A 72,089-nucleotide genomic window follows, 5' to 3' on the forward strand; every position below is an offset into this window, starting at 1 on the left:
TTTTGCTAGGGAACCTATTATGCAGCCCAACTTTGACTGGTCATATCTAAATAATAATTTGAATTTTTTATAACGATAAAAAGCATCTTGAAGCTTAGAGAAAACTATAAAATAAGATCAACTTGTAAAAAACATGGCTTACCCCTCCCCCTTATGGCCATAATATCAACTTGTTTTCTGCTTTTTTTTAAGTAAGAAGCTTTTTCTTAGTCAAATCATTCACATATGTCTGACATTTATTTAAATTGGAAATATTGGTGACATATTAAATTTGAAAATTAAAAAATAAAAGTTTAATATAAATTAATGAACTATAAAATCATTTTTTTTTTAGTTTTTATGTTATAATTTTTATTTATTTTTATTTTTTAAATTCTGTTCCAACAGAATTTTTTAAATATTGCAAGGAACACTTCCTGAAAATTTGAGGTAGTTATCTCAAAAAATGTAGGAGGAGATAGATTTTTAGTGATTTCTAGTTATTTGCTGTTTTAGTTTGCACCTCCCATAAGGATCCTAATGTTGCCTCCAACTTTGACTGGCTATATCTCAAAAATTATTTTGAATTTTTAAAGTCTGTAAAAAGCATTTTGTAGCTTAGTAAAAACTAATAAAATAAGATCAAAAACCAAAAAAGGGTGTTTTCCCACCCCTATGCCCTTAATGAATGGAAAGGTTTATTTTTATTTCTACTATTTTTAAAAATGCACAAAAAGTAGGTTTTTTTTTAATTTGTTTATAAAAAATCAAAGTTCTCCCAATTTTTTTTGTAGTATTAAAAACACATTTTTTTTAAAATTTCAAGTAAAGCAGAAATACATTTATAGTAAATTTTTAAAATCTGAAAAATTTAGTCAATAAAAAAATTATCTTTCATTTTAAGTATTATAATTTTTTTTCTCAAAATTTATTTAATGTCAAAAGTCAATTGTTTTTGTTTAAGTTTAAAATAAGTACATTTTACTTTAAGCTTATAAATAAGAGCCAATGTTTGTTTTTGTATAAAAATATTTTGGACTCACTGTGGTCTTAAAGAAATTATTCATAGATATTTAGCAAATGTTTTTTAGAATTTCAACTAATAACCCCTCCTATGCCCTTAATTATCTTTACAAAAGTTGAATGAATAAATGCATAAGTCAATATTTGATAACTTAAATGAAGTTAAATATTTTACAGAGATTTTATAACAGCTGATCAAAATGTTTCTGACAAGAAGTGAATATGATAGGGGAGTGAATACATTCTCACCAGAAGGTCGTCTCTTCCAGGTTGAGTACGCCATTGAGGCTATCAAGCTTGGTTCAACTGCCATTGGTATCCAGACCAGTGAGGGTTTGGTTCTGGCTGTTGAAAAGAGAATCACTTCACCTTTGATTGAGCCTTCCAGCATTGAGAAAGTTTTTGAAATTGATGAGCATATAGGTAAGATTTTAATTTATGTAGAAAAATGGTTATTTATTTGGCAATTAATTAAATTAGTTTAAAATTTAGTAGTTTAATTTTTGTTGTAATAAATAACGTGCTCATTCACTTTATTTGTTAGTAATAACCAATGTAACTTATCTATAATGTAAGTTTTAAACTGTATAATACCCTTTTAAGATTTTTTACATAAAAGATTAAGGTATAGAATCTGTTTCAAAAAAAAAAGTTGCTATGATTAACTTTATTTAGTCTGTAATATTTTTTATGACTTGAGTTTTAAGAAAAATGTGGAATTTTGTATTGAAAGTCTTAAAATAAGTTAAAACTTATATTTGCTATGTATAAAAGTTAAAAGCAAGCTTTCAAACAGTTCTATGTTGTACTTCTTTAATGCATAAACATTATGTTCATTGTAACTGTAAGCAACAAATTATACTATAGATATTGTTGTATAGTTTTTTTGTTAACTAATAAAAAATTCTTTTATAACAAGTAAATAAAAACTTGTAATGAATTATAATTGTTTTAATGATTTAAATTAATTAATCAATATGTTATAAGTAAATCTATTTACATATGAAGTGTAATTTAACAAAAATCTAGTAATAAATTTTGACCACATTCTGTTTTATTAAATATTTTATATTATGTTTTGCCATAACCAAAAGCAATACTAAAATTTAAATACTTTTAAGGTTGTGCCATGAGCGGATTGATTGCTGATTCAAAAACTATGATTGATAGAGCTCGTGTAGAAGCACAGGTACTTTATATGTTTTTATTTGAACTATTCGATTTAAGTTGACTATGTACTTAATAATTTCAATTATGCTAATACACTTTGAAATTCAAATTTAATAGTTTAAATTTAATAATCGCTTGATAATGTTTTAATAAACGAAAGTACTAGCGTGAATTGAAAGCGTGTTATTTGTTCATTTTTAAGACAGTGGAAGCAATATTGTACTCTTTACAATAATTTTGTTATACCTATAAATTATTATCTACTGTCTGAACAAAGGAGTTCTCATTCTCTTTGACACTGGAAAAAATAAAAACGGTTTTAAATCTACTAATAGTTTTAAATTAGAATTTTATATTAAAAAATGTTGAGCTGTTTACTCTCTTTAAAACTGAAAAGCTTTTAAAGTTGTAGTAGTTTTAGTATATAAAATTTCTAGTTATCTGTTTAAAAATAGATAGCAACTGAAAAAAAAAATCTATGATATAAAAGTTAATTTTATTTGAAGTTAAAAAAAAATTATCAAACCACTATATTTAAGTGAAGTTAAAATTTTAACTTAAAATAAACATAAAACTCGAACTTGAAAATGTTTGAAAATCATTGCATATCTAAAATAAGAAAACAGCAAAAACTTAAAGCTGGAAAACACTAAAAGAAAAGATATATGCATTGATGGTATATTCATTTTAAAGTATACATTTATGAATTTTTTATATAAAACCATTTTATAGTTAGCAAGAAAACTATTTTAAATATTAAAATGTTTTTTAAACCAATCATGTGATTAAAACTGTTTTTAGAAATAACTGTTTGACAGAAACAATGAAAAAATGTATAAGAATATTAGGATCACTACTTAAAATGTTTATACTTTTTTCAGAACCATTGGTTCACCTATGATGAAAAAATCAAAGTTGAGTCAATCACCAAATCAATTTCAAATCTCGCTCTTCAGTTTGGTGAAGAGGACTCAGCACCTGGTTCTATGGTTTGCTGTTTGACATATAATTCATAAGTTGTAAATGAAATTATTCTACTTTAATGAAGACTGAAATGACAATAAAAAAAGTATAAATGTTTAATTTAGTATGACTTTATGTGGAATTAATCATTAAGTTTTGTTTAAGACTTTTTAAATTAGTTTATTGAAAAATTTAAACTTCTCCTATTGTCATACTTATACAAGCTATAAATTGAGAAACTTATAGCTGAAAAATTCTGTGTTGTATATTTAAAATTATCATTACATATTACTTATTAAAAGTTTATATGGTTTTGCATAATTTTAACTACTGATTTTAAAATTCGTTATATAGTGAATATTGTTATAGATATAAACAAAATTACAACTGTCAATGAATAGTGTTAAATTAAGGAATAAATTTTATAAAAAAAAGGTTTTAGAAATTAAAGCTACAACTTTTCTATAAACCCACTCATGAATATACGCTTACAATTTTATACATACACTCTACTACATGTATTGTAAAAAGTATTTGTAAACTTTCTTGCTTATAACTTCTCTATTTTAATCAACATTAAATATTTTATCTTACAGAGTCGCCCGTTCGGAGTGGCATTGCTGTTCGCCGGAGTTGACAAGAGCGGACCTGCTCTGTTCCACCTGGATCCGTCAGGTACTTACGTCAGGTGTTTCGCCAAAGCCATCGGTTCCGCGTCCGAAGGCGCTCAGTCTTCACTCGAGGAACAATACCACAAGGTTCGTTGGGTATTCAAACTTTGTTTATTGAAATGTTTAGTTTTGTCTGTTGGTTAAATATTTTGCAAAGAGTTGTTTTATATATCTAATTTTGTTTGATTGTAAATAAAGTTAAATGTAAGTTATCTCAATAGATTTATTTGCATATAATTTTAAAGCTATATTAAATAAATTCATTGTATATATCTAATAACAAATTTTTCCAATTGTTTTTATAAACCGCTGATTTTTTTAATAAGTTGTACATAATGTTTTATTAAAAATTAAGTTTTAATTAAATTAATATACTAAGTTAGTATTAAAATAAGTTTAAGTGTTAATAATATGTAATACTTTCTGCAGTCAATGACCTTGGATGAAGCAAAGAAATGCGCTCTTGGAATTTTGAAGCAGGTCATGGAAGAGAAACTCACTTCGACCAATGTGGAAGTTTCGACTGTCAGCGACAAGTACAGGTTGCTCACAAAACCCCAAATCGAAGAAATTCTCAACACCCTCGAGTAATTTGTTGATTTTTTATTATTTTGAAAAACATTTCCCTTTTTGGAGTTATTACTTTCAGTTTTTTTAATATTTAATTTTTTTAAAGTTTCTGTTGAAATTTGTTATACTGTATAGCATTATTAAATAGTAGATGTAATAAATTAGTAAAGTGTGTATAGTCTCGTTTTTTCTAGTTTTAACTATATATAATCTAATAATTTGTTTATTAAACATAAGTTAAAAATGTAAATAAATATTTATGTCTTGTGAAAAGTTTTTTTACTATCTGTTGCAACACTTTTTGTTTTTACTTGTCCATTTTTTCTGTTAAGTTTTTTATATAAAAGTATTATAGAGTTTTTTTTCTCTAACTCTATTCAGCAGACTAAGTTTCTCTCAAGGAGCTTGTTTTAAGTGACTAAATCTTTAAAAAATTTGCCTATAACTTTGATTGTATATAGTTTTTTATTAAAGAATTCCTGTTGCCAAGTTTGCAATTAACAACTCTAATAGTTTTTTGCATCTAAAACACCTTAATGTCATGCTAAAGCTATACTTAACTATAGCCATTTTGATCAAAATGTTACAGTCAAATGATTATAATAAGTCAGGGCAGTTACAAAAAAATATTTCTTAAATTCAGCTGTACGAAAATCTTCTTAAATCTAGCTGTACTAAATTATATACTTATTGCATTTAACTTATCAATGCCAGATGCTAAAAGGTTTAAAAACAGAAAACTATAATATTTACAACTTCAAGATTTACAAAAAGACTTGAACTGTATCTTTTGCACGCATTTAATTTTTTCAACTTTCTTACTATATTAGATTTGGAATTAGTTTAGGTCAGGAATTTTAGGAATTGTTGATTTCAAGGGTCAGTTTAATAATGTTGGTAAGTATGTAAGTATTGTGTTTTAAAATATTGTAAGCTTATACAAGTTATCTTGACAAAACATTCTTTGGTACAAGTTAATAATTAAAATAGCATCTTGTGTTAAAGTTTTAGAAATAAAATAGGTTAACTTGAACTGTTTGGAGTGTATAAAGTTATTTTTTTAGAGTAAACTAAATAACCACCTTGAAATTTACCTGACGATTAAGAGAAAAAAATCTTAATAAGAAGAAATGTAAAGGAGTTCTTAAAATAAGTGAGCTGCTTATTTTGAAAATAAAAGACTTAAAAAAATTTTTGTGTTATCATTTTCAGGAGGCTTTATTCTTATATTTAAAGAATATTTTAAAGAGAGATTTAACAATGGGGCAGTAGAAAATATTGTATTTTGAGATATGATAAGAAAATATAGATACTGAAAACTTTTTTAGGTAGTTTTGGAAAACTCCTAAACAAAGTATTGGTAAGCTTTTTTAAACTTTAATAACAGGGTGAAAATTTAATCTAAAATCGTGGAGTATAGGCAAAAAAGTTGGAATTCGATACTAAGCAAAACTGAAAATAAAGTTCATTAAAAATATAGAATTTTGAAAAATTTTTACATGTAAAATGCTGGTATTTAGAAAAAACACAAAATATTTTTTATATACAACATATTTTTTGCAGTACATTCACCTCTCACGAATCTACGCACATTGTGTCCACAACAAAAGTACGTACATAAACAATATACCTAATATGTTGGCTGTTTTCTTATAATGCATTTGATAAATACAGTTCATAAACTTTTTTACTAAACTTGTTTACAAAAATAGTTTTCATTCAAGTTGTACATAAATGTGAAAAGGTTTTTAATAAAAATTTTTTATTTATAAATTAAAAAGAAAAAAAATTGTCTTGCATTGTATTACAGAAATATCTTCTTTCTGTAATACAATGCATGACAAATTCAATCTTAAGTGGGCAAGGAAAAAATTAACTAAAAATAAGAGATCTATTGACTTAAAATGAAACTTTATTCTATAAATATTGTGAAAAAAAAACATTTAAATGATTTTCAAAAATAAAGAAGGGCTAAGACACCTAAAATATTAAGAGCAAGTCCATAGAGTTTAAAAGGCTCCTTATGGAAGGCACAAACTAAAAATGCAAAATGTTTATTTTCAAAATATTAACTGTAAATTTTCTTGAAATGTTCCTTTCATTATTGTTGCCAAAAAACCTGGGACCCTGTAAAAACCTAAGGATTTTTTTATTTTTGAGAGTTGTAAAACGCGTAACTGAACGAGAGTGCATTGCCAAATGGTTAAGATTCGCAAGAGGTGACTGTATTTACAACTTTTTTAACATGAATCACATTTTAAGTAGCATCACAATATCTTTTCACTACTTTTATACTAAATAAAACAGTTTTTTACTTCAACTTATTTTTCTAACATAAAAAAACTTGGAAGAAATTCATAAAATTTGAAAAAAATCTAAACTAACATTGGCACAGTGACAAATCTTTGTAGATATATTTACTTAATAGTTGTATATTTCAACAGTGTTATAAATTTATTATTAAAATAGCTCTATAAATTAGTTAACTGAAAACTCCCAATAAAATTTGAAACTATCAGTGCAAAGTTCAAATGCATAATTCATGTGCTAAGCTTTTTTATTAGCACAGAATATTTAAAGATTAGTATTTTTTTAAATTTTTGTTTATTGATTTTCATGAGATTTGATACAATTAGTACTAAAAAAGGCCAACATTTGACCATAAGAAAATGTTTTTTTTTTTAAACTGAATAAAAAGTGTTTAATGTAACCTTTTGAAATAGACTAAGCAGTTAAAGATATTAAGAACTGTTAAAAAAACTATTTTAAAAGAAACTTAAAAGTAAGGTTAAACATAACTTTGTATCAAAGTTTAGTTTTATATATCAAGTAAGATTTTTTATACAATGATGCTTAATTTAGGGTTGATACAATGATGCCAAAAAATTAAGAAACCTGGAATTTTAAACAATTTTTACATTTTAAGTAGAATAATTCTGGTTTGACACAAAAAGTCTACCATAAAGAAAAATAAAATCTATTAAAAAACAAATCTATTGAAGTTGCTTTACAGTATCTTTTAATGTTTTTTGTACTATTTAACACAGTTTTTATTAAACTTAACTTTAAACTAAAAATGTGTACTTTTAAAAACCTGGAGGAAGTTTTGAAAACCTGGATAAAATTTTGCCAAAAACATCTGGCGACCCTGTTTATTATAAGTTTAGCTAAACTTGGTGATAACATTTTTATAGAACTTATATAATTTGATAAATGTTAATTTTAAGTTATGGGAGCTAATTTAGGATTGAGCTTTACTAAAAGGTAGTTTGAGTATTTAGTATTTAACGAGGTTGCTCTAAAAGGATTTTGCAAAACTATTTTTTACTAAATTATTTACTTACGAAACACTGTCCGATACTAGTCGAAGTTAGTCAAATTTATTTTGAAGTTGTGTTTAAATATTTGATGGTCTTAATCTCTAAAAATCATCGCTTCCCTTTTAATTCCTTCAACTTTTTCTTTCAAAGTAAGAAGGTTACTTTTCTAGTAAGTCAAATAATAAAATAAAACCAGTAATTATTTTAGGCTACAAAGCGATCAAAAGTGGGTATAAGTTTGTAATTAAATAAATTTGAACATCAAATGCATACGACATTTTATTGTAACTACAACACCTTTTTCAAAACCTTCATATATTAAATTGGTTGATTTTTATAACTTCATGATTTTTATCTGTTTGAACGAGTAAGTGCATACCAGGATTGCCACACTTTTCTAATTCTTAGTGTTATAAAAACTTACTTGGTAACTAGGGTACATACAGACAGTCCTGAGTTTTGCTAGTTTATTTTGTTGTTCTTCGAAGGTAGGTCCGAATTCAAATAAAGTTTTAATCCTTTTATCTGCCTAGACTAGGGTTTCCCAAAGTTGACCATGACACTTGTTCATAGGCCCATGAGCAGCAAAGGGGGTAATGAGCAGTAAAGGAGCCACAGGGATACCATGAGGTCATAATTAGAAACTTACACTGGAGTTGATGATTAAGAGCAAAAAAGGTCTTAAGTGCTTTTTATGGTAATTGGAGTAATACTGTTGAAGGGGGCCATTGCTTTTTTTTCTTCAAAGGGGGCCATTTGAGAAAAAATTTTGGGAAACCCTGGTTAAACTGATTTGGATAGTTTTATGCTTCATAAAATGAAATTATTATTGGTGTTTAAAAAAGTCTCTTCGAAAAAAGTTCAAAATCGTATTTTTGAATGCATAAAAACTTTATTCATACAAATTAGCAAAGTTTTTAATTGTTTGAACTATTTAAGCTAAGTTTTTAATGAACAGTTTCTTTATATTTAGCAGCAACACTTTGTAATTGTAGACATTTATATAAACAAGTTGCACAAAATAATAAACGATATCTTGAAAATATTGTTTAGAAGTTAATTAAACTTAAGGGTTTTAGATATTTTAAACTTAAGAATAAACCAGTTGTTTCGTAAAATATAGAAGAGTTATTAATAGTTTAGAATAGAATTTAAGTTTATTAAATTTCTATAAAATCATCATTGGAACAACCGCTGAATTTTTTACTACAATAAGAAATAAATAAAAGATGAAAATAATGAAAGAAAAGTTATTTTAAAATAAATAAGGGCTTAAAACACCAATAAAAATATTAAGAAACAATTAGAATACTTTAAAGAGCATTTTGATTTTTATTGAAAACACTTTCAGCATACATCTATTGATTGTAAAAGTTTTAAAACCAATGCATTATAAAATTGTTTGTAGAAAATTTATATTTTAAGTAAACAATGTAAATCTATTCGCTGTAGTAAAACCAGATGTATGTTACTTGCCTCTATAAAAGGTAAAAAAGGTGTCTAACTACGTTATTTTATTTGAAGCTTTTAACTTTTTTAGTTGAGTTTCCAATGAATTAAAAAGAACAACTATTAAAAGTTTTATTAAAGCAATACGAAGTACAAAACATTTGTAATAAAGATATTTAAAGCTATATATAGTAAAGAACTTTTCAAAACTCGCTTTAGAAACGAAAACTTTTAATTTATGAAACATAAGCTACTGCAATGAGTTTAAAAACAAGTATAAAACATAACAAAAAAAACATTATGTTAATAATTATACGAAAAAACCCGTTAAAACTTTACAAGTTTGTTTTAAAATGACAACTATTTTCACAAATTTATAACGTTTTATAAATTTGTTGTGTTATTTTTATTATTTTCTTTCCTCAGAAACTTTTTAGTTTCTTCAATATTATCTTGCATGTCTTCTCCGTTTGTCTCAGGTAAATAAAACGCAGAAAATGCCGTGAGAAACCCTGAAAGTATAACAATAGTAAAACTCTACTACTTAGAACCTTAAAATTTAAGATTGTTGTTAAAGGTTTATTGTTTTGATTTAGAAATTTAAAAAATATCAATAACAAACTGCTTGAAAAAAAAAACAATGTATTAGTGAAGTCTACTAAGTACTGTAATTAAAATCTTTGAAAAGATGCTCATTTTTATCATACAAGCGGAAAAAACTGTTATTCATTATAAAAACGACGTTAGTGAGATGTTATGTAGGCTACAAAAATGAATCTACACAAAACACTACAAAAAAATATTATGAGTCTTGTAGATTACTAAAAACAATAAATTTTACATTAAGAACTCACAAATGAAAACGACATTACTAACTCACCGAAAGCAATAAAAACGACACTATGATCTCACTGAAAGCAATAAAAATAACACTATGATCTCACCAAAAGCAATAAAAATGACATTAGGCATCCACCTTATGTACTGTTTAAGCATGAGTACAAATAATTAACTATTAAAAACGACATTATGAACTCACCGAAAGCAATAAAAATGACACTATAAACTCACCGAAAGCAATAAAAATGACGTTAGGCATCCACCTTATGTACTGTTTTAGCATGAGTACAAATGGAGCAATTGTTCCTCCAACCCTGGAAGATGCGGATCCCAATCCCAATCCGCTGCTTCTAAAAACATGAACTGTATCAAACTTTTATTTACGTTGAAATTCATATCAAAAAAATTAAAACGTTTTTTTGATACACGTTTTTAATGATATAAACTACTAATTTATTATTATTTATTATTTATATTATTATTTGTATAATACTACTAAGATACAAATTACTTAAAAACTTTTATAACCAAGACGACCAATACAGTAATTTGATTACTACTAGTTTAAAAAGTAGCTGTAACAGTTGTACTTATTTGTACCAATAAATATTTCAAAACTATTGTAACTAATCTTGTAAACCGAAACAAAAAGCGTTTAGTTGTTAAAGTTTATACTTTACTTGAGTACTATAAATAAAGAAAGTCAGTGAAAAAGTGTTTTGCTATCTACTTTTAAAGCATTTAAGGAATCGTGTTTGTAGAGTAAGAAAGTTTCTAGCAAGAACATATTTTGCAAAATCTACTTAAGCCAAAACATAAGTAAAGATGATTAAGTTGATGATTACAAGCTAGTAGCTAATATTGTATATTTTACTATAACTTTCATCTATATTATTTATATATTTACTTTATATATGTTGCTTAAGTTACAAAAACTAACCTAAGAACGGTTGGATATAACTCAACAGTAATCGTGTAAATACTAGAAGTACAAATTGAAGAACCAAACTTTCCAAACATTGCAAATATTATGCTCAGTGTTTTTATTGCTGTGGAAAAGTTAGTTCTAATATGTAAATTAAACTTATACTTTATTCAGAAACTATTGGCATAGATATACGTCTGTTTTATAGTTAAATACACTTTTATTACTTTTTTTTTGATGCCCTTCTCAACTTTTTTATTAATTTTATACCATGAAAGTTTCATTTATTGAAATAATTAAGTTAAAGTTGTATTATAAAAAAAAGTTTAGCTGAAACTGCTTTTTAATACTTTTTGTTCATCTACTAAAGTCGTATTAACTTTTGGTATCCATTAAACAAAGTAGAATGATAATTACTTTCTGAATCGGATGATCCAAACTCAGTGATGAGAGTCAAACTTAGCAATCCGAAACTGGCAATGAAAGCTCCTCCGTACAAAGAAGTCTTCCTCCCTATCTTGTTTATCAGCACCAAGATGAAGACATTTGCAAACACCTCCGTCACTCCGTCTGTGAATAATAAAATAATATTTTGTGTTTAGCTTGTTATAAAACTTTTTTAAAGACAGTAAACATGTTTAGTTGTTTGTTTTTTAGGTAATTTTATTTATTCAGCAAATCAAGTAAGTTTGTAGATTAAATAGATAAAGTTGTAAAAAAATAATACTTACATTTTAGTTTTCGAATAGTTTTTTTTTAATAATTCTAAGTGACACTAAAGTACTAACTTAGTTTTCTCTTAGTTATTTTTTATCAAATGGTTGTAAAACAAATATTAAAATTTAATTTTAACATGGAACTTACACAATGCATTATTGACAAATATACTTCCAGTTAGATCCTCTGCATCTAAAGCTATTCCATAATATATTATTGTACAAGTGAACCTAAGCAAATACATACAAACATTAAATAAAAAAGTATTTAAACTTTTAGTGTAGCTCTATGCAAATATTAGTATTGTAAAAATTTTTGAAGATAATATAATCAACATACTTGTAGAAGAAAAACTAAATATATAGAATGTATAAGGATTAAATTAAAACAAGTCATTGTTAAATAAGATTTTTATACAACAACGTTTATAAAAAATTAAATACTTAAAAGTTTTTATATAAAAAATTTTTGTTTTCTTATTCTACTTGTATGAGATATTTATGATAACAGAAAATCTCACTATAACTATTTTTTTATTGAGTGAAACATTGTTTTAAAAATATTTTCGTGAATCAACTAGTTTTTAAAAACATTTAATGCTTAATTTTATCACGCTTAAAAAAGTTATTTCTAAACAATTAATTAGAATAAATAAATAATAATTAGATAACAACTAACCATTGAAACAAAATAATTAGAGTCATGTTTCTAATGCTTCTTGTTTTAAACAAATCAACTGTTGAATATTGCTTTTTTTTATTAACTTCAGTTTTTTCCTACAAGTTAGTAAAATATTATTTTTTAACTTTAAAAAAAGTTATTTTATACATTTATTACCTCTTTATTATTATTGTTGTTTGTTTCTTGTTCTGTATTAACAGTTGCTTTTACAAAAATGTCTTCATCAATATTTTTCTTGTTGAGTCTTGCAAACTTTTTTACGACCTTGAAGTTATTCATAAAATAAAAGTTTAATACCAACTTGTAATTAAATAAAACAAACTATATATTTTATTTTCTTTATACTGACAAAAAAATGCACATATATAATTTATGCTCGTTTTAAAGTTTTGAGTTTTTAAAAATACCTTCAAGTTCAAAATAGATTAATAATTTGTCAACCATAACAATAGAATATATCAATAATAATTTTCTCATATGAAATAAAGTTTAAGATAAAACAAGTTTAGCACTAATTTGGTAATTCACTAACAGTTTTTCCTTTTTCATCTTTACCCGTTGAAAACAACCACCTTGGTGATTCGGGTATCAAAAGTAATGCCAACAATAAAGGAGCGCTCAGCAATGTACAAATTAGCTGTAAAAAATAACAGTAAGTAAAAATAACAACAATGCAGCTAGAAGAAGAGTGCTTATTAATGTGTGAATGTATGTATACTGTTTATTTAACAAAATAAAAAGCGCTCAAAATTTTTTGTCTTAAGACCTGGTGCACGAAAAAACCTTTCGGTTATCGAGTCGCACACCGCTTGGATACCTTTTAACGTCTTGTCCAGGACAAAAATACGAATAAGTTATAAAATAATGTAAATGTAGAAAAAATGTAGAACAAGTAATTTGTCAGGTGAATATTGTAAACTTGAAAAATTAATTATTAGCCATGTACTTATAAAGTTTCAAGTTGTGCAGCCGATATTTGTTAATAAAGTGAACAAAAATGAAAAAAAAAAACTACCCTAAACGGTATTAAATTAAAAGTTAAACAAACTAAGATGGCATGTTTTATACTATATTGTAGTATATGTAAGTAACATATAATTAAAAATTGAAACTACTGTGTTACACACTTCGGCTGCCAAACTTTTAAAGCATTAGTAGAACATGAAAGTGTATTTTTTTCTCAAAAAAAATTAAGTTCTAACCATGATCTGGTGATCATGATCACGATTAATACGTTAAGGTGTTTTCCCTAATATTTACTAAAAAACCTTGTTCTTGATTCAGCAAGTATTAAGGGAAAAACCTGTACTTTTGACTCAGCCAAAATCAAAATGTGTTACGCATTTCTGCTGCTAAACTTTTAAAGCATTAAAAGAACATGAAAACGTATATATGTAGTAAAAAAATTGCAAAAAAAAGTTCTAACCATGATCTGGTGCCAGTCCCTGGAGTAGTAGGCGATCAGCGATTGGGTGATGGTCCCTAGTGGGAGAAATATGTGGTATCCAATGGCAACGTAGGCCCTGTACTTCCCCCCAACAACTTCGGTCACTGTGTGTGAGGGTAATTAGTAATTCCTTAACCTAGTAGAAAGTTTTTAATTTAATGTTTTTATTTTATTTTACACTAAAAATTTAAAACTCTATGTTTTCTATCATATAGCTAAATTATTTTTAGAATTTTTCTTAACTACTATACCTAAAAAAATGTCATTTTATTAATTTTTTATTTATGTTTATTTATAAAAACGTTGCTGAAGTTAGTAAAACCTTAAAATGTTTCTTATTTATCTTCATCTGCATTATAACAGGTGTTGTTAATTTGGAACATGCTACTTAAATAAGTTTGATTGAGTTTCTGTTAAACTAAATATCGATTATTAAATTCGTTTTAGTATACTTGTTTGTAAAAGGTTTAATTAAAAGCTCATTGTTCAGATATTATTATAAACTATTGGTTAATGTTTAGTTAGAAAGATTATTAACATTATGAGTGTAACTGTATAAATTTGTAATAATTAGTTTTTAATGTAAGAATCTTCAACTGAATTGATCCTTTTTTAACTCAGTTTTTAATTTCTAAAATACATTTAACCATTTTGTTTAAAAAGTGCTAAATAGTAAAACTTTGAGTTGTTACGATATTTTGCTTTTACTTAACTCGTACAGAGTAAACTTCTCAAATAAAATTCTATCCTAACAATTGTAAACTTTTTGAATTCCCATATTTATTTTAATATTTTCACAACTAACCATACACGTAAGTACCGATGGCGGTCCCGTATGCAAACATTGACGACAATCCCCGCATTAAGACGTATACAATGACGTCAGTGCTGTAAGAAAGAGCGAAACTGCAAACCAGCGAAAGGGCGAAAGTTACCAATGCGGTTAGCTTGCGTCCGTACCTTTGGTTAAAGATTTTTTTACAAATTTAAAAAAATCAATACATTTTGTTGAAAACTGCGATGAAACACTTTTACTCAGAATAAGTTTATCTGTTTAAAGAACTTGAGATGCTTATATTTTTTAAAGTATCAACTACTACTAGATCTTAGTTTTAAAAATCTAAAACTTTAACAATTGTTTTATTTCACTTATGTTTTAAAAAAAAACCTGTCGGCGAAGTTTCCAAACGCTAATGACCCACAAAAGTTACCAATTTGATACATACTGGTCCCAATTGCGTTGACATAAAACATATCACACACTAAACTGTACTGAAAAAATGATAATTTACAAATAAGTTACTTATTTGGTACATAATAAACTGTATTGAAAAATGTAATAATTAATTTTTACATTTATTAAGTTTAATATTTGAAAGTTAAGATAACTATTTTCTCGAACACCAGATATGTTAAAAGAAATGCTTTTTAAAAAACCTTTGATTGTGAATTTTAAAATACTATTTTTTTATTTGATAGTGTTGGCTAAAGCAAGTCTTTTAAAATATTTAGTTTGTAATTTTTAAATAAAAATGTTTTTACGCCTTAGCACTTTAAAAAGTACTCAATTATGTTTTTTTGTTAGTTAAAAGTGATCAGCTTATTTTCCTTAGTTTATCATAAAAATTAAAATACTAGGCTAACGTAGACAAGTACAATTTTAGATCAAATAAACTGTTGAAACAATATTTATTAGTATAAACAAGATACCTCAGATACGACGGTAGAAGTGAACATGGACTGATCGAATGTGTATCCTTGTTCGCACTTAATTGGTTCTTTTGACACATCGAAACAAGATCCATTCGTGCAATTCATTGTATTGTTCGTATATTGATAGCTATTTATTGTAACAATATATTTATGTTTGTTTTGAAATGTGTTTAAAAAAGATACTTGTTTGTAATTTAAAACTTTAAGAAACTTTTTAATTGAATTTCGTACCTATAAATAGTTGTGTCTTATCAGAAATTAAAAAACAAATTATAACTAGTGATGAAAAAAGTTAGTAAATACTGATAAAGCACAAGTTTTCAATTAAACAAGATAAACTTTTGATAACGGAAATTTTGACTTTAACAGCCATGTAAAATATTAAATAGGTTTTATAACTAAAGTTAAACAACAGTTGGTAAAGTTTATAAATTAACTTAAAAATATTGTCAAGTAATGTTTAAGTTTTACGTCGTAAAAAACAAGTTAACTTTTTGTCTGATGGTGAACTTAATGTATTTTAATTCATAAAGTATTTTATTGTTTTAGTAAGCCTTATATACTTATGTATTTACTAACCTAAACAAATAAAAAAAAACATAACTTACTGATAACACCCGTCGTATTTTTCAGTTAATTCATTGTATGGAGTGGAAATTTCAATAATTTGTTGTTCTGAATAATTTAAAAAATTTGATTCAATTTCTTCATCTAATGTGCATCTAAAAAATAGAATACAAATGTTAGTTAATAAATAACAACATTTTATAAAAAAAGAATTACTTGCATTAAATTAACCAGTTTAAGTACTTAAGTGTTAAAAGTATCAATACAGTCATGAAAAAAAGGTAAAATTTTGACTTATAATAATAAATCAGTACTGTTATAAGTTAAAAAAAGTTAATTAAAACAAACCTGAAATCCTGTTGGTATGCAATGAATACTGTTGCTAGGGAATGGAATGCTGCATAAACCCTGTAGTAAGATAGGGACAAAAATATCAATATCTGTGACAACCCAAAATATCCGATGTAGTCCAATATTATGTCGAATTTTATCATTTTAAAACTTAATTCTGCGAAAAATTCAAATTAAATAACAAAACTGTTGCTCTTTTTTTGTTGAATTTTGTGAAAAGCTATTGTTCTATACCTGTTATAAAAAAACATATTTCTTTTTTGATTAAGAAATCTTTACGGAAATAATTGCATAAACTATAAAATAGATTTTTTTTTTAAATCAACTAACGTGTTTCAAAGTAGTACTTAAGACAGTAATTTTACAAAACAAATAAAAGTTGCTGCAAGCTCACACATTTTTCTCAATGACTAATGCAGTATGATGTTATTTACCAGTTTAGTATTGTTTTAGTAATAGTTGCATCACAACACTTTTTGAGCAAAAAAACTTATTAAAAAGTTATAGTGTTTGTTATAATGTATATAAAATACATATTTATAAATTTTTATTTGAATACAAGTCTCAAAAAGAATGAATAAAAGAACTTTTATTTATTTAACAAAATAGTTGACAAGAAGCACTAATTGATGAGTTTGTACTTTTATTAAACTACTTTTTTAAACTAAAATCTTCAATACTGTAATGTAAAACTGATAGAACTAAGTCAATCGTTATATATTTTATCATAAAAAAAACACATGTGTAAGTTTATTTAAACAAAAACTGCAATTAAAAACAATCAGGTTAATAATTAACTAACTAACAATTTTTAATTCTTAAACAAACATGAACTTATTATTGTTTAAACGTAAAAAGTTTAAAAAATGTTATATAAATTATCATTTACTTACTGTATACTATATTATATAAACTCTTTACTTACTGTATCCACTTGATAATGAAAAGTAACAATAACTAGTAAGTAAGGAAAACAATTAATCTATTTCAAATAACAATAACGTATATTTTCTGTTATAAAAGTTATTTATTCAAAGTTTTAAAACACGATCCAACAATAAAATTCGTAACTTTTATTATTAAAACCTCAAAAGGTGAAAGAAACTGAAATTAAAAAAAAAATTACACAAAACTTTTTCTGTAGTCTTAGTTAAACATGTTTTCATTCAAAATATTTAGAACTTTGTAAAATCTGTAACTTTTTTTAGTTTAAACCTAAAAATAAAATGAAATAAAAGAAACTAAAATTCAAAAAAAAGAAGTTACACAAAAAAATTCTATAATCTTATGTAAACTTGTTTTCATTTAAAATGTTTAGAACTTGGTAAAACCTGAATATAAATATTATGAAAAATTAACCTCAAAAAAATCCCACAAACTTAAAAACAGCAGCTTGTGAGTTTACAATTTACATTTAAGTGCAACGTAAGTTACCTAAAACATATATATTGTACACAAATGCTAAAAATTAACACTTTTTGACAACAAAAAAAAATCTTACTTTACTAACCGTAAAGATCTGATTAGACAACACACAAAGTTAAAATTTGCTACTGTTTTATTTGATTACCTGGTTTCGCTGGGATAAACCGTTTAATTCAAAAACAAATAAAACAGTTTTTAAAATGTTACTTATACAATTACAAAAATAAAGCGTAGGTCTTAAAATAATTCAGCTACAATTTAGTAGAATAGTAAAAAATAAAACTTTCTGTATAGCTTTAAAAAATGAGATATAAGGTTATTATTAACCTCGACATTTTTATATTTAACAGTAAATTTTTGTTAGAAACTTTAAAATTATTATTGTTTTTGAGACATTTTTAGTATTGATAACAAATTTGATAAAAATATTTACCATTGTGGAAGTTACAGCCTTAATTTTTATTTTAAGCCAATGATTTAGTAAATTGATGCCTTGATAAACGAAAAGTAATCTTTATGTTTTGTTTTTTATTATAAAGTGCTATTTAAAAAAAGATTAAAATGTTTTCTTAGACTTAAGGTATTATTCTTACATAAACTTTTACCAACTCTTAAATACTATACTAATAAAAAACTTAATCATAATTGAATCTAGTAGAAGTTTACTACTTAATTAACATTTTACAAAAATATCTCTATACAAAAAGTTTGTAAATAGACGTTCAACTTTGAGTTTTTCAACAAATAAATAAAACAAATCTACGTCTTGCCCTGGTTTTTTGGTACCCTTAAATCGTCCTTTTACAATTTTTTTTTCCTTTTTGCTCAATAAAAAGTTTAACAATATGATAAAAACAAAATAACACAATATATTGATAACGAAGGAAACAAATTAAATGCCAATAGTGGGTAAATAACTTCGTGAAAAAAGTTTTTAAATTAATTTTTTTTTACGCAGATTTAGAGCTTACATGTGCATTAAAGCAGAAACCGTGACAAATAAAATTATACTTGACAGAGGCCTATAATTATTTTATTTAAGTGTATATTTAATTTAAAATGAGCACCTATTTTTAAAAAGTATGTAGAGGAAATTTTTATGTTTGTATTTTATTACGACTGAATTCATGTTACAATTAACGAGTTTTAATTCAAAATTTTTATTTTAACATGTTTCACATTAATTAGTTATGTTTAATGTTTATCTATTTGTCTTGCATTGTTATTTTTTCAGAAATTATTTGGATAAGTCAAATTAAAAAAATTATACGTTTAAAAAAGTTAAGAATTATATTTTGGTTATTTTTGTATAGAAAGCTCTTTTTACTCGTGTTATTAATCAAGTTTAAACATAAGTTATTCGTATCACCACAAAATTAGTTTAAAATAAATCAAAAATGGGTAAATAACAAAACTACTTAGAGTTAAACATTAAATTTTCTTATTATTCTAAATTAAATTATTTTTAAAATCTATTTTAAAATACTGTTTAGTAGATAAAGTTATAAATGTAAAAAAAAACTTTTTTAATTATTAGTTGCTTTATATTAAGACAAAATTAACAGGGCTTAAAGTTTTTAAGCTTAAAAAAACATTTTCAATATTAAAATGTATTGCTTGTATAAGTAATTTATTAAACGACAAAAATAAAATTGTTTAAAATATTTGGTCCTAGGACCTAGTGCACGAAAAAACCTTTCTGTTATCGAGTCGCACACCACGGATATCTTTTAACGTCTTTCCTGGAAAATAAGTTATTCAAGCAATTAAAAAACAATTAATTAACAAAAACAAAAGTTAGATAGCATAAGTTGTAGATATATTTTATTTATATTATTACGTAAAATAATAAGTACTTTAATATTGTTGAGACTAGTCAGAGATTTACTTATAATTTCTTTTTATACCTTTGTAAACACTTAAAAATAAATAAGACTCTTTTTTGTTTACATTAATAAATGTTAAACTTAATTGAAGTAAAACTTTAAAGAAAGGATGAAAAAAGACAAGTTAAACAATTTGAAAGTACTTAATAATTTTTTGAAAGTCTGAAAATCACATGGTAAATAAAGCTGATATACTATTACAAATAAAAACACAAAATAACAAACTACCAGTATGAATTAAACTTTGCAAATATTATACTTCTTAAATAAGCAGTAATGAATAGACGTTTATTTTTTTCTTTTTATGCAGTTTTTACACTTGTAAGATATAAGTTGTATTAGAAACAATAGTTTACAAAAAAAAAGTGCATAATTTCATTTAACACATTCCTGAAAAATACTATCTCTATTCACTGTGTTTAGTGTTAAAAAACCCCGGGAGTAGTATTTAAATGCTATCTGCAATTAGCTAAAATCCTACTAATGGAGATTTTTTATCACTAAACACAGAGCTTTTTACCAAGTCTGGTCGAAACCATTTTACACAACGGACCGGATCTGGCATGCCTAAATTACTTATTCCTAATTTAAGATCAAGTAGAATATTGAGTAACTTGAAATTTAAATTTTGGATAAAAATGTATAAACTTAGTTGCCATTGTTAAACAAACACAATTGTCTTTAACTTTTAATTTGTTATTCAGAAGTTTTTGGACTTTTGTTGGAAAATTTACCGATTTGTTTTAGAATTTATCTCGTTGTTTATTGTTGGATGTTGAAAGTATTTATGAAAAATTTAAAGTCTTCATTAAGTTTTTGTAATTTAAGCTTTTATGGTTTCTACATGAATTTTAGAAAACTTAGCTTTTTGTACGTTAACATTATAAGAAATAAAAATGACTTGTTATTATAACTTAAGAAAAAAAAAACTTTAAAAAAAGTTATAAAAAACAGTAAAATCAAATTAGTTTGCAACTTATTATACTGAACATAAAACTTTAGAATTTTAGAGTGTACAAAATATTATCTGATCGTTTAGATTATATAAAGAATTAAAAAATTCTTAAAAAAATCTTTTTCAAAATAGTTATTAAGATAAATAACTTTAGTACACTGTAAAAATAACAAAAGCTTGTTTAAGTTAAGACCTTTTTATATTCTACTTTTAAGATCTCAAAAAGGGTAAATAAGAAAACATAAGATTAAAGTCATTAGACAAACGTTTGATAGTTTTGTTTTACAATCTGGGTTTAAAAAAATTAGACAAGTGTTTAACTAGTATTTCAAAAAAAAACAATATTTAGACTTTTAATTGTTAATTTTATTCCTAATACAATCTTATGTGAGACGCTACTGTCGAAACTAATTTATATAAAAATTGTACGATTCATTTACTTTTAAATATGCTCATTGATGTTTTACCCAAAAAAGATAGTTTAGTACTTCAATAACTGTTAAAATGTTTAAGAATTATTTAGTTAAAATTGTTCAAAGTCAATTATTCGATTAAAATCATTTTTTTACATGTATGGTTAACAATGATAAATAAACAAAAAGCACTATAAAATTAGAAATCTTAAAACTTTAATTAATATGATCTTACTCTTACAGGTATACTTACAATTCCCACCCAAAATTTTTTTTTTTTTTAATTATTATTTTTTTACTTTCACTGTTACCCCTAGCCCTTGGTCGGTAACCGGTTCTCGGTTGGAAATGAGCGGTAAACTTTAATTTTTTGATACTTTGTAACACAATTTAAAAGTAATTTGAGAAAAGTTTGAACACAACTCATTTACTTAGTTGTTAATTTTAATTCATAATGTACTTCAAAGACTTGATTCTACACAATAGTTTCACTTTGAATAGAAAAAAGTTAGCAGATTTCTGTACATTTTCGTTTATTTGATTCCCATATAAGGTAGTAATTACAATACATTATAAACCTTTAAAAGGAAATATTGTAAAATTAATTCGAAAACCGTAATATTCTTATTTTAAGTATAAATGTTTCAAAAAAAAAATGATATAGTGGAAGTTATTTTTAAAATGTTATCGACAAAATAAAATTTATTGTAAAAACTAATTATATCTTTTTTAATTTCTGTTCTTAAAAAATTTCAAGGATTTATAATTAGCAATTTGAAAATTAATTAATTTTACTTTCTTCAAACAACCTTTTGTATTGTGAAGTAAGATACTACATAAATAACTTAGTGATTTTCCTTTCTACAATTATTTCTTTATATAACAAGTGTACATAGTATGACAAGTGTCTCATGTTTACAAAAGTTTTACAAAAACAATAAAAAATTTCAACCATTTAAATATAAAATTTAAGTTTATTTGGAAGAAAAACAGTTAAGAGATATACAAAAGGTTGTTTCTATCTTAAGTACTCATTTACGAATTTTAAAAATTTCGCGACACAGAAATTATATCTTTTTTCCTAAAAGCCAATTATGTTGTTTTAAGTAATTGTATAAAAATGCATTTATAATTTTTTTTATGCTACTACACCTATTTGTTAATATTGTGTTATCTAGTTTTATGTTAAGTGTTAAGTTATTTTACAACTTACTTATATTACTTAGTATTTTTCTGCTAAATTTGTTTTTTCATTTTTAATAGTTATGAATAAAACTTTCTTGAGCAGGAATAACTTTAGTACGTTTATAATAACAAACTTATTGATGCAGAAATTTTAACACAAAATATTACTTTAGTACAAAAATTGGAAAAAAAAATTGATTCTAGAAAATTAAACTGTAGTATATCTAATGTTTAAAATCTATAATGAATCTTTAAACAGACTATTTTTTTTAGCTAGTGACTTTTAACAAATTAATTTCTTCATAAGGGATTCATTGTTTTACTCTTAGAGCAATTATAAAACTATGCACACTAAATTTAAATTTAGGAATTTTTTTAGGGAACTAGTAATAAAGTAACTAAATTTAAAAAACTTTATTTATTATTAATACACCACATATGTAATTTAAAAACAAAAAATAATAAAATTTATTAAAATCACAAATGCAAAAATTACTTGGTTTCTTGTGACAAAAAACTTCAATTAAAAATATACGATAACTTGAAATATAAAAAAGAATCAATAATTTTTTACTTAACTTAGAACAGGTCATACTAATTTCTGTAGATAAAAGCTAAAAAGTTTAATAAGAAATTAAGATATTTTATACCAACATTAGAAAGTACATATATATAATTAAAATATTTCCTAACAATTTGCAAACGTAAACTAACTTTGAAGCTTTTGGAAAACATTACATCAAATATTGTACTATTAAAACAAATATAAAATAATTCTTTGTAAATTAGAAGCAAGAATTTGTATTTGAAACTATTTTCTACTTAAAAAATTAAGTTTTTAACACCAACAGCACTATTTTATAAATTCCAGTTAAGTTTAAAAGAGCTTTTTTATCAAAAAACGTATTATATAAAAAGTGAAGGAAAACAAAAACTACTGTGCAAAAGTTACTTATTACAGATAAAGGTTTTTCTCAAAATGAACAAATATATCATTAGTTCTAGCTTTAAAGCTTGCAATCCATAAAAACATTATAAAACATTTAAAAGTTATGTATTGAATTACTAAAAATATTTCTATAATAACAACCAATCAAGTCAAAAACAAAAGTTATATTTTTACTCAAAGATAGTAATTTTCTTATTGTTTCAGATTAAACTATTCATTATTTTTTTAAGCGACATTATTTTTTATTCAACAACATATTACATGTTTACAAATACGTAAGAATTTATTTTTAACAAAAATATACTAGTTTTATTAAACTATAGAAGCTTACTTTCAAGTTCTACAAAAAAATATTTTACTTTTATTCAACAATAGTAACTTTCTTATTGGTTTCAGCTGGATCCCTGACTTTTTATTAAGTTTACCAAGAAGTATATAAATTAATTTATCTCAACAATGTATTTACTCAACAATAGTAACTTTCTTATTAGTTTCAGCTGGATCCCTGACTTTTTATTAGGTTTACCAAGAAATATATAAATTAATTTATCTCAACAATGTATTTAAATTACTCAACAATAGTAACTTTTTTATTGGATTCGGCTGGATTCCTGACGACCTCGTAAAACTTGAAGCCGCATTTGAAGCACTGGTAGTTCACCCGGAACTTTTTGTCCAGGTGTTTGCTCAGTAAAATCTCAGATCCGTTTTTGGCGGGAAACTGCGCCGCGTCCGGGCACTCGCTGCATTTGAATCCTGTTTGGAAAATTTATTTGGAAACACTTTTGGCGTGGGTTTCGAGTATTTTGATTTTTAAGATTGTTTTACAGATGCATGAAGTTGTTTTACAAGTTTTTAAAATTTTGGAAAAGTTTTGAATCCTGTTTGGAAAATGCAATTTACAGACAACAGTTCTTAATGATTTCTTTTGTCTTTGTTATTTTTACTTGCTTGCTGACAAAAAATTTGATAAGTACAGTAATAATGAGTTTGAAGTGAAGGTTTTATTGTTTTTTTTTCAAGTATAACTGTTTATATATATGTTAAGAAAAGAAATGGAAAAACTTTTGACCAAGGTTCTAAGTATTATTGTTTTCAAAGACAATTTACTGATGAATAAAACTGTTTTACAAGTTAAAAAAATGGAAGAATTTGCTTTTTGCGTTCTATTTGAAAAAGGCTTTAAAAAATTATATAAGTGCAAGAAATATTATATAACAATCATAAATATCCCAAATGAAGTACAAAAATCTACCAGTGACCTGGCAAGTTTATATCTTACAAAATAACTGCAAAGCAAATTAAAATTAAAAAAAATTAACAGCTAGGAAACAATTCGCCCACAGGTACAATAAAAATGGTTGCCACTGATCAAGCTGAGAAAAATTTCCTGACTTTTTACCAAATTTTTCTTGACTTTTCTAAATCAAACTCTTAAATTAAACTTATTCTAAAAAACATAATCTAACACTTGAAACTATATAAAGCTTTCAATCTAATTTTAATACAGGTTAAAAACAACAGTTTTTTGCTGAATTCTATCATCAAACTTCCAGTACATCACTTAAACCATCTCTGTATGATTGATGTTTGTAATAAACAGCTCTATCAGCAAAATACTTGTATTATCACCTTATAAACACAGCTTGTCTGAAAAAAGACACAATTTTAAAGCATTTCCTCGCATAAATGTATCTAAATAAACAAACGACATATAAGGAACTTTTACAATTAAAACCTTGAATTAATAACAAACTTTCACAACTAAAATCTTAAAACAATAACAAATTTTTACAGTTGAAACCTTAAAACAATAAAGAACACAAATTTTTAGAATTTCCTAGCATAAATATATCTTAATAAACGAAACGACATATAAGGAATTTTTACAATTAAAACCTTAAATCAATAAGAAACTTTCACAACTCAAACCTTAAAAAAATAACGAACTTTTACAGTTACCATTAAAACAATAAATAACTTAATTAAGTACTGTTTTTTAAATGTATGTACTAAAATTTGTTTTCTCCGTTTTTTTAGCACTTCAACCTCTTCATCTAATGAAGATATGGTTTCCTTCATCTGAACTGCATTCCGCTTCATTTTCTTGGCAGTTAAAATTATTTGCCTCATTTTATTAAAACCGCTCTCATCTGCTGCTCCTACACTTGTTAAAGAGAGTCTATTCTCTAAATCAAGCCACAACTTGTTGGCTTCATTTATTTTGTTTTTGGCACTCATTTATTTTTACTTTGGTTTATAAAATGTTTCCTCTTATCATTTAGTATAAAAGTTGTAACAAATAAATATACTCTTACTTACTTTAAAAACTCAACTTACTCTACAAAAATACAAATAATAAGTAAACTTAATTTTGGCATACACCTTTCTTATAACTTATTTTATAAATTTAAACAACTTTGAAAAAATTATAAAGAGGTAAAGTATACACATTAACTTGTTACATAAAATACTAAACTAACTGCTTAGTTATAAAGAACTCAATTATTCAATTAAACAAAAAACACTACTTTGATTCTAAAATTATGCTAGATAAACTTTTGTGTATTTATCACAGTTTCACTATGGAAGTGTCCTTGCTACAGATCATCAATACTAAAAAGCTTACAAAGTCTGCTTGTTAAAGTAGGGTACTTGTTCAAAATGTTAATAGAAAATTTTTGCAGTTTTATAAAGGATATTTCACTAATTTATACTAGGTAAAGGCATTGGAATTAAAACTAAATATTTTTGTAAAAGGAAAATTTTGGGATTTTTTTCCGACTTTAAAGGACTTTTAATTAATTTTTACCATTTGAAGGCTTTGGAAAACATGGAATTTTGTAAATTCAAACTGACAAAATCTGACTTTTTTTTAAATTTTATCAAATTTCCTGACTTTTTTTCAAAACCCCCCATTTTTTCCTGACTTTTCCTGACTTTTGTTATTTTTTTTAATTTTTCCTGACTTTTCCTGACCGAGTGGCAACCCTGAATAAATAAAAACCGATAAAATATTATTACCTGGTTTACCAACGTGTGTGTATTCGTGCATGAGAAGTTGGTTTTTGCTTTTGAAGCCCTTCTTGCAAAAGTTGCACTTGAAAGGTCGCTCTTCAGAATGAGTCAACATGTGGACGCGAAGTATTGAGTTGCAGGTGAACATCTTACCGCACTGACAATAATAAAAATAAAAATTTATAAATAGATATACATATATATATATATGACACTAAAATATAAAGTTAAATTTTTCACACTGAGAAAATCATTGTTCAGTGTTAAAAATCCTGAATAATTTTTGTACTTCTTAAAACTTCAACTAAGTTTTTTTATTGCTTCAGTATCTAACTTGATCAATCTAATATAAACCTTTTGAAAATTTAACTCAAAAGTATCAAAACAAACCTGATCACACTTGTGTTTGTTGTTCTCGTCGTGCAGCTTGGCGTGCTGGTTCAACAGCGCCCTCGTGTGGAACATCTGCTTGCATTCTGCACACTCGAACGTCGGCTTTCGGTGGTACTTCATGTGTTTCTGCAGCTGGTCCCTGTCCTTGAACCACTTGTCGTGTGTGCACAGTGCACACTTGAACTTCCGCTCCTCCGTGTGCACCAGCTCGTGCTTCTTCAAGTTGCCTTTCCTGTGTTTGATGTCTTTGTGACGTCACTGAGGTTGAATAACAAAAGATAATTTTTAGACGCATATGACGTCATAATTGATTGTCAGAATCAAGGAACATCATTGAGAAAAGCGATTCTTTACATTTTCGAAAGGTGTGCACAGTAAATTATTTAAGACATTATGTGCTCACTATTTAGTATTTGTTGTATTTATGTCGTCATAAAATTTAAATTAATAAATTTTGAACATTATAAATTAGAGGTTTCTAAAGCTGTTTTTTTGCAAATTTTATTTTTCTTATATGATATAAATTGGAATCAGTTTTATAATTATTCAAGTTTGTTGTTTTGTAAATGTACCAATAGGTGAAGTTCATTTTAAATATCTTAAAGTGAAATAAAATGCATTTCATGTAAAAGCAGTTTATGATGTCATAGGAAGTGTAATTTTTTTTCAGAACTAAGATAAGTCATTAAAACAATTTTAAACATTTCAGAATAGTGTGCAAGTAAATTATTAAAAATTCTGCGCACACCAGATAGAATAGTATACACTGTTTTGCTACAAAAACAATCTTACTATGCTTTTAAAATTTAAGGATGTTTATTCATTCATCTCAGTTGATCAGTGTTTTATAATGTTTACAAAAAAAAAAATTTTTAACTTTAAGTAACTTTTTATAGTATCACAGCCATGTATTGATTGTAGAAATCTAAGTATTTTTAAAGCTTTAAAACTGAAACTATCTAGTTCTTTTAAAATCTCTGTTGTACTTGCCACCTTTTTTTTTTTGCATAAAAGTTATAATCAGAGCCACCTCTCACACTTAATTTATTTTAATAACCCATTTAGTTATCAGAAGCCTACCTTAACAACTAAAAAACAAAAGTTTTAAAGTCTAAATAAAAAAAAATAATCACAATTTAAACTCCCTTGTTGAGCTTTAGTACAGGCAAACAATTTAGTTATAAATTATAACAAAACAATTATGTATAAAACAATGTATAAACAAGCAACAAGTTACATACTGTACCAAACTCTACGTCAACTAACTTGTTAAATGTTTCACCAAAACTTACTTTTCATAAGCATAAAAAAACATACCAAATATTCATACTAAAATATAAAATGTATTGAAATGAACAAAAAAATTAATAAATATTTCGAACTAACTTGTTAAATTTTAGTGTAATCATTTTAAAGAATATAAAATAACTATAAATTGATATGAAGTTACAAATGTACCAAACAAACAAAACTAACTTGTTAAATCTTTTCCCGCAACCTCTGCATTCAAACGGTTTCTCCCCGGTATGGATGAGCATGTGGCTCTTCAGCAATATATTGTTGCTAAACACCTTGCCGCACTCCGTGCACTTGAAAGCTTTCGACTCGTCGTGCACCCTCTGGTGCTGCTTCAGGTTCCACTTGGTGGAGTAGCTCCTGTAGCACACGTTGCACTGGAAGCGCTTTTTGAACAACACTTCCTTCTCTTCTGGTTCCTGATTAAGAGGAACTTGGGAGGCAGGGGTGTTGGCTTGGATGAAGTCTTTTGTCAGCGGTTGAGTGGCTGGTGCTTTGATGAAGGCAACTGAAAAAAAATATAAGTTTAAATTTTCAAACATTTTGAAATGTTGATCAAACATTATCTGTGTTTGAAAATTATTCCTAGTTTTTATTCTGAATTGATTTTTAAAACTCTTTCTTCAAATTTTTTAATTATAAGATAAGAGTTGTATAAAGTTTTCAAAAGAACAATATGAATTTCCCTGTAGGTACAAATGATATATGTTAACTGTTGTTTTTTAAGATTTATTGATTGTGCCCTGTGGTATTTTAAGAAAAAGGTTTTTTATTAAATTATTTGCTGTGGTACGAATCAGTATTAACTTTTTACGTAATTTAACTTAAATTGAGACTATTTTGATCAAATTAGCTCAAGTTTTTCATAAGATAAGAACTAGTATGAATAGTTTAGGAAAGTTACATTAAAGCAATCTTTGATTTTACTTCAATGTAACTAACCAAACATTAAGTCAAAAAACTATTAAGTATTAAAACAAAGCAATAACCAATTTTTTTCCATATAAAATGTCTTTAACTCTACAATTTAAAATAGTTAAAAATAAAATTGAAACTATTTTAGTTATGTATAGTATCATCATATTTTTAGACTAATTATGAAAAAATTTTAAAACTAATTTTAAGAACTTTGTCTCAAAAATAATAACTGGTGATTTTTAAATTAACCAAGTTTCATAACTTAAAAACACAATCAACCAAAAGTTATCCTAAACAAAAACTAAACATTTCAAATTGATGCATGCATTGGTCAAAATGTACACAATTTAATATACACAAATAATCAAAAAAAAAAACTCTTTGGTTTATAAAATTTTTCAGAAAATAAAAAAATGTACAAATATGCTCTGCATTAATCAAATAAGCAAGTTTTTATTTAAAAAACTTAAACTTGTTAAACGAATCCAAAGCAGTTTAAACAAAGCATAAAAATACAACTTTTTTTGTCCATTATGTACTAGTGTTACAAGAGAAACATTAAAATTAGCTTTTAATTCCAATTTTTAATTAATTAGTTGAAAAGGTATATAAACAAGTTGTAATTTTGTTATTTAACATTAATTTCTGATTTTTTTTTAATTTATAGAAAATATATATAAAAATATATGTATAAACTGAAAGAAGTATTATTGTAGAAAAAACCATACATTATTATGTAAAAGACTTTTTTTATTAATTTCTAAGCTATGAAACTCAAACTTTTAGGATATGTTTTTGAAATAGTTTGTAACCTTTAAGATATTATAATAAAAAAAACTATACACTACAAAAAACAAGATCATTTAGAAATTTGTAACTTAAAATAACAAAAATACATTAATTACCTGTAGGTTCTTTTTTGTCCCCAACTGCTTTTGAATCCATTGTTTAAGTTTTGAATTTTAACTAAACTGTTAAACTATAATTTCAATTTTTTGTCTTTAACTTGTTTATTTTATATAAACAATGCTTAGACAAACTTTTTTTTTACATACATTGTTGTTAAATATCATTGGTAAATAAATAAGCAACTTTAAAATTTATAATGTGAATAAATAGATAATTTGTTTATATTCTATTTAGTAACTTATTAACCATTTGTCTTAACCTATAAGGCTTCTAAGATTTTTTTTTGATTTAATTTTTAATAAAATTATTTCATGTATTTTCAAAAACATTATTGAAACAAGGTTTACTTTAGAAATTAATTAATTAACTTTTAATCAAAAATGTGTAACAAATATAATAATTACCAAGATACCAAAACAACATAATCATTTAATGAACAAAACTGCTTGATTTAAACTAGTAGCTGAAAACTTTATAACTAACAAAAATTTATTAAGTATTAAATCAAAGAGAAAAAAAAACTTCTTTGAGAATTTCAAAGCAAGAAAAAATAGAGTAATTTATAAATCTGGTAAAACTGTTGATTCAATTTAAAAAATAGTATAATATACAAAAACCATATTATTCACCAACAAGTATTGCAGTTATAATTTCAGACAAAAATGAAAAAATAATAAGAATGTTCATATCACAATTTTTCAAAAATTTTAATTAACAGAAAATTAGTATCAAAACAATTTTAATAAATTTTGTGTGCCAATAAAATGATTTAAACATATTTAGAGAACTTTGAGCCAATCAACTTTTCAAAGACTTTGTTGTAGGGGTGCACAAAAATGGTCGGCTTGTTTTCACCGTCAACCAAGCTTCTGCCTTCAGTGGCCCATTTAAAGATTCGTCCTTCCAAATTGTACAACTTCTTATCTTTACTTACAAATGGTGAAACCTCTTTTATGAGTCTGCTGCTCCTATACCCTACAGAGCAGTATGCTACAACTGTGTTGTGGTTTTTTGTTAAATCAAGAAACTTGTCTTTCATTTTTTCTTTGTCCTCAAAACAACAATCATCAAAATGAACACTTTCTGGAATGCGGCTTATACTTCTCTCTTCATTAGATCTGACATCCAATATTATAACTTCTTCTTTCTTTTTCATCTTTTCTTCTAGTTCTGATGTTGTCAGTTGAGAGATTTTAGCAAACTTGAGCTTTATTCCATAGATAAAAGCATTCATTTTTAGTACTTGTAAAAATTGAACAATATTAAGGATTTAAAAAGCAAAGGTTGTAGTTTCAAAATATTAGAATAAATACTTATTGAGGTAAATACTTGTTGAGGCAAAATGTATCAAGCCTAAGTTGATAGAAAAAAAAAACTGTATTAAAAATAAAAAACTGGAGTAATAATACTTTATCAACCTTTAGTACTATTAGTAATATTCTAAGGACAATTTTTTTTGAATTTTGTTTTCAGATTTTCTAAAATTTTTCTTTGTTTTTTAAAGAATGTGTTTTTGTTCATTTAAAGTATAAAATAAAATTAAAGGTAAAAAACTGTCTATAGTATATTAAAAAATTGAAAAGATACTGTAAACCTACTTTAAATGTACTATTAATAATAAAAAAAACTTTGATGATTGATAATTTATTTTATATGATAGATTTTTTATCTAATCAAAATGTTATTGTTTACATGAAGAAATTCATTAAAACTACTAGTTTTTTAGTGACATTTGTTCAAAATTCCAGATTTTTTTAGCAAAACTTTAAAGAAACATTATTTTTAAGTAATAATATTTTAAAGTTACTAAAAATTTTTAGGCTTAAAGAAAAATATACAAATTAGTTTGAGTTTTTCAAATATCATAAAAAAATAAACTGGCCTGAGTTTTTCTGAAACTAGTAACTAACCTGAACGTGTGGCAAGTTTAGATGAGTAAATTAGAGAAAATAAGTATCTCATATAAATACAACATTTTGATTAATATAATCTAATATATTGGACTTATAGGCCGCCAAATACTTTTCATTCTTATTAAATACAAAAATGTGTACAATACAAAATATTATTTTTTTTACTAATTTGTATTTGAATAACTTCAAACTTTGTCTGTGTTGATCTTTTTGTATAAGAACTGCAAATAAATAAAATATAAATCAAATAATTATAAGTTTCTAAACAGGCATTGAAATTCATTAGAAAGTTATTTTTTAGATTCGGTGTTCAAACAAACAGTGTAACTCTTAAACTGTTAGCAGAGACTAAGTTTCCACTATTTTGACGAAAGAATGTTTAAGTTTTCTTATACTAAAACATAGATGCGAAACTTAAAAAAAACTTTGCTAACAAAATACATATAGATAAACAAAAACTAAACAATTAGAACAATTCAATTACAAAAAAAAAGAACTAATAACTTTTAAAGTGTTCTGCGCTGACAACTTTTCTTAACTACTTATTAAAAAAGAAGCTAAAAAAAAGTTTAATTTAATCTTGGTATTATAATTTTTCACCGTTTTTTAAGTTAGTTTATCCAGACTAAATAGCCGGTTTATATTTAAAAACTAAAGCACGTACAAACGCTAGATTTACGCAATTTAGCGGTATTCAAGCAACTAAGTTTCCAAGTTTCACCAGATTTGCCAGAAATAAAGGGTTGTTGTAAAAATAATGAATGAATAAGTTTTAGCTTACTTAATGCTCGATTAATTGTGAAAGTATTTTCTCATAGAAATCTGGCAACTATATCAACTGATGCTTTCGGATGCCTTTTGCTTTTTTAGATCCTGCTGTACCTGCCGTGGCTACCAGCAACTTGCTAGGCTTGTATGAGAATATTGCCTTGCAACTAACTAGCATTAAAATTAAAACAAACAAAAGTTTATTAAGTGTTAGTCGTTCACAATTTTTTAAACTTACCTGGCCGCATACCATTTGGTCATTAATTTGTTGCAAAGAGTAATCTTATGAAACTAGTTATCAACAAAAATTTTCTCAGATCTGCTTTAAAACGTATATTTATTGCAATTAGTTACTTGACAAGAACTAAAACATGTAAAAGTCATTGCATTGATAAAGCTATCTTATCTTTATATATATCTCAAAAACTTAAGTTATAGGATATATGAAGTGGTCTGAAAGCTTTGTATAAGTTATCATAACTACAAGCAGAAACTTAGCTTACACCAAACATTTGAGGTTTTATTTTAGGCTTAAGAATCAAAAAAGTATATAAACAACTTAAACTGCTATTTTTAACATCGTTCTTTTTAAACGCCATAACTTGTCAATTGTGCTTAATGTGGCTTTTAATCTTTTTTAGTTAATAATATAAAGCAAACTATAAAGATATATAAATAACTGTATTTCTATTATATTGTTATTTGCTATTTTCAAAGTAGTAAAATAAAGCAAAAAAGGTTAAAAAGTTTTAAGTAGTATGATAAAACAAACATATTCAAAAAAAATAGTACAAAACTATGACATTTGTAACTATTTCAACTTATTTGATTGTAGCTTTCCTAAAAACGAAGATTCTTATCGACTTTTAGGTTTAAAACACTAAAAAAGCATTGTAAATTTTATTTTTTCAACTAAACTGTATAAGAATAGAAATAACTTTTGTTTATTAAGTAGATTAAGTTACTGTTCGTTGAACAAAAAAAAAGTTGTTTATTTTGATAAAAGTAATTTTCGTCTAATTTCTGTTTACGAAGTATTCAGTAACAACCAAACCAAAGCACAGTAGAACAAGTTTAAAAGTTATAGTTTTCTAAACATCACTATGAAGATTATTATTAAGTAGTTAGTTTAGTCTTATGTTATTATCAATAAGTTGCACGTGTTCCTTTAAAGATAAAAGTAATTTATCTTAAGTAAAAAGAATATTTATTTTCATAAAGTAAAAAAAATAATGTAAGTTTGTATATTTTCTAGCTTATTTATACACAAAAAAAAAGCATTTAGATTATAAAGCATCTAAAAAAGTTTTTAATTAACTTTACAAACATTAAAAACAAACTTTATGGCCTTAACATATTAAAATGACAGTGTTGACTCTAAAAGGAATTAAAAAACTTATTGTCATTTCAAAAACACTTTAAACTAATGATAAAAGTTTAATAACAGTTTAGCTTGCAAATTAAATAGTGTAAGTAAGTGTATTTAAATTTTTACTATTATTGTAGTTTCTACCTATGCAATTAGAAACTACTTAGAACCACAAACCAAATACTAGAACGTTATAAATAAAGGTTTTTTAAAAATCTTGTTTTTCCACTTATTTTGTCAAAGCTAGACAATAGACATATGTGGTCTATGTGTAAAAATCTATAGCATTTACAACAATTAGAGTTACAAAAAATCAAAATATAGTAAAGATAAGAAAGCTTTATTTTAGTTTAATACTACTTAAAAAGTCTTAATGAATAGAGGTTGTAAAACTTTAAGGTGTTAGATTACTAAAAGAAAATTAACTTTAATTTTTAAGGTACTTGACTTATTAGAAACAAAGGTGTTCTACCTGAAAGAATACAGAATTTCAATCTGATAACCATTTTGCTTTTTTTTCGGCATTTTGATATTAAACAATCAATTATTTTATTCAAACTAACTGAAGTTTAGCTTTTTTGCAACAAATGATGTTGGTAAATTTACTGTAGTCAGTATTGCTTTTTTAAGTGAACATTTTATTACATTAAATCTTTCAGAGATTAATATTTAAGTTCAGTTTTATGAAAAAATATGGACTCAAAATTTTGTAACAGTTATGACCTGCAAAACAAAAATCCTGACATATCTGGCCTGCCGACTAGAAAAGTCTTCTGCACCTACTAAACCTAGTTTACCACAAATATAAGAAGTAGCTTAACCATATAAACTATAAAATGTTAGTTTACAAAAACAAAACTGAATATATTAGAAAACCGTTTATCAAAATTTTACTTTTTTATGGAGGAAAAAAAATTAAATCTTACCATAAAAAGAATAAATTAATCCTTAAATAAACCTTTTACCGCTTACTATTGTGGTTAGTTTAAAACTCCACCTCAAATAGTTTTAAGTCAGGACAAATAAAACATTCACCCTATTTCAACCGGTTATAAAATTTATAGTTTTAATGTACTATAAAAGAATATTTAAATTAAATGTTTTATCACGGACTTCAGTTAAATTGTGTATATTATATAAATTATTAATGCTACAGTTCGTTTTTGATTGTATTTACAACTAAAATTTAAGTTTAACGACTTAAAATAGAGTAAACTATTTTAAAGTATAGTTTAAACTATTAAGTAGTTTTTAAATTACTAACCTAAAAAATGCAACTTGTATGTTGTATTAATCTTTTAAAAGCTCAAAATGATTCAAAATGTTTTCTGTTTTACGAGCTTTTTAATAACACTCTGTTTATGTAAAAACATGATTTTACATGAATAAAGGTTTTTTAAGGTTTAAATCAATTTAGTATTGTTAGTTACTTAAAATATCTAATTTGAAATTTTTCAACATATGAGCACTTTTTACTATTTATCATAAAATATTTTCTTAAAACGTAAAATTAGCTGTGACGTAATTGTGACCGTACTTGCTATAAGTAGTTGTCAAGGAAAATATGATTTTTTTTACAAATTTTAAGCTAAGTGTTCTCCTAAAATACATTAATAATAATAAATATGAAAATGAGTTAGAACTAACTCTTTTTTGCAACTCTTAGCTTTGTATACGAAACTTTTGTGAAATCAAAACGCTTTTGTAAACTTGTCATTATTCAACGAGTTTTTATCCAATACAAGTACGACCTTCTTTATAAATGTCTGATTGTGAACTATAAATACCTTCTTTTTCAATGTATATTTCTCATTATAAGACAAGTTTTTTTTCATAAAAAGTATGACCGTCCATGCTTCTAACCCGATAATGCAAGTAGAAAAGTGTTAAAGTGTTTTTAGAACGAAAGTGATATTTTAATAAATATCTGTATAGTATATATTACCGGCACTGCTCATTAAATGTGTGTTTTTTTTTCTCCAGATAAAAAGTGCAAGTGGATGAAGTCAAATAAAATTTAAAAAACTAAAACTTATACAAAACCTGATAATACTTCTTTGCAATATTTTTTTGAATTTTGATGATTTTTGATGTAATCATATCACAACAAATTTATTTATTTTATCTAACAGATTTTTTGTTCTTTACAGGCTTCAATAAGTTTTATTTGTGTAATTTAAAAATCTAACAGAAATTTAACTCTATTGTCAGATTAAAAACTAGACTTTGTAAATCGTTAAATCTTTTGATTTATAGAACTTCTCTTGCAACAAATTTAAATTAAACGTTTTGCTTGATTTCAAAAGTTATGTTTTTTGTAAAAAGGATATTTTTATGCAAATTAAAACTATGAGTATTACCAATTACAAAATTTAACAACAACAGTTTCGTATACTACCAGAGTTAAATAAGTTGAATCAAAACTTTTAATTTTTTTTTTTATAACAACATTTGAAAAATAATTATAACTAAGTGTAAGTTATTTATAATCAAATCTAAATAAATGGAAGTTAAAAAACTGTGAATCATGATAATACTTGTTCACCACCTATTTTAATAAAACATTAGATTGTATATTTATTGAAGTTATTTCTCTACTATAAATATGTGTTTTTTCAATACAGTAGTTTGGATTAACTATTCATACGTGAATTTTAAATTTGAATTCAGCTGCACTTTATAAATTCATTGTTAAAGTTATAAAAAGAATTACATTACACATTTAAATAATTTTAAACAAGTTATAAAGTAACAATTCAACTATATAACTAAATATTTACTGTACGTTGCTTTGATTAAATACTGCATATCAGGGACGTAGCTAGTTAAAAATAGATAAGAATATGAAAGTATGCAGTTATGTTAATACTTCAAAAATTGAATATTGAAGTATGAGTGATAACTGTATGCAAGGCAACTTAAGTTGCTCCACACCCCATATGACTCTTTATGATTTGCCAATTGTGTAACCCCATATAACTTTCATTGAAAATAAGTATAAGAAATCACAATTTAATTTAAAACCATTTATATTGTTTTTAGAATCAAAAATTTAACGAAGTCATTAAAAACAACATTACAAATTTTTTTAACATAAAATTTGAAGAATTTAGATTTTTGAAGATAAAGCTACTGATTCCATTGAATTTGAAATCTTTTTGACAAATTAAATCTTTAATGCGCTAAATTTATACAATTTAGATGTATTTAAACTGTTTAATTTTTACGACACTAAAAATGCTAAAAGTACATACATGTCAAAATTATCTCTCAGGAGTGCATAACTAAGTATAAATGACTACTTAAAGCTAAGAAAGCAGAGTCATTTCAAGCTGAAATAAAAGCAATTTTTTCGCACATAAGTATACGTTTCTGCAGATTTTCAGAAACTTACCAAGCTACGTTCCTGCTGCTTATCTTTAGTTGATATAAAACTCTAAACATAATATATATACATATAAAACTATAAACAAATTATAAACAAAAATTTTGACTTGTACACTTAAACACTGTGATTATTGAACAACTTAAAGTGTGAGCGGATCAGAATGACACAGCGACAAAATGACACGGTCGTCAAATAGACACGGTGCGTCACTTTGGCACAGCGAAAAAAAAACTGCGTCTCACTTAGGCACGGTGTGTCACTTTGGCACGGAGGGTCACTTTGGCATGGCGACAAAATGACACGGTGCGTCACTTTGGCACGGTGCGTCAGTTTGGCACAGCGACAAAATGACACGTTGCGTCACTTTGACACGGTACGTCATTTTGGCACAGCGACGAAAAGACACGGTACGTCACTTTGGCACAGAGGGGCATTTTAGCACTGCGAAAAAATGACACGTTGGTTAATAAGGTAGGGAACGATTTGTTGTGAAACTTCAATCTTCATTGGTATGGACAACGATCTTATTTTTCTAGGAAGCTTTTCGGTTTCCTGTCTTCTAACCGGTTTTGTAGAATCAGCAACAATCACATTGATTAACTTTAAAAACAAAGACCGCAGGAATTTTTGATTGTGACTTCATAAAATAAAGTGAAACACGTAATGTTTATACCTTCTTTTGTCCATCGTCGTACTTATAAACAATATACTCATTTTTAAGCAGTAGCAAGGTGTTAGGTGTGCTTAAAAGCTGTGCTTAATAAACGACAAATAATTATTTGTATTAAATAACGTTCACAAAGATGCAAAAGCAGCAACTTTTTTAACAAACTATGACTGCAAAAATTAAAGGGAATTTATTTCTGATTTCTTTCGAATGGAAAAAGTTAAACACAGTTTTGTATTAGAACTTGAAACAAGTAATAAAAATTAGAAAATGACTTGCCATTTTACGACTAGAAAGATATAAACTCATATAAACATATTTTTAAAACTTCAGCAACATTCTGATTTAAAAATACAGTCTACATTTTAGAACAATCATTCAGCACATAAAAACAATAAACTAGTAGATGTAAACACAGAGGAAAATTTGTTTTATAAACTAAAACTCAGACGTTATCGTAACAACTTTTCCTGCTGTTCTAATTCTAAACTCTAATGCGGTTCTTATTTTAGGTATTTATGCATAAAAAAAGTAATACTTGGGCTCTTTTGGCGACTTAATAGGTTGCAATTTTGAACTAAAATACTGCGTTCTCTGACGACTTACGTTAGTAGCAACATCTTCAAAAAATCATTGTGCACTTGACTTATAAGATCGAAATTTGGCGCCTCTATGCGACTTATGTTAGTTGCAACATATATCGTGCATTTAGAAGTAGAAATATAATGCTCTTTTGCAAATAAAATTGTGCACCTAAGCACTAAAAAATGCATTGATAAAAGTCTAAGTACAAATAACCGCAAATAAATTAGTTGTTTTAGCAAAACATTCCTTACATCAAGCATCTCTTTAAATAAAACTCAATAAACTACAATTGTAGACTTGCTTTAACAAAATATAACTTTTCTTACTATTATAATAGTAAAACTTCGCAAAATAAAATATTATCGCAATTGATATTGTCAAGATTTTAAAGTTGTTAAAAAATTGATTAGTAAATATCTAAATTATTTTCTCGTTGCGTTTTTTAATGGGTTGGGCGTCTGATTCCTATTAGAATATACCTAAAGCTCAGGCAACTTGTGGTCTACAATATCTCAATACAGATATTGGAGACCACGGGTTGCCCATGATAATAAGGTAAATAGCACATTGCTTTCACCAATTACTGCCGAATGCCCCATACTTTCAAAATGTTGTCTATTTTATATCAAAAGCAAACAAAATTTCTTTTTTTACTTTTTCATCAGCAAGAAATTAAATATATAAATGCGCATGAATGGTTGCATCAGACTCTTAATTTTATCTTAACTGTTCATAATACTATTTTTAACTTTTTCGTAAATTTAGGCTCCAGGACCGTTTATTTTATTTATTTGCTTTTATACAAGTTAATTATACATTTTCATTACAGAGTTTTAAGTAAACATCCTAACTTATTATATTTTGTTGAAATTTTTTTTGTATGTTTTTGGAAATTTAGGACTTTACATTAAAAAAAAAATTTTTAACTGCTCGTAATAGATTGTTAAAGCATGTGATTTACGACTCGATAACTGAAATGTTTTTTTGGTATAACTTTTCGAGCGATAACCTTTTGTCGTTAAAAATTGAGTAATAAAAAAACTTGTATGTTTAAACAAACTACTAGGTTAAAATATTAAACATATTTAATATAACTGGCTAGTTACTACAAAAGCAGCTTAACTCTGTATTTTCAAAAACTAGAGTTAAAACACACATGACTTAATATACAACGAAATAACTCTGTATTAAATTAAACCTTAATTATTTTTTAATACAATTCCTGATAATAACTAATTAAACGTTTAACAAAAAGTAATAAATTTTATTCATTACATAAATATGAAAAGTCGTGAAACGTAAATAATAAAACTTGAGAATTTTTTTGTTTTTATATTATGACTTAAACTTTAAAGCATTGTATCATATATAGTTTCAAATGTATCAAGCTACTATAGTTTGGAAAAAATGAAATGAATCTTTCGTTTAACTAATTACTATCAAAGTTTTACAATTAAAAGTTATATTACTGAAGAAGTTTAGTTTTGCTTATAAGTTTGTTATAATTTTGTTTTATAAAACTGAATGAAAGCTTAAAATAACAATAATTTGTTACATTATCGTTCAAAAAAATTCCAATTTTTGGTTAAGCTTTTTAGTTTTGTTTGTTTAATAAACTATCAAATGTATATGTTTATAACGCTGTAAAAACTATTTAGTACAGTTGTTTTTAAAAATAGTTAAAAAAAATTTAAAATAAAGTTGTATTTTTAGGTTTATTTACTTACATATTTAATAGGCGTTAATTTTTTAATTTTAATTTAGTTTTCAAACATGTGCTTTGAATACTACATTTTTCGAAATACTTACAATTCGAATAAAAAATGTGTTACTTTTTGAGTAAAGCTAATAACTAAAAGAATAATTGGTTTAACTTCTGTGTTGTTATACTTACTTTTTTCAATTTTGCTTACAATTTTTACCCGTACTATAGAAAAACATTCAAATTAAGGTTTTTAAAAGTTTGGTTTAAGCATTAATAACGCTTATTGCAAAAATAAAAAGTTGAAAGACGTCCAGAGCGAATATAGATGAAAAAAAACGGTGCAAAAATGACAATCCATGCTATAGTGACGCACCGTGTCATATGTCGCTGTGTCAAAGTGACTTATCGTGTAATTTTGTCGTTGCGCCAAAGTGACGCACCGTGCTAAAGTGACACACCGTGTCATTTTGTTACTGTGCCAAAGTGACGCACCGTGTTATTTTGTCGCTATGCTAAAGTGACGCACTGTGTCGTTTTGTCGCCGTTACAAAGTGACCCTCTGTGCTAAAGTGACGCACTGTGCCAGAGTGACCCACTGTGTCATTTTGTCGCTATGCCAAAGTGACGCACCGTGTCGTTTTGTCGCTGTGCCATTCTGACGCACCGTGCCAGAGTGACGCACCGTGTCATTTTGTCGCTGTGCCAAAGTGACGCACCGTGTCATTTTGTCGCCGTGCCAAAGTGACGCACTGTGTCATTTTGTTGCTGTGTCATTCTGACACCCACCCGTTTAAAAAGGTATAACTAAAGTTAAATATATAAAAAATCAAACTTAATTTGTTGAAATTTGTCACTTGTAACAAAAGCTTTGCCGTAAGTGTTTAATATGTATATACTTAATAAAACAGCTTTAAAGACGTAATTGGATATGAATTTAAAATCATATATTGAACAGAGAAAAATTTCAAACTAAAAGTAAGAAAAGTCGAAGCAAAATAAAGATACAAAAAAAGTAAAAAACAAACAAATGAAAGAGGTAAGTTGCAAAGTTTTAATTGTTTGAAATCTTAAAACTAATCAACGACTCAAAAACAGTTGTACATAACTTATGTATGCTTTAAAAAAGTAATTACATGTATTATACATAAGTTTTGTAGAAAATAATTAATTTCAAGTAGAAAATGTAAAACATATCATTTTTATATGTCTACGTCCTTACAGAGTAAAAAAAAGTTTTTGGTATTATAATTACGTTATTTTAAATAATTTAAGATGTTTTTAAACTTTTCGTTTTAAACTTTTTTTATAGTATGACATTAAAAAAAAGGAAAAATATTTCAATTTTAAACTCCAACACAAAATTAGAACCAGCAATAAGCAACTTTTGATGAGGAATCGGCAACAATAATTAATAAAAGAACCGAGCCGAAAACTGTCTTTCGTTAGCCATAGAAAATCTTAAATTTAAATTGCATCTATAAAAATAAATATGTAATCAAATGATCATAGAAAAGTTAATAAAGCTTACTCAAAAAAAAAAACATATTTATAAGTTTTTATTGTAAAAAAATATTAAGTCGCTTTTTCTGCATTAATTCTTTTTTATCGATCCTTTTTTTTTCAGAGAGCCCTAGTTAAAATTGGTTATATAGTCTAAAAAATGGTCCTTTAAGCACAATTTTTTCAGAGTTTTAGCATACGGGTTTTGGTTGTAGAGGGTATTGTGCTCTGAATTTACTCTGCGGGCGCTTGCTTTCAAGTAGATATTTTTAAAAAGAGAAATTAATACATATAGTTTTAAACAAACTGTTAACACAAACTAAAACAAACATTAAGTAAACGAACACTACACAACAAAAAAAAAGCTAATCAAAAGTCGAAATGCGTTTACATAATTAAACACAAATGAAGTAAATGGGAACGGGTCACTTTAGCACGAGGGGACACTTTTGCACGGCGTTTCCCCTCGTGCTGAAGTGACGTTTGTGCAAAAGAGTCGCCGTGCAAAAGTGTCTTCTCGTTTAAAAGTGACCCTTCGTGCAAAAGTGACACTCATGCAAAAGTGTCCCCTTGTGAAAAAGTGACTCTCGTGCAAAAGTGACACCCACCCGAAGTAAACATTTAGATACAAAAATTTTAACAACAAAAACCGATTATATTTTTACAACTGAAATGGAGCAACCAACAAAACTGACAAAATTTTATGTCTTAATTATATCCACGTTAAAGAATACATCTTTTTTTTAATAGAAAAAAATACTATTTTTACACTTACTTGTTTCTGTTTACGACCTTAAGATCTCTTCAGGTACACAAAAAATATAATATTTTAAACTATCTAAAATAAAATTTTTTCTATCATAATTAATTTTAAATTTAATCTATAAAACTTTCTTTTAAAATCATTATAACCTTAAACTTTGGTAATAATTTGAAATTTTCATTTTAGCATTCAAAACGTTGTTTTTTACTCATAAAAAGTCTAATACCACTTATTCTTTCGCATGGTAACGAATTTCTACTGTTTAATTTTTAAAACTGTTAAAGTTACACGATAAAAATAAACATTTAAAGAAGATCTATGTTTGTGTCAGGATATTTGTCTATACTTCTTTCTGCATATAGTTTTTCAATCCTAACATCTATTGTTATTTGATACAAAAAAAAAGTCATTTGCCGCATTAAATTTAGGGAGATAAATGACGCTTTTAATTTATATACTTGGTTTCTTTAAATAAAATTTGTTAGCGAACAAAAGCTAAAAACTCAATATGTTTTCTGACTTTTCAATTTTTACCAAAGATTAATTACAAAACATTTGTTTCTTGCTTTTGTTGGTCATTACCATTTAAAGTTAAAAAACATTTTGCTTATGAAGTAAAAAATTCCTATAACATTACCTTAAGTAGTTTTGTTTATAATTACCACTAACCAAAATTACTTTGTTTTAACGCTAAAAACTTTATTACTTCGATTTTAAACCCAATGAATATCTGTCGTTTTGAATTTAAGAAAAAAACACAAAAAATGTGTTTATATTGCTTTAAAACTGAAATTTTAAATTAAAAAAATTGATTTTTGATCTTCACGTAACCGTTAATAGAAATTGTAATATAAATTTAAAGTTTCCTCAAGTCTAAATAAAAAAATATGTGTAGAAATTTTGTAAGTAAAAATTAATCCAAAAGATTCTATCAAAAAAACTGTGTTTAAGTAATACAAAAATTTCCTATTATAGATAATTTTAAAGATAAAAAGCATCTTATTCTTTTACGGGTAATTTAATTGTAAGTTCAGTTGAAGTTACTGACTATTGTATTGACTATTGACTTTAATAACTGTTACTGATTATTGTAAAATAACAAGCGGTATAAGTATTTGTTTTACTAACGATAACACAGTATTTTTTATTAATTTTGCAGGAGAAAAATGTTTTTTAAAATAGCTACTATTCTCCATTTAATTTAAACTTATCTATAATCGTCAATATTAAGGTTTTTTTCATGTGAAAGCATGATATACTGTTTGTAGATTGACGACTACAAGTTTTTCGGTTGTGACTGACTGACTCATGAGTCTTAATATGGACGAAAACGGTTTCAGTCTACCGAAGCTTGTGTTCTGATGATCAACCCTTTTATTAAAATTGAGCTTGTCTCATGGCTTACTTTTTATATGTCCAGGCCTCTGCTGTGCAGGCTTTCGTTTTTGTTGGTAATATTAAGCGTAATAATTTTTTATATGTTTAAAACAAACTGTAAAAAAAATAATTTCCTTTAAATAGTGAGTTAATGTTTACACGAATAAACTAACAAAAACTAAACTTTCAATAATTTAATTTAGGCTATTAAAACAAATAATGGTAAGTAATAAACAAAGTTGCGTAGAACAGTCGTTATATTATTCTCTTTTTTTTTTTTCAATAGTTATAGTCCAATTTTACCGTTCAATTGCTAAAATTTTCGTAGCTGTTATTTAAACATAATGAGACAGTTTAAAAATTAGAGTTTACTACTTTACACTGTGTTTCATGCACAAGGTAATGATTATATTTAACAAACTTTATATAATTTAAAAAGTTAGGTTTTTATTTTGAATGTCCGTTTAAAATGTTCCAAAAAAATTATTTCTAAAAATTAAGCGATAGTTTTGGAAAGAGTAACACGATCTAAACTTTAGAACAAACTGATAGAGTGTTATTATTTAAGCATCAATTTGCTTCCATAATTAAAAAGTTCTTAAATGTGTAGAAATAATAAGTATGTAGACATTTGTTTGTTTTAACTTAAAATTTCATGCTTGAAGAGTTGTTTGGCGATGCGCAAAAAGCCGATATGAAAACTATGCTGACCCGGACAATTGCTAAGATTAGCCTAAATGATTAACAAATTCAAAATTTTACTATAAATCAAACACTAACTTTACTATAAAAAGCCGAAACTTATAGCAACAAGGAAGTCTGGGTAGGTATTTTTTACTAATTGTGATAATAAAGGTTAGTTTTTATCAAATTTTGTCTAACAACAGTTTCATACTATCAAAAAAACAGTTAGAAGTTTTTTGGGAAAATTCACGATAACACAATACAAGTAACTCAAAAAGAACCTGCAAACGATGAAAATAAACATAAAATAAATAAAGTAGCAACTTTGCTAGATATTAGTTACGTTATCTTTTTTTTAATGTGAAAAATAAACTTATTGCAAACGCTAAGTTATGAATAAAAAGGTTTAGATATAATAAAACCTAAGGTTGTTATAAAAAGTTGTTTCATAATCGCGCAGAAGTAAAACTAAAAAATATTTTTTAGCATCGTTAGTAGCCAAAACTGTAAAAAATAGACTGTGAACAAAAATTTATTATAAGTTTTCTGACTATAAGAATAGTTTACGAAATAAAAATACTTCTTTTTTAACTTAAATTTTGTGTATTAAAGGTTTAATTCAATTTATATAATACAACCTACGCACTTGACTACGGTAAATAATTCAGAACCGTTTTATTGTCTTAATAGTTAGTATTAAAAACTCAAAAAAGTTTAATACTTAAATTTGTTTTGAAAGACGATTTGACTTTGAATAATTATGTTACTTAAAGCTTTTACTTTTAATATGTACCATAATAGTTGTACAAGTTATTCAAGCGTGACTTAGGCCTACTTGGCAGTCCAGCTTTTTAAGATTTCAATGGAATAGAAAGTACATGCAAGTTGTTGCTTAACTTTTGTAAAATGTTAATACTCAAAAGTATACACTCTATGATACAAACTGTCAAATATAAGTGCAAAAAATAGCAGTTTTACAATAGGAGCTTATATAGAAGGATTTTTTTCATAGACCAAGACAGTCAGGGTTGCCACTTTACCTGGAAAAACCTGGAGTTTGACAATTTAGGCAAAAAAAACCTTAAAATTGAGAAATTTGAAAAAAATCTGGAATTTCAAACAATAAGCACCAAAAAAACGTGAAATTTTTACAATTTTCACATGTTCAGTTGTAAAATTTTAATTTGACTCAAAAAATCTATCATATAAATTAAAAATTTTTGTCATCATCAATTTTTTTTTTAATATAAAAACATATTTTAAGTAGCGTTACAGTATCTTTACAATGGTTTTATACTACTTAACACAGTATTTTACCGTTAACATAACTCTCTCTAAACTATAAATAGACCCCAAAATATGTACGTTTAAAAACCTGGAAGAAATTTAGAAAACCTGGAAAAATTTTTGAAAAAAACAAGTGGCAACCCTGGACAGACAATTACAGGCTTTCCAAGCTCTAGTTGTTTTTTATTGTTTTAATGTAAGTTTGTAAAAACTTACTTCTTAAGAACCTAACAGCTAGTTTAGTTCTTCTAGTAAACTATAACACCTATATTCTTTTATAATATATAAACAGGGTTGCACGTACTCAGGAAACTTGGGGAAACTCAGGGAATTTTCAAATTAAAAAAATCTCAGGGAATTTTATTATTTTTTTATACTCAGGAAACTCAGGGCAGTTTTGATTTTTATAAAAATTGCAGGGAAATTCTAAGATTTTTTAGAAAGTCTCAAGAAAAGTTATTTTCTAGATCTAGAATGAGATTTAGTTAATTCAGTTTCAAAATTTTGTACTAAACACTTAACTTTATTTATTTTTTTGTGCTTTTTTATAAATTTTAAAGCCTTGCGGCTAGTTCTTCAATATTTTTAGAATTAACATTGTAATTTTTTAATAATTAATAAATTTTTAAGGATTTGAAACAAACTCGGGAAGTTTAAGGTTACTCAAGGAAGTTTTTATTCACTCAGGAAGATTTTTTGACCCAAAGAGTGGCAACCCTGTTACAGGTTTTTAAGGCTACAATTGAGTTTTTGCTTTGTAAGTGTGTAAAGATCATAAAAATATTAGATATATAGTAAGTTAGCTTCTATCCTAATGTAGTGTCTTGTCTAAAAGCCCTTTAAATTATAGTTCTAATTTTTGTTAATTTAAGTTAAACAGAGGTTACTAGTTTTATCTTGACTACTACTACCTTGAGTTTGGGCACTATTTTAATGATATATACTTGTTTAATTTAGTTTATTTTGACTATATATTGACAAACTTATATTTGTACATCATTATTAATAGGATAGTAAATTGAGTTGGTTTAATGTTATAATTTCTTAAGCTACCCTAACCCAATTTATGTTTTGTTACATTCTTTACCTAAAATATGCATATCTTTATGAAATATCTTTTATCTAGCAGTAAAACTATCAATATTTCTATTAATACCATCATTATCTAAGTTTTCTCAAACTCTAATATTTTCAGAAAGCTTGTATAAGTAGTATTTTAGCTTAGACCAAATTTGAATGCTGATGACTTTGATCTGTGGAAGACTGCTGTAAAGGTAATAAAAATAAGTAGTGACAACTATGCCTAGTTACGTTAAACTTGTTCATCTAATTTTTACTAGGCAGTATATGAGATAATGCTCAGATTTTTTTCAATTTAAGTCCTAATATTTTTATTATTAAGTCTTTTATTTGGAAGTTTTACCAGTTAACTAGTTTTTATTAGTTTTAATAGTTCTTGAAGAAAAGAAGTAAAATTTTTATACTGATACTGAAGTAATGAACTAGATCCAAAAAATTCTTGTTTTTTATAAATATATAACTCAAACAAGGTTTTAAAAGGGAGTTAAACATTACTTATTAATTTTTAAACTTATTAAGACCTTGAAGCTATTTTTAGAGCTGTAATAAGTACATAAAGTAATCAATAGATTAAAATTAGTTTAATATTTAATTTATTAGAAGCTATACTGAGGTGAATAAAAGCTGATTTGTAGTTATAAATTCTTGTGTATGATTATTACAATCATTAAGTGTTAAAAAACCTTATTTAGTTGCCAAGCTTAAACACTAAATTACTTTCTTTTACTTTTAACTACCATAGATAGTTATAAAATTTTAAAGATTAAGGATGTGATATATTAAAATTTGTTTCTTATTTTGGTTAGTAGTTTTTAAACAAGACTTTTTTTAAAAAGGTGAAACGCTATTTAAGGCTTATATGTTATTTAGCCATATTAAATGTTTCTTGCTTCAACATATTTTACTGAAATAAAGTTTTGATAAGTTGTAAAACAAAATAACCATTTTACTAGTTTTTATAAGTCATACTGCTTTAAATTTCTGTAAAACTAGCAGTATATATAAGACTTAATCTAGTAGTCTACTAAAGTGGTAATTGATAAGGGCTATTATTATTGCTTTTTAAAAAATTTATTAATCAAAGATTTTATGGACAACAAAGTAATTTGAAACTTTAAGAGTTGATAAAACCAAATCTTTAAACTTGTACATAGCTAAATGCTTTTTTATAGCTTTTATCAGAAAAAGTTCTTGTTTATAGGAATAAAGTTTTTCAGAAGAAAATTATATATAAAGTTGTTTTAAATATTACAGTAAAAAGTTATGAAAGAGCTAATAATATTTTTTTTTTTAATCTTAACATAATAGTGTGATATTGCTGACTTAAACAAACTTTTTACTCTCTCATTGAAAATTATATGTATAATGTTGTCTTTAAGTCTTTTTAAACGTATGTAAAAGTTTTATTTTTAGCATCTAAAGTAATTATTGTGTATCTGTTTTCCTATTTAAAGTTTTTATTTAAAATTGATTGTTAATACTTCTTTAATTATCACAATTAAAAAGCATAAATTTAAAATATAAAAATCAATTTAGTTGTCTAACTCAACAAACAATAGCTTTTGTTTTTTTTGAACAATTTTTTATTTAATACATTTTTAAGCTCAAATATTATTCTCAGAAATTAAGTTTTGATCATTTACTTTTGGGCCTTTGATATAAGTTGGACATAATGGCTTTTTTGTTTTCCAGATTTTGTTTATGTTTCCAAAACAATTTTAAACATAAAAGTGAGAAGTACCTTATTGACAAATTTTCTTCACTATTTACATGTTTTACTTAAAGTTTAAATTAGGTCTGATTAAAACCTTTCTTTAGCTCAAGGTATTTAAATCAAATCTAGATATATTTCTTTTAAATTGTAGATAACTTAATAGTTTTTATTGATTTTTAAAGTCTATTTATTTAAATGAACATCACTTAAGTTCATTTATTTACCAAAACCAAAACAAAACTTTAATTTGTTTAAAACTTTTATTGACACTTACTTAAAAATGTTTGATTGCTTGTAAAATATAGTCAAATAAAATAATTTTTCAAAAATTCAATGCCTAAAAGTTAAAATAAAACTAAAAAAAGCTGAAAAATAAATAGTTTTCTTTGTGATTAAAAAAAAAACAAAGTTAGTTTAATCTAAACAAACTTTTATTACACTGGTAAACAAATTTTGTAAATATATGTGTTTTAGTTAGTATAAGTTTGATTACAATAAATGTTCTATAACTCTTTATAAAAGCTTGCTAATCTAAGGTAATACCAACAATTTTAAGATTAATACTTTTAAACATTTTTATCTACTCTTGTTATCAAAATCTTTTAGAAAATAAAACATAAAAGTCTTGTCTTTAATTTTTTTTCTTTTTAATTCATTTTACTAGATCACATTAGTACCTTTTATTTTAATAAAATTAATATTTTTATTTTTATATTTTTAATTATATTGTTGTTAAGTTTATTTTGCATTTAACTTTATTTTACCTTTAGTCCTTTAAAAAGTTTTGTATTAAAATGAGTAAACAAATTAATTTTAATTTGAAAAAGCTAACTAAAGTTTTAAGTAAGAAATATTAAATTGTTTTATGTATGCCTGTAGAAACAAGATACTTTTATTGTTATCATAATGAAATACAAATAACTAATGATATCTTATTAATTAGAAACTCATCTTAAAAGTTGTGCACCTTCAATCTGCTCTGCTCTCAAGTTGGCTTTTCAAATAACAATGCTGCTAAAACAAGGTTAATTTAGACAGTTTTAACCTTACTGGTTCAAACTTTTATTTTAATCTGTATATTTAATGCTTTAAAAACTTGTTATAACATTAACTTTTAAATTTATTCTTTCTTAATTATTATTACCTCAACCAATACTTATATTGAACTACAAAAAGAAGTATTAACTTTGAAAACAATTTTTTTATATTTATATACATATTTTTTGTTCCATTTTTAAACAGTTTTGCACTTTTTATCGATATGCATTGATAAAGTGAAAATTAACAACTTAAAAAACAATGCACCCTTTATGATACCCAACACTCATAGTAACTGGTAAAAACACTTTTGTGTGCACAGAATTTAATTTCAATGTTTTTAGGTGCTCAGCTTTTGAAAATCACTAAGCTAAAAAGTATATAAATTTGAACACTATAAGTTGCTTCTAATGAAACTTTAATAAATTTATAACTCAGTATCATTAAATCAACATTTTTTTGAATAATTGTAAAGCTTTATTTTTATACGGTTATTAAATGAGTCATTTCATTTCTAAATTTCCATTTGTTATAACTTATTAAAAGTAATATAAGCTTTTTTTCTAGATTTCTCATCACTTTTAAATTTACAAAATGATTCAAACTTTCATTTACAATTCAAAAATTTGTATTAAAAAAACTTTCCAAAAGCAAAAGTTCGCTTTAAAACAAAGTTGTACAACTTAGCTAGTTTAATATCTAAGCTTTAGTTTTGTGACATCATAATGTATGTTTAAACGTTTAGATTTTATAACTTTTTGATGTTTGTTGTTGCTTACTTTTTAAAAACATTTAGTAATTTTTTAAAAATATATTCGTATTAAAGTTTGCAAATAATACACAACTATCAATTCTATAACAAATGATTAGTATTTTCTTCCTCCATTAATATCAACATGTGTACGTAAAATTTGCTACACATGTTGCCTTATAAGGAAAAAGAGAATTTTTAGAAAATGTGTATGAAAATACACGTTGTTACTGGTCAAAATAAATAATTTAAATCACTTAAGCTGCCCATATAAGAATATAACAAAATTTATTTGTTTTCTGTTAACAAGCCAACTGTTTTAAAATATTTTTTAGTTGATTAGATATTGCTTTTTGTGACGTCACATATCGCGTGTATTTATCTTGAAATTTATTTGACGCTGTTTAAATATTATTAAAACTTAGATTTTTTTTTCAATATTTTTTAATTTTAAACAAAAGGAAACAATTTTAGATACATGAAATGTTTTATTTTACAGTAACATTAACAACAAAATAATTCATGTAAAATTCGTATTAATTCTCCTTCTAGTCGCTGAGGTTGTCGGCGTTGTCGTTAGCACCCGAGCCAAACCTTCTGAAATAAAATAAAATTTAGTATTAGTTATAAAATAAAAATAACCGCAAGCTTCTCGCCAGCAAGCTGCGTTCAAGATTTTTAAAGCTAATTTCGTCAAATAAAGAAATTTTACGGTCTAATACATATCTAACAATAAAAAAACAACTTTTATTACTGATAAATAAACGTCAAATAAGCATGAACTTAAAATAATCTAAATTGTCTCATGTAAAGTTATTGCAAAATACTCACGCTTGCAATTCTTCAGCCTGAACACTGAGTAGGTGCACACTCAAATAGAAGAATCCAAACACGAGGACGAGAATTCCCCTGCCCAGTTCTTCCATCAACTCACTCCTGAAAAAGTAGAATGTCCCAAGCCAGATTGGGATGGCGAGGTACATCAGCGTTAGATGGATCGGTCTCATTTTTTCGGTTAGTTTTTAATCTGTAAAATATTGTTATTTTTAAGCAACGTGAATATGGCTTTTAAAAACGCAGTGCGATACCTTTTTTACTTTTTTACGGTTTGAAATTAGTTAAACTCAAGATGTCTGATCATTAATTTTGTTGAACTTTTTAATTTATAAATTGATTCAGTTGTTTGCTTTTTCCATGAACTTGGTTTTTAAACTTTATGGGTTAATTTAGAAGTTTTATTGAGATGTAAGTAAAATAGTTTATTTCTAATGAATTTTCAATAAAGATAAAATTAGAAAATTTGTTTATAAAGTGTATTGCAACATTAAAAAAAAAATTCTATGTTTATAACTTTGCCTGACTTATAAAAGCAAAAAATAACTAAATATATGTTTGAAATTTAAAACTGCTTGTATACTAACTATATATAAGCAATTGTTGCATATTTTCTTTGTCTAAAGCAAAATTAAGATATAAGAAATTTTATTAAGTTATTGACACAAAATATATAGTAGATAGTATTTAGTTGTTCATTTGTTAGCAACACAAAGTTTATAGATAGTGTTTAAAAATGTTTGTTTTATAAAAAGTTCAACAAATTATTATAACTTAAAACAACGCAATTAGCAAAAAAGATTAACTTTCAAATAATTCAACATTATTTAATTTACTTAACCTTTTTCTGATTATGTTTTTTTAAAGTTAAAATACAACTTAAAACTCAAGTTATTGAATTTATTGAACTCAAGTAACTTAAAACAACGATTTGCGCAAATGCTTTCATTAATTTTGAAATATTTCTTTTGACTTCTGTTATCTGTTGATTAAAACTTAGTTTTTAAAACCAAACTTTAAAACAGTTTGAAGCTGAATTTGTTGCATTGTTTTCATTTACACAAAATACTTATACACTGTTTTATTTTGAATAATCATATTTTATCTGATTAAAGGTAATAATATTTGCATTTTTTTTCTAAAGTTTTTATGTTTGAAATAATTAAAAATGCTATTAAATCGGTTTTAAAGTTTCTAAAGTTTTCAATCAATACATAATCTACTTAGAATTAAAGTACATAAGCTTCTTTAAAAATTTAATCAAGCAAGCTTGCTGACTCAAAACTTTTAATGATTTCAGAAATAATTTCAGACTTTTTAAACGTTTTTCTTTTTTTCTTTCGAACATTTTAAAAGTTATACGTGTACAAGAAGTAACGGAAAAACACTGAACGAAAAAATCAAAACAAAAAGAATTTATTTCAATTAAATTCTATCTCACGTAAAATGTATTGCGGTTTTTCATAAATTCTTTTGTTTAAATAAAACAAAAGTTTTTATTTTTGTCTGCGGTTTTACGCACTTATAATTGATACAAAAATTGAGAAAAATTTGTGATTCTAAGTGCGATAAAACCACAGACATATTTTTAGAAAAATTGATAAGTTTTACCAATTGTCACAGAATTTTTATCAATTTTTTATAAATATTTCATTAGACAGGTGAATAGCAAAACTTGAGAAAAAGTTGTTATTATAAGTGCGTAAAACCGCAGACAGAAATAAAAACTTTTGTTTTATTTAAACAAAAGAATTTATGAAAAACCGCAATACATTTACGTGAGATAGAGTTTGATTGAAATAAATTATTTTTGTTTTGATTTTTTCGTTCAGTGTTTTTCCGTTACTTCTTGTACACGTATAACTTTTAAAATGTTCGAAAGAAAAAAAGAAAAACGTTTAAAAAGTCTGAAATTATTTCTGAAATCATTAAAAGTTTATCGCACTTAGAATCGCAACTTTTTCTCAAGTTTTACTTTTCAGCCGTCTAATAAAACATTTATAAAAAATTTAAAAGTTTTGTCATGACTCGTAAAGTTTATTGATTAAAAAAAAATTATTGCACTCAAGCTGATTTATCGTTATTATTTACAATATATAAAATAGTACTCAGAGTTGCCAAAAAACCTGAAATCCTGGAAAAACCTGGAATTTGAGAAACTGAGAAAAAAACCTGGAATTTTAAACAACTTTAAATTTTAAGGCCATGGGGGAGTCCAACACTTTTTTTTACAAAAATTAACTTTGGCTTTCATATGAAAGCTTGAAGTAAAAACTACAAGCCAGTTTTTATAGAACTCTAAAATATCATTTAACTTTTGAGATGTTTTATTTATTGTAAAAAGTTTCCAATACAAACGTATGGACCACAAATTTTTCATGGTTAATTTTTTCAGAAATTTTTAAAATCTCTAAAAATCTATTTTCTTTTAAAACGGTAAAAAACAATTTAAAGCTTAACAAATACTCTAGAAAATAAGATCAACCTGTAAAAAACATGGCTTACCCTCCCTATTGCCTTAAGTAGTAAAATTTTAGTTTGACACAAAAATATACCAAATAGTTAAAGAAAGTTATCATCATCAAATAATTTTTATATTTAAAAGTATATTTAAAATAGCTACATAGTTCAACTCAGTTTTCGGAATCACATTTGTAAATCAATTTTTGAAAACTACGGTTTATAATTAAAGGTAAATTTATATAACTTGTTGTTGTATTATTCCAACTTTTATTTTGACTAAAATTAAAATTTATTTTTTTTGTACAGACTTACTGGATAAGGACTAAAAATAAGGCATTTCGCGAACTAAAATAAATGTTAAAACGTGGCACTGAGAGAATATTGATAATAAATATAATATTTAATCATGGCAACATCATCAACTATGGTCAAGTAGAAAAGTTTAAGATCAAAAATCAGAATATATAGATATTAGTATTTTCTTCATAATAAATGCTTTGTACTTCTTAATCAAGGGTTGAATTTAAGAAAATATTAGAAAATATTTCAGTTTTTGCGAATTACAGTTTTATATTTATCGTTTGCTGTATAAATTAGAATATAACTAACACATTTGTAAATGAACTAAATGTATTCAAGACGTTTTGTTTTTCAACGTTAATACAAAGTTTCCAAAAACAATTAAATGTTTTTTATTTATTTTACGATTACAAATATTTTTTGCTCACTCTCGGCAACTTAAGAGTGAGAAACATGCATTCCATAACAAAATTAATTTTTATATGATGTTTTAAACTTTGCAAACAAGTTAAAAAAGATCTATGTTTACTTTACTTTTATAATATACCTATATAATTAATTTTTACATATACAGGAAATTTAAAAAAAAAAACTGCAAATTGTAACAATGTCAGCAATCCACAATATGTACATGGTATCATACATGTTTTTCATAATTTTTATTTCAACGCTTATGTACAAAGTCCGAACGAACTTGTTAGGTTTTAAAATCAAACTTGATCACTTTACATTCATATTGTTTAATTTTTAATGCTTTTTGCGCGAACTAACAAGTTTGTTTTCGGATTTCGCAAAAGCCAGCCTAAGTTACGTCACGATGCGAGTAGTGCAATTTTTTTTTGTAAACAATATTTTTCTAGAAGTTATAATTAGTTTATATTCAGCAATTGTATTAAGAGTAATACCCTAGTCCATAAAATAACAATACTATTTTATTAAAGTTTATTCAATACTATTTTATTAAAGTTTATATTCAATTTTTTACCGCTTGCTCGGTGGAATTTGTATTAAAATTCGTAAAAATATCCATAAAACTATAAATTTGTTCTTAATTTAATTTGACCAACGCTTTGACTTAAGTTAATTTCATCAAAAAAAATCTCTTTTAACAAATATTTAAGTTTATAATTAATTATTTAAATTTCTTATTGTCACTTTATTTGATTTAGTTTCATCAAAAAAAAAACTTATAACAATTATTTCAGTTTATAATTAATTATTTAAAGTTTTTTAAAACTAACTTAATAATCTTAACTTAAATAACTTTCTTAAAATATATGTGAAACTACTTTTAAGTTTTTATGTTACAAAAATACAAACAGACGATGATATTTTTTTGGTAAGAAAATTATTTTATTGCGTTTAACACAAAAAAAAAGTAATTAATAAATTTTTTCGTGTTTCAGTTCTGCTCGGGGTTTCCATTCTCGTTGCTTGATTCATTTTCATTGCTGCTGTTAAAAAACTCGTTTAATTGATAATAATTAAATATAGTAGTTGAAATTTTATGTTTTAACAAATTGTATTAGTTGTAATTAATTTTATTACAAGTGTATGTGTTTACATTTATTTTGAATAAACAGACCACTTTCTTTTAGTACTTTCAAAGCAGTAATTATAATTTCTTATTATATGTAATGTCAATTACAATGCTAATAAAAATTTAAATTGATATATGTATTGAAGACTTAAATAATTGTTTTAAGTTGTTTTTCAAATAAGGTTGCATTAGTTGATAATTTTTACTTTTTATATTAGCAACACAAATAGTTTAAAATAAAGTTTTTAAATCTTTACTTGTTGTTCACTTATGTTCACAAATAACAATTGAAAGTAGATAGAATTGGATACATAACAAATAAAATTTAGAAGTAGGATTGTTGTAGTTATGAAGTGTTTAACTTTTTAGTACAGTTTTATACACACCTCATAATGAACTATTTCACAGATACAAATACATTTAATTTGAATCAGCCTCTTTTAAAGTGCTTGATAGTTTATTAATAAAAAAAAAAAATACTTGGAAGTATGAAAAAGTTTTACTTTTGTTTCAGTTTTGATGAAACACTCACAACAAATTACTCACCTTCCGTCTCTCGGAAACAACCAAGATTTGAGAGTTTCGCACATCTGGAACCCCATCATGGCGTCAAGGACGAACCCGCAACAGCCTAACAGTTGCGTAGACTGTTGTGGGTTGAATAGACGGTACCACAAGTAGATTGTCATGACTACCATCTTGAGGAACGACATTGTGAATTGGTGAGTAGTGGTTTATTGTATAAATCTGTAATATATGAAAATACTCGTTATTTTATTTGTTTTATTATAAAGCTTTTTGTTTGATTAGATGGATTAGTTTTAGTTTGACTTTCATTTTACTAATTAACTTAAAAGTCTGTTGAAACCAAGTTTAATGCTAAAATTAAAAATGTGTTTACCCCAATCGAACTGCTAAAGTTGATTGGTTTTAAATAAGACCATGTTTAAAACTATTTTAGCTGCTTAACTAATTATTTTTGTACATTATTTTAAAAATATATTTATTTTTAAGATTGTAGTTTAAAATTAAAAAATATAAGCTGTCTAAATTGAAACATATAATACATAAATTTGTTTTAAAAAGTTTTAAAGCATAAAATGAGCTAGCTATATATGTTTTGATGTTTTTGGATAAAATTTTAAAGCACAAAATAAACAATTACTTATCTTAAGTTTTTAAAACTACAGTAATGAAACGATTTCTAAAATATTCAAACATTTTTTATTGATTTTATAATTGTTTTAACTTAAGCTTTTACATATGACTAAAGATTTGTTCGTACATTTTTGTTTTAAACTTTAAATTACTAACTTGTGAGAAAATTTGTATAGTGTTTTTAAAATGAGATATTTTATTGTTTTAAAATTTGAGTTAAACTTAAATTTGTTGTAATGTTTATGATTTATTACTTTCTAGTTTTATAACTCTACTATAACACATTAAGCATGGCTTAATTCGAATTTTTTAAATAAAGTATCTAAAATTTATTTTTATAACCTTTCTGAACTGCAAATACTTTTTAATTCTGATTAAATTCAAATATAGTTTATCTATGAGATTTAATTCACTGAAAAAATCTCCTAACTTTTAAAACATCTGTTCTGCTTCGAAATCTATAATTTTTATACTAAGTTCAGTAAATATTCAATTTAAACCCTTTAAGTTTAACTATCATAATTAGTTCTAATATCTTTAGAACATTTTATAACTTATTAGCAAATTTTTAACTATTTAACTTGTTAGCCAATTTTCAAAAACGTTATAATTAGCAACTTTATTGAGTTTGCCTAACATATAACCAGTATTAATTATAGTTTATAATTTTATACATTTTAATAACTTCTCTAATTATACATAACATTTTTGTTTAAATTTATTAGTAACGATTATTTCTTAAAAAACTGAAGTAAATATTGTTAATTATACCTAAAAATAAATAAACATGCGTATCTGTCTAATACAATTCTATTCTGCTTTAAATCAAAATTGTATGTGAAACGTTGCTACTGAAAAACAGTGAACAAAAAAAAAACAAAAGCTTTTGTATTATCTAGTTATATCTCATGTACAATATAATTTTCTTTAAATTCTTTTGTGTATTTAAAACAAAGAAATTTTATTGTTTGTGTGGTTTTAACATATTGATAATCACAAATCTGTCTCAAGATTTCGTATAATTTCAATAAACTATTTAAATATTAAAATTTACAATTTAAACAGTTTTGTAAATCCTGGTTAAATTTATGTGATGTATTATTATTACAAAAAAACTGTTATAATTTTTTGTGACACTTTATTTAACACTCTTTTAAAATCTTACTACGTTTTTTGTTTAGCACATTCTTTAACACTTTATTTAATATTTAGTTCATTAGTTTACTTCTTATCTTGTACTAAATATGTTGTTTAACACTTTATTTCAGGTAGATAAATTATTTAATGGTAGTTTTTGTTAACAATTTATAAAAACAAAATACATTATAATTAGGGTTAATTCTAGTTATTAAGTTTTTATTGATTTATACTATTGTTTATGTTTTATTTTAATTTCAAAAACCTGAAATATTTGTTTTCTTTAAACTGAGTTTCATTAAAACTTTTAAATTTTTCAAACTTCAAGTTATACACTTACCGCGTACTGTATTAAATTATATAAACAAAATTGGTTTGATTGAACTTGAATGTCGGACTTTTGCGGTAATTTGTTACGTCACAGTAAATCTAAACAACTCACATAATTTTATCAAGATTTTTTAGAATTATTATATGTTTTATAATGCATATATGTACAGCTTTAAACGATTTTATTTTTTTTTCTGCAAATATTAAAAAAACACAAGTACATCAGTTTTAATGTAGGATAACAAAATAAGCTAGACGTTATAATTGTTTATTATTAAATATTATATAAAATGTAAAATACTATTATAACAATTTAATACGTTATCACAGATGGACAAATTTAACTTATCAAATTGTTTGACTTGTCAATTGGAAGCATCAATTTTTTCGATGAAAGATCTTCATCGATTTTAGAAAACGTTTAGGTTAGTTTTTACAAATGTTTAAATAGTTATTAAATTATCTTCAGCGCTTCAATTTCATTTAAATGATTTCTTTTTTATTTAAACCTTTTGTCAAGTAAAAGTTTTTGTTCGAATTTTTTTCCTACTTTAAATCAAAAATTTAAGCAACCAGAATATTTAAGAATATTTAGTTCGTTTAAATTAAACTCCTGGTTTTTGAATACAGTGCTTCCTCGCTAATCCGGTCCTCGCTAATCTGGTTCCTCGCTAATCCGGCCGGTTTTAGTCGAGAAGTCGACTTATTTACTTTAGCGTTTAATTTCATTTTACTTCGAAAAAGTATTCAATTTACGTTTTATATGTATGCAAGCAATACATTGTTACGTCATAATAAAGTATCATTTGTATAATCTTAAGTTTTTTTTCATACTTTTCCCGCTCAGTTGTAACAAACTTGTTTAATATTCATTTGCAATGTTTCTGTCTTTGCTAAGCAAGTTACACTTTAATATACTACAATCAACATATCTGGTTAAAAATAGATAAGACAGCAAAGAAACGAAAACGCGTTCAACTAACAATTGAAAACAAGTTAAAAGTTTGCGAAATGGCAAACAATAATGTGCTTAAAGCTGTTATAATGAGCCAGTTTAACATTGGTAAGTCAACTTTAAATGACATTTTGAGAGGCTTAGAAAAGTTCAAAAAGTTTAAAGCCGAAAAGGAGGAGTTGGGACTAATTGGAGCTGCTAAAACGTGAATAAAGTAAAATAAATTAAATTAACAGAAATTTTATAGTACGTTTTGTTATATACATTCATAATATAACTAAGGTAGATAATTTGTAAAGAAAGCGATATTTTGTTCTTATCCGGCCAAAGGCAAATCCGGCCGTATTTAAAAAAAAATCTTGCCCAACTTGGCCGGATTAGCGAGGAAGCACTGTACTTATAAAGTTATAATTACAACATGCTTATTAAAGCCTTTTATATTCTAAGGTCTGTAGATATCTCTTTTAAATATTGTACACTACTTCAAATTTTTCCCAGTTAGTGCAACAAATACATCTTATTTGTCATTTTAAAATTATGGTTTAAGATTTTGTTGTAAAATAATGTTCCAAAATTTTCCATTAAAAAAGTTATATTGCGAAATTACTGTCAATGTCATCCGAGCATATATTCTAAAAGTTGTTTTTACGGCATAGTTTTTGTCATTATGCTTTATAGTTAATTCAAAACCAAAAGAAATTGCAATAAGTTTTAGTTTTTCCAAGTTTTTATTTTATTAAAAGTGTTTTCTACAATATTTAAGTTATCTTAAACACATTTTGAAATTGTTACATTACATAGGTTTATCTTTAAACCAAAACTCCTTTCAAAGTTAAAATTAGTTAACTTTTATTTAAACCAAGTTTGAAAATTACAACTAATCAAACCTGATTAAACCGAATTTGTCAAGTTTGCGTTTTCAATAACTTATTACGTCACATTGGTTAATATTACTGCACATTAAAGTTTTTCGGGCTAATTTTAAAAGTTTTGTTCTAATGCTTCAATTTCATTAAAACTAAGCTAATAATAGTAATAATGATAATAACTGGAAATTACAAGAATTTTCAGTTTACTTGCTTTAATTAAGTTAAAGTAATTCTAGTGGTCCTAAAAAGGACCAATATAAAGCATTCCTTCTTCGGAATACTTTATATTGTTTAAGAAATATTTAAATAATTAAATACAAGTAAACTGTTTTTAATCTATTCTGTTATAAGGACCAAAACAGTATTTTAGCTTATATCGCCTCCAACTACTTGAAAATAATCTGTGCTGTTTTTCACTAGATAAACTTTTCATAACTTTTAAGCACTAGAACTAATTTAGCCTTAATTAAATATAATAAAAACACGTTTTTTACATTTTTTATTTAAATTGATGAAACAGCCATAAAACATGAAATTAAAAAAAAGTTTTTTTCATAGATTTCTCCCTCGTTGGCTGGCCGACGTGCTCCAATCAGTGACGTCTGTTGCGTCGTTCCGGATGAGTGCGCTTGCTGCGCAAAGTTGTGCTGCGCGCGTGGCGTTCCGCTTGACCGATCCCACGTGACATTACGACGCTCCTCCTATCAGCTGCTTGATACGCACCGTGTTCTTTGCTGTTTAAATTTTGTTTGAAATTATTATTACGTTATATCAAATTCGGGAAGTAATGAAACTTGATGACATAAATGTTTATTTTTCGCTTTTTAATTACTATTTTTTTGTGTTAATTAAAAATGAAAGCGGTTGCAATAAATTACGGTCAAATTTCAAATTTACAACAAAAACTTACTTCTAATAATAGTTATGAAGTATTATTTCTTTAAATACTTTTTATCCTTGTAACTTATTTAAACAATTTGTAACTAACAAGAACAGCTCGGTCGCTTTCTGAAGGACGAAAACGACGTTGTACAGCATGACGATATCCATGACGTACTTACTGCTTCCTAGGAAGTCGTGCACGTAGCTAGTCTCCATCCTCATCGTGAAATAGGACACGGAGGTGGAAAGCTGGATCACGAGCCAAAAATACGTAATAAAGTTCATTTTTAATTAAAAAACTTTCTGTAATTAGTTTGAAAATTTAATAAAAACTTTTTTTTACTGCGTTTTTATGCGCAAGAAATATTGGTGTCCTGTTCTTAAAAGTATATATTTGTTTAAAAAAAAAAGGACAATATATTTAAGTTTTTTCACATACGCCTTAAATTTTTTATTAATGCTTTTGGTTTTATTGAACTTACTTATGTTCAACTTATTCAAACACGATTTTTTATTACAAATAATTTAATTACGCCCTTTTCTAACTGCTAATAGTTTTATAATATTCTCCCAACAACTTAACTTTTTAAATCTCAAGCTTTCAATCTTTACTTTTACCTGCGCTGTATTTATCACCTATTTGTATTAATACTCAAAACTTTCGCTTTTTATACTGAACGCGGTAATTACTCCATTTCAAATTTTTACCTAAACGCATTATTATCTAAATTACATCTAATTCAACATAATTTTTAATTTTATTATTAAAATAGCAAGACTTAACATTTTCAATATAGCCATTTCTATTCAATTAAGAGAATTAGTAAATTTTGATAGTCATAAAAACTAATTTAATAAATTTAAGTCAGTTAGAATGAACCTAATTTAATTTTCCAATAAAGTAGTTTGTATAATTAATACCGATTTAGTATTTTATTGTCAAAATAATTTTTCTATTTTGACAAAGAGTTTATTTATTTTGAAATTCAAAAATAGCTAAACTTTTGAACATGAATCTTACACAATATGCTTTAAAGTTTATAAACAATCAAATATTAAACATACCAAAATAAAAAAATTAATATGACAATGTTATCTTGTATTTTAAACTTTGTTTAAATTAATAGAGTTATTAATTGTTTAACTTTATGAATTATAAATAAAGTCTTTAATACAATATCAAGCTGTAAATTATATTTCTGACCTACTATAAGCTAGATACCAACTATATATATACTTTTCGTAAATTTAAAAAAAGTTTAAACATTTTTTTGATGTTGTTTGTAATAATATATTTCAGAAGTTATATGTGAAATTTACTTACACAAAAAACAGTGAACAATAAAAAAACTTAAAACAAAAGCTTTTGTACTTATCAATTTCAAGTATGATGAAGTTTTTTACGATTTTTTTTCATGTTTTCAAGACTAAATTAAAGTTTTTCGATGAGAAATATTATTTAGTTTTTTGTGTTTCTGCGCAAACAGTCGTACAATGATGAAATTCTTGTGTAAAACAAAGAAATAATTTCTTTTGTTTTAAACTTGTATTTCAATGATTGATAAAAGTTCAGCGTTTTATACGTGAAAACATACTTTGTTTTTTTTTTCTTTTATAAACCCAGACAACACTCAATAAAATATGTGTATAACTAAGACGTAATTGCTATTGTTCAATTTTATCTTTTGTTAACAGTTTTTAAGACCATATTTGTCCGTAATTTTGTATTTATAAACTTGAATGAATTTATTAAACAACCTTTTGAAATCAAAAACATTTTATCAACATCTACATACAAAAAAGATCGAAAATTGGGTTTAAGTATTATTTGTAAATTAAAAAAAAGTTCTGTTTTGTTTAAAATTTTGAAACACTTTATAAACTTTTTACAAGCTTATGACCAAAAAAGTTTGTTTTATAGGTTTAATTTTTCACTAAAACTTATAAACCTGGCTAAAAAGAATAAAACAAATATTTAATCGGGAAATAAATTAAGCTTGGTAAATATGAACTAAAATTTTCAAATTGAGCTAGTTTTAGCACCTTAAGCACAAATTTAGAAAAGAAACTCATAAAACCTTTTTTCTTATAAGCATCTTATTTAGAAAGCAATTATATTTAACTATAAATCCATTTTGAAACACTAAAAATGTTATTAAACAAATATTTAAGTTTTTTCGATATAATAGAAGTGCAGGAATATTTCAAGTTATTTTATATAAGAAGAATTGTAGATATAAAATACACAAGCTATACGTTTATTAACTGTATAGAAGTTAGAAATTTAGCATCTAGACTTTTAAAACAAAACTTATCTACATTTTACATTTGTTTTATATACAAAATACGCTAAAGTAGTTTGTGATTAAAAAATAAGACAAAATATCATTACTTACATTCTAAAAATAAACATAACTTTCAATCTGTAAAAGTTTTATTACTTTCCTTGTTTGTCATATAACTTTTGTACATAGACTTCAAACAATTGATAGTAGTTTTTAAACTGCAAAGTTTGAATGTTGAACTTGGATTATCTTCTATTTAGTTTTCTTGAAAACATATTAAGCTTTATTCGTGGCGTACGACCCAATAACCGAAAGGTTTTTTCTAAAACAGGTCCTTAGACCAAACTTTCTAAGCGTTTGTTTTTTGTCGTTTTAAAAAACTTATTTCTATTTTAGCTGGAATCAAATAACATGATCTAAACTTTTTTCCAATTTAAACATTAGAAAAAGCTTAAAACTGTGATTTATGGCAAGTTAAGTTTGTTAAGAAAAATAATTGCTGAAATTTAATTTATTTGTGCGCAGTAGAAATGTAAAATATAATATGTTTATAAAATTAATAAACTTTAAGTACCAAAACAATATTTTTTGTAATAACTCCATTTTTGACAATAGCTACCATTTTGAGAACAGCAACTCATTGCTATGCTTTTAAATGAAATGGCTATTTGTAGTATTAAGATGCACTAGTTACTAAATAATGGACAACTATTTTGTTTTTTAATTTAGCGATGGTTTTAAGTACTCACAATGTGTATGTATTTCTAAAAGTAAAAAAGGTTATAACAATCTATAAACACTAATTTTCTAACTTTAGAAAGTCGTTTATTACTTAAAGGAACAAAAAAGAGGGTAAGCTAGCTTAATTTATTTTTTTATAAAAGCCTAAATTTACTGTGAGTTTTAACCTTAAAGTATTATTATTTTTGTTTATTTTAGGCTAGGGGTAAGCAAAATTTTTACGTTGGATGTGAAATAGTTTATTTTTTGGTGGGCCGGAGCATTTTGATTTAATTTAATATTTAAAATTATACAATTTCATTCTAGAAAAATACTCGTTCATTGTCACCTAAGGTGACTCACCTTTTATTACTATGTTTACAATCTTCCGTAAACTTTACCTAAGACTTTTTTTATTTAAAGCACCAACATATCTTATTTAAACTTTCAATTTGGGGGGCCGGATTTACATGACTGCGGTCCTGACTCCACTTGGATTTTATAAAATTGGTGGACCAGTCATTTTAACTCCGCGGGCCGTACGTTGTTCCCCCCTATTCTCGGCAACATAAGTTAATAAAAAATCAACAAATAAATTGATTTCATTTATTCAAACATATGTCGTGAAATAACAGTTGTACATACTTTATAATTTTATTGTTGTACAAAAACATAATTTTATGTATACTAGAAAAAAAACAGCATCAAATTCTATTTTATTTCAGGTTGAAACATATTTTGCAAAGCTAGTAAGATTGATGTTTTTCGAAAAAATATTTTGAAAATACTCTTTATTCAAAATATATAAAATTTATATAAAATATTAGGAAAACTTATAAATAAAACTTAAATTTTTAAAATCTTAACGTTTACTGTATTGTAATACAGTTGTACTAAAAATACTACTAATTTTAAGTAAGCTAAATTTTTATTTTGTTCTAATAAACATATATAGAACATTAAATCTGTATTTAATCAACTTTATATTACAAATAAGTTTTGAATCTCTGTAGTTACGATTATTAGAAGTTAATTGTTTACGAATCAGAACATTCTAACTTTTTCAGTTCTTATGTTTTTCAAGAACTATTTGTAAGTAGTTTATTTTAAGTGCTTTATCTAAAATAAAGAAATAATAACTTTAAGAATTATGAAGAGTTTTACAAAACCCTAGCCGTGTTCAAAAATGTTTTAAGTGAGAAAAATTTTGTTTTCTTGTTTATTTTCCGCTTTTAGATTTAATAAAACTTTTGAAATCTCGTATTTGTATTTTTTGTTTTTTCAAATATTTTCAAATAAACTTAATAAATTAAACTTATTGTTTCTCAAGATATATTTATTCAACAAAAAATATTGCTACTTTATTTTGAAATTTTTGTTGCAATTTATTAAAGATTTTAGTGAGTATTTACTTTAAAAGCAACATAAAATAAAAAAGTTTAACCATAATCAATTTCTGCAGCTTATAACTTAGAAATGAGTAAGTGCCTTTTTCTAACTAAAAAAGATTAGTGCCCCTGTGGCTTTAATTTATAGAACTTTATAGAATCAAGTTTTTGTACATAGATATCGTATTCGTAAATAGGTTTTTGAAATTTTGTTTTTTAAGGTATTTTAAAGCTCAAGAAACAGTTTTAAAACTTATAAATTCAAAAATTAGATATCTATTTTTGAAAAACTTTTTGTTATCACTCTAAAATCAAAGTTAGTTCAACATTACAAAACTACGTTTTTATGAGTTACTAAAGCTTAAAGTTATTAGTTTATTAAACAAGAAAAATAAATGCTCAAAATACTTGGTAATAGGACCTGGTGCACAAAGAAACTTTTCAGTTTTCGACTCACACACCACATATACCTTTTAACGTCTTTTCAAAGACAATAAAAGATACGGCCGCCCCAGCAGTTAATTGCTGCCAAACAGTTACATGTCAACTGCAAAGCTAATGTCGCTTTCTTTTAAAGTTTTAATTTAAACAAAATCACGTTTTATATCAAACAAATTTAAAGTGTTTCGCAGAGAACAGTTTTTCTTCGCTCATTCTGCAAAATACAAAAACACCTTGAACACCTTGAAGTCTTTTGTCCACAACTTTAGTTCTTTCGACCCGCAACCAATAAAGATGCAACACAAAAATATTGAACACAACTTTTGCTCCACTGAAAACTCGACGTTTTAAGTCGCTTAAACATTAACCGCTTGATGTTGCTCAAGCGTAATATGGGTAATTCCCTAGTTTGTACAGAGTGACCGTGGACGCGCGGCAGCACTGAAAGTTAATAGCCCAATGCTGAGACGAAAGCAAATTTAGAGCTTCAAAATATTTTTTTTTAAATTTCTATCTATAACAGATATTATGCGGTGAATTATTATTATTTATTTTTTTTTAATTTGAACTTACAACAATTCAAAGTTCGACAAATCAAATTCTTAAAAAAATATTTAAGAGTCCATATCTCTAAAATTAGTATATACTTGAAAACAAATAAAAAGTACATATATAAGTATTATATGAAAGCCACATGGCCATTTTTGTCTTTTTTACAGATACTTGAATATTTTTTGAGATATAGCTGAATTAATTTCTTAAACATAGTAAGTAACCTTTAGTACTTATTTAATTTCTCAAATTATGTTAAGTTTAAACCAAAAATTAAAAATGGCTTCTAGATATTAAAATGGGGTGGGTGTCCCTTTTGCACGATCGTCACTTTTGCATGAGGGGACACTTTTGCACGAGCGCCACTTTTGCATGAGGGGACACTTTTGCACAGAGACACTTTTGCACGGCGTCAATTTTGCACGGAGGGTCACTTTTGCACGAGGGGACACTTTTGCACGGCGTCATTTTTGCACGAGGAGACACTTTTGCACGGTCGTCACTTTTGCACGCTGGGTCATTTTTGCACGGCGTCATTTTTTACACGAAGAGATACTTTTGCATAGCGACATTTTTTCACGATGACAGTTTTTACGGCAGCATTGTTGTACAACGACACTTTTGCACAACGTCACATTTCTAAGATGAAATTTTTGCACAGCGACATTTTCGCACGACAACTTTTTTGCACGGAACATCAATTTTGCATTTGGTAAAAAGTTTTTTAGCTAGTACCAAATATGTAACTTATAAAGACACTGAAAACTAATTTTTTTTAACATACTTATATTAAAGGCAAATAATGAAAGACTTAGAGTCTTAAACATTAAAAGTTAATGTTTGAAACAAACTAACGAAAGGAAAAATTAAAATTATTTACAAAAGATTCATACCTGGGACAAAAAATTTAATTTATTTAGAAACTAGGATTAAAAAAATACTTTAAGTGTAAGTAAATTGTTCTAGTTTATTTTGAACTGCAATATATTAATCAACAGCTTTACCCTTTTATATATTTTAGTATACGGTTACAAGTTTATTGTCCATATGATGGACTTGGGCATCAAAACCTAGACCACTTAAACTGAAAAACACATAAAGAAAAAACATAAGAACAAACACAAATAGCTTATTTATTAAAAAAATATAAAAACATAATTCTATATAAAACTTATAGGTTAACATAAAAAGCAAAATGTTAACCACAAACTTATACTTATTTACGCTTTGATGTAGAACGATCAAAATTAAATATTTAAATGCATTAACTAACAACAAAAACAAAAACCTTACGCTGCAAGGAAATTAACAATAGACTGGCCAAATGAACAATCATTAAATACATTGAAAAATGACTCATCATTATTAGAGTAAAGATATTACTAATAAAATTGAACTATAGACTAAGCTAAATCTTAAAATTAAATCAACGATTGGTAAAAACTAGTTATTAAATTTACTAACACAAATTTAATTCAGATATAACTTTTTTAACTTTAATTGAAATTCTTTAAAATTTTTGCAAGAAACTAATTCACTTGGTAGTTTGTTACTAATTCATTTCAACTGACCGATAAAAAAAAGAGTTCTGCCAAGCCTCATTATTAAAATATTGCAGCTGTTGAAGACTAATATTGTATATTTTTTTGAACATAAGTTAAAACTTCCAAATATTACTCTCTCATTAGCTTATCATGATCATGCAATATTAAAGTAATGAAATAATCCAAGTTTGAGTCATGAAAAATGCGCTATTTTATTACTCTTTTTATTCTTACGCTAAATTAAAAAAAAGTAAGCATCAAGTAAAACTTCAATTACCTTTACACTTCATAAACTAACTAAATATATACTTTTTTAATTTAACAATTTTCTAACATCAAAATAAATTTGAAATATTTTTTTAACAACTATATAATGCTAATTAAAACATCAAGAGAATCTAAGTAAAAAATAATACTGAAGATTCGTGTTTTAAAGCCTTACTAAATTAAGTTTATCTTTCTGTTTAAAAATTAACGAGATGGAGATTATTTTTATTTAAAGTATTCAATTTTTTTTTAATTTGAAAATGTGTATTTATCTAGTTTATTTATTTCAAAATTATAAATATGAATTAATGAGTTGTGGTACTTTAAAATATTGTTCTACGTAAAACTTCAAATAAAAATGTTTATTTAAGAACTTTATTTAAGCACTTACAAGGTCTTTGACTGAAAGTTAGTTTGTAAAATAAATTCTTGAAAGAATAAATTTATAATAACTTTACATCAAAAATACATTAATAAACTACCAAATTTTATTCATTCAAAACAACTTTCGTTTAAAAGCGAATTTTATTTGAGTTAAGTTCTATATGAGAAAGTAAAAATTAGAAGCGTGCAAAATCGACTGATTGTTTAAAATTTTTGCAGATAGTAAGTATATCCGTGAAAATATAACGCCGTGCGAAAGTTTTGACGTGTAAAAATATCGCCGTGCAAAAGTGACGTCGTGCAAAAATGACCCTGCGTGCAAAAGAGTCTCCGTGGAATAGTGTCCCTCCGTGCAAAAGTGACGCTCGTGCAAAAGTGTCCCCTCGTGCTAACGTGACGCACGTGCAAAAGAGTCGCCGTGCAAAAGTGTCCCCTTGTGCAAAAGTGACCCTTCGTACAAAAGTGACGCTCGTGCAAAAGTGTCCTCTCGTGCAAAAGTGTCCTCTCGTGCAAAAGTGACGCTCGTGCAAAAGTGACCCGTTCCCATTTATATGACCTACTTACGTTTTTTTTTCAAATATACATTGCTTTTTGAGACATGGTCTCTTAGTCGTTTTTCAAGAATTTTGATTGTCGGAAATTGAATTTTTATGTAACCAAAATTTTGCCAGTTACATTGTTTATTGAACAATAAAAAATGCTCAAAATATTTAGTTTTAGGACCTGGTGCACGAAAAGGACCTTTCGGTTATCGAGTCATGCACCAGAACAGTTAAACGTCATGTCAAGTACTATGTCCAGTTTGCGATGAGATTTGAATTGTTGGACATCGACATGAAAATTTTATTATTTTCGCTTCGATAGTCCAAAAGTCGAGTTTATAAGTAATTTCATATTTAAATTCTTTTCTATTACAGTATACTACCGCTTAAGTACGCACTTTTTTCGGTACGCATCACACCTTAAATACGCACTTATCCAGAAAGACAAAGTAAAGGATGTTATACTAGAACTTCAAGAAATTCCTGTTTTTTTGCCTAAATCATTTTAAAATCTATTAAAAAAATTTGCAAATTAGAATTATGTTTTAAATGTTATTTAAAATAAATGACTTGTTTATTTGGCATAATTATTTGGTGGCTAGTTGTAAGAAAGAAAACAAACAACTAAATTTCATGTTATACTATATCGTCAAAAAGTACGCACTACCCGTGCTAAGTACGCACTTTTTGGTCGGGTTCAATTTGCGTACTTAAGCGGTAGTGTACTGTACTAATAATTCTTAAAATGATAAAAACACTTTGGTTTTAAAAACATTGTTTTAAAAAATAATAACAACCGCTAGTTGACGCATTTTTGCCATGTAGAATTAACTTCCGATCACGCCGGGTTTCATGCTTTAATCAGCATGTTACATCATGCAACCATGTCTTGACCAGGCGATTGTTATGTAAGAAAGACGTATATAAACAGCAGAGCAAACGAGAAAGCAGATCATTTGGATTTTGACGTTAACAAGAAGCATCACTACGCCAGTTTCCAGTCCGAAGCGTAAGCCGCCATCTTGGAAAAGCTAACTAAACTCCCGGAAAACCTTCTCTTGGCGCTCTGAGTGTAAGTCGCCATCTTGGAAAATCTGGATGATATCCGGCAAAACATTCTTATTCAAGTATTTGTCTGAAACATTTACTTTGTACTCAACTTCATAACTTCGTAGTTTTTATATCTTGTTCTATATACATTTTTTATACCTACTTTAGCAACGTCGACGGGGCGTACAACTTGATTTGAGTTGTTAACGTGCCATACTCATAAGCCTACGCATACTGCAGCAGACAAGCAGCAACAACTTCCAGTTTGGATCAATTTGAACATTGAACTCGACCCATAAGCCCACGCATTCGGTGGCATAAACTTATTAATATTATATCTTTTTACCTCGCGCGCTCTACATCCGATGCCAACAAGGAAGTATAAGTCCCTACTCTCTGAACCAGTAAACTTTACGAGCAACCATCTGTTACAGCCCAACTAGAATTGTGAACTGCAAGGATTTTCTTATCGTTTCTTTGATTGTATTGTATAAAAAAGCATATAGATACTTGTTAGTCTATATTTAAACTTAAATTATAAGTAAAATGAATAGGGTATTAGCTCTTACACACTCTTGCACTCGGTCGCAGACCGAGGTAGCAATTAAAGATAAAGATGGCTTCGAAGCTACTGCTAATCTGGCTCCTGTCGAAACTGCCGAACCTGTTACAGAGGCGGTTTCCCACAAAGCTAGAGACCGCAGTGGTTCGAAGTACATCAGAATAAACTGTAATCAAACTAACTTTGAATGTCTTTAAAGACATAAAATAAACTTTTATGAAAATTAAACATTTTGAACTCACATAGTGGTTTTTCCTTTTTCATAATAAAAAAAATATTTCAAAACTTTTAAAAATAAGTTAAGTTAGTAGTTTTATTTTACAAAATTAAGTTTTTTCCAAAAACTGAACTGTTTTTTTAACACTTTTTTGTTTTTACCGTATTAAACTATTCATACTATGATTGTTTTCACACAACTTTAAGGTAAACATGTTTATAATTTAAACTTTGATTAGTTTAATATATTTAATAAAGTTTATACAGTGAAAATGTAATCAACGTAAAAGTAATAAGAACAATAAAGCAAAGGGTAATCAACAATGCATAAGTACTTCTATTTACAATGCAACTAAAAAATAAGTAAAACATACGTAATAACTTATAAAACAATTTATGAAAACATCGAAACAGTATAATCAAAGTCTTTATGATGACACAACTTAGGTTTTCTTAACAAAATACATATAGCCTCAAGTTTAATTAAATAAAAAATGTGACTACATTTTTTAATAACTTTAAAACTTTTCAAGTTGTTTTACTTGCACAATCAAGGTTAATAACTAGGTGTTCCGCAATAGAAGATATTTTTGTAGCATTTACTACTCCAATAGATTTACTTTCCTTATTACTTGTTTTACGAAATTCATCAGTACTTTTTAGAATATGCTCCTTTATCCTTTTGCCAAACTGCTTTGAAGTCATTCCGACATAACTATCTACACAGAAGTAGTTAAACTAGTAAGCTACCATACTTTTTTTATATTCTGATATCGGTTTTTTTTTCCAGGTCTAATCTTAAATTCCACTTTTCCGCGGAACCCCTAATTTTAATTTTACATAAAATGTTTAAATAAATAAATGTTCTTTTTTAAATTTCGAAAGGCTTCGCGAAACCCCATTTCAGAAGCACTGAACTACATGATGACGAGTAATCTACAATTACCAACTCCCCTGGGGAAACTTATCTAATATTAGTTCAATAAAAGTACTGCATAGTGAGCGTGCAGTGCACAATTTCTCATATGAACAGCGATTACTACTTTGCTTTCCATGCCTCGGATCGTACTTGTAACTTTTTGATAGTGATCTACCGGATCCTAATTTTTAATACAGATCCGGATCCTAGCTGAGATTTGGCCGGTTCCGAGCCCAGTTAGCTTGGAAAGACTTTGTTTTCCGCGATCAGCTTCTTTCAGTTTTATATACTTATTTTGTTTTGAGTATTTAATATATACAAATTTAGTCAAGCGAAGCAGACTAACTAAATATTTCAATTATTTCTTGTACACATAGATACAGCTCATAGAAACATTTTACAAGATACAGCTCATTGGGTGAGTGACAC

The 72,089-nt window shown here is 25.8% G+C and overlaps 4 protein-coding genes and 1 long non-coding RNA gene across 5 annotated transcripts; 2 read left to right on the forward strand and 3 right to left on the reverse strand.

Annotated features, from left to right (window-relative positions):
• The first annotated feature begins 1,183 nt into the window (after positions 1-1,183).
• Positions 1,184-4,544, forward strand: LOC145835351 (proteasome subunit alpha type-5-like). Its single transcript, XM_082942907.1, has 5 exons — positions 1,184-1,425; positions 2,124-2,191; positions 3,054-3,161; positions 3,732-3,893; positions 4,236-4,544. Exons 1-5 carry the CDS (start codon positions 1,203-1,205, stop codon positions 4,395-4,397), a joined length of 723 nt encoding a protein of 240 aa, XP_082799033.1. The 5' UTR covers positions 1,184-1,202; the 3' UTR covers positions 4,398-4,544.
• Positions 4,545-10,045: 5,501 nt separating this feature from the next.
• Positions 10,046-16,529, reverse strand: LOC145836942 (organic cation transporter protein-like). Its single transcript, XM_082944712.1, has 11 exons — positions 16,384-16,529; positions 16,077-16,190; positions 15,466-15,595; positions 14,924-15,027; positions 14,561-14,715; positions 13,735-13,859; positions 12,837-12,945; positions 11,328-11,480; positions 10,926-11,034; positions 10,217-10,335; positions 10,046-10,056 (listed from the first exon to the last, which is right to left on the reverse strand). The coding sequence occupies exons 1-11, from the start codon at positions 16,527-16,529 to the stop codon at positions 10,046-10,048; spliced, it is 1,275 nt and encodes a 424-aa protein (XP_082800838.1).
• A 6,906-nt stretch (positions 16,530-23,435) lies between these two features.
• Positions 23,436-29,804, reverse strand: LOC145837014 (uncharacterized). The gene is made up of 5 exons (XM_082944781.1): positions 29,730-29,804; positions 28,087-28,414; positions 26,608-26,842; positions 26,224-26,374; positions 23,436-23,955 (listed from the first exon to the last, which is right to left on the reverse strand). Exons 1-5 carry the CDS (start codon positions 29,767-29,769, stop codon positions 23,768-23,770), a joined length of 942 nt encoding a protein of 313 aa, XP_082800907.1. The 5' UTR covers positions 29,770-29,804; the 3' UTR covers positions 23,436-23,767.
• A 384-nt stretch (positions 29,805-30,188) lies between these two features.
• Positions 30,189-30,967, reverse strand: LOC145836131 (uncharacterized). The gene has a single exon (XM_082943941.1). The coding sequence runs from the start codon at positions 30,965-30,967 to the stop codon at positions 30,503-30,505; it is 465 nt and encodes a 154-aa protein (XP_082800067.1). The 3' UTR covers positions 30,189-30,502.
• Positions 30,968-46,933: 15,966 nt separating this feature from the next.
• On the forward strand, positions 46,934-61,161 carry LOC145836950 (uncharacterized). The gene is made up of 6 exons (XR_014369891.1): positions 46,934-47,013; positions 49,477-49,557; positions 51,170-51,336; positions 55,974-56,181; positions 58,415-58,509; positions 60,467-61,161. It is a non-coding gene; the product is annotated as an uncharacterized LOC145836950 (long non-coding RNA).
• Positions 61,162-72,089: the final 10,928 nt, after the last annotated feature.

Source organism: Thalia democratica, chromosome 5, assembly GCF_965202585.1.
Source record: "Thalia democratica chromosome 5, ktThaDemo2.hap1.1, whole genome shotgun sequence".
Taxonomy (NCBI): Eukaryota; Metazoa; Chordata; class Thaliacea; order Salpida; family Salpidae; genus Thalia; species Thalia democratica.

Coding starts and splice junctions, on each gene's coding strand:
- LOC145837014 (XM_082944781.1), bottom strand. CDS start 29,769: ATGGATTCAAAAGCAGTTGGGGACAAAAAAGAACCTACAG. Junction 28,415..29,729: donor GGACAAAAAAGAACCTACAG/GTAATTAATGTA, acceptor ATTTTTTTTCAG/TTGCCTTCATCAAAGCACCA. Junction 26,843..28,086: donor TGCGGGAAAAGATTTAACAA/GTTAGTTTTGTT, acceptor CATCAAACACAG/GAAAGGCAACTTGAAGAAGC.
- LOC145836942 (XM_082944712.1), bottom strand. CDS start 16,529: ATGATAAAATTCGACATAATATTGGACTACATCGGATATTTTGGGTTG. Junction 13,860..14,560: donor CATCGGTACTTACGTGTATG/GTTAGTTGTGAA, acceptor CCTCACACACAG/TGACCGAAGTTGTTGGGGGG. Junction 11,035..11,327: donor TGGATCATCCGATTCAGAAA/GTAATTATCATT, acceptor ACTTTTCCACAG/CAATAAAAACACTGAGCATA.
- LOC145836131 (XM_082943941.1), bottom strand. CDS start 30,967: ATGAATGCTTTTATCTATGGAATAAAGCTCAAGTTTGCTAAAATCTCT.
- LOC145835351 (XM_082942907.1), top strand. CDS start 1,203: ATGTTTCTGACAAGAAGTGAATATGATAGGGGAGTGAATACATTCTCA. Junction 2,192..3,053: donor GAGCTCGTGTAGAAGCACAG/GTACTTTATATG, acceptor TACTTTTTTCAG/AACCATTGGTTCACCTATGA. Junction 3,894..4,235: donor TCGAGGAACAATACCACAAG/GTTCGTTGGGTA, acceptor TACTTTCTGCAG/TCAATGACCTTGGATGAAGC.